Source organism: Varanus komodoensis, unplaced genomic scaffold, assembly GCF_004798865.1.
Source record: "Varanus komodoensis strain SLA01 unplaced genomic scaffold, ASM479886v1 scaffold3, whole genome shotgun sequence".
Classification (NCBI taxonomy): Eukaryota; Metazoa; Chordata; class Lepidosauria; order Squamata; family Varanidae; genus Varanus; species Varanus komodoensis.
The window spans coordinates 57,765,880-57,828,562 of record NW_025335761.1 but is presented as its reverse complement, the minus strand read 5'-3'; the positions used below and the strand labels follow the sequence as shown (position 1 = coordinate 57,828,562).

At 48.8% G+C, this 62,683-nt stretch overlaps 1 long non-coding RNA gene across 1 annotated transcript; it reads left to right on the top strand.

The window, feature by feature from the left end:
- Positions 1 to 2,821: 2,821 nt before the first annotated feature.
- On the top strand, positions 2,822 to 12,875 carry LOC123026822. The gene is made up of 2 exons (XR_006415392.1): positions 2,822 to 3,148; positions 7,595 to 12,875. It is a non-coding gene; the product is annotated as an uncharacterized LOC123026822 (long non-coding RNA).
- Positions 12,876 to 62,683: the final 49,808 nt, after the last annotated feature.

Sequence of the window (62,683 nt, the reverse complement as noted above, 5' to 3'; positions counted from 1 at the left end):
GTTCTCTGGATCCAAAGAATGTTGTCTATATGAATGCATGCATGCATGAGTGGATCCCATTCTTGAAAGGCACCGTAAATAACTTTAGAAGCATACACACATTCCTAGTTGGTAAAATGCATATCATTCCTCCCTGTCCAATCCCAGTAGAAATCTGTGAACTTGTCCATTGCTTTGAAAAATTGCTAGTTAATTTGCACAGCGTCTGAACATGTTTTCCACAGTCTCTCAAATTTGGCAAACCTTCCCCCCCCCCCCCCCCGCCCCTTACCCTTGTACAAGTTCAACAGCCAAACTGTAGTTCAGGTCATCTGGTGGAATCCAAGTCAGGAAGTTCTGCTAAAAAAAAAATCTTTGACAGCTTCATCTTTAAGATGATTAAGGAAAAAAAACCTCAGAAAATGTGCCAGGGGAAATACATTTCTTCACTTTTTATGCCACCCTCATTAGAAAAACCTGCACATTTTTAGTGCAGAGACGTTTGGGAAATGGACATGATAATTAGGAAAAGGTCATGCTTTAATTAGGGTTGTGCAATTTTTAAAATAATGGTCCAATTGTAGCTCCTTTAAATTCAACCATTCTTCTGTGGAAACATTCAAGGCAGATAAAAATTCCTGGCATAATAATTAATATAAATTGGGGCGTTGCTTCTTTTACTACAGCTACATTTGTTTCTTTTGATACCTGAATTCCCTGCAGTAGAGTATGGGAGTTCTTGAGTTGCATAATTGTTCTGGAAAGCATAGCGGGGGTAACATGAAAGGAAAAAAGCTCTTATCATCTTGACCTATGATTATTAGCATTCTGCGGGGTTGCCCTGATGACGGTGGCCAGCCCACCGGCAGGGTGGGGTAATGGGAAGCCCAGTAGTGTCACTCTTTAGCTTTGGCACTTTGATTTCAGAACAGATCAAAACAGCCCCAGAACGAAATGGCTGGGGACCCAATTACTCTAGAGACAGTCTTCACTTTTACTCTGGCACCCCCACTCGCTCTCACACACATGTTCTGTCTTTCTGAGTCGAAGGCAGCTAGCAATATTAAACACCAAAAATGTAACACAACCTTGAAACCTGGAAATGAATCATCCATCAACCTGCAGTGAACAGAAAGCAACATCAGAAAGAAAGGATGAGTCCAGAAAAGCACCTGGGAAGAGTGGCTACTTCCGTGGTCCCCAAATACCCTTTGGTGCTGGAAAACGCACAGGAAGGGGAGAGCAATATCCCCCCCAGCCCCCAGTACCAGCCTGGAGAGAATTCCAAACCCTCAGGGCTGCTGTTGAGCAGGCAGCCCTTGGGCAAGGCTGACTGTCTGCCCAGCAGTTTTTCCACAACATCAGCTTGTACAGGAACGCTGTAGGAGGATGCGCAACACAAATTTTGCACCGACTTTCTCAGCTGCAAATGTCCTGCACAGGTAGAAATTGCTGTGTCCTTTATTCCAGTGCACTTAAATCAGAGACTAATCTTTTCCTTCTTTTAGCCTGGGTAGCCATGTTAGTCTGTGCCAAAACAACAGAGTTTTGGAGCTCCTTAAAAAGTAACGCATTTGTTCTGATGTAAACTTAGACTATAGCATGAAGTGTTATGGAAAGATTCAGGTTTTAATGCATTACAAAGTGAGGTCAGAAGAAAATCTGACTTTGGTGCGCCCGCAACTGGAGTTTTGTGTTCAGTTCTGAGCCCCTCATTACAGGAAGGAGATAGCCAGGTTAGAGTTAGTGCAGCGCAGGGCCACAAGGATGGTGGCCAGATTGCAGGGAAAGCTGTATGAGGCGAGACTGAGGGAGCTGGGTCTTTTCAGCCTGGAGAAGAGGAAACTCTGAAGGGATCTGTTGGTGACATTTAGGTATGTGAGGGGGTGTCACACGGACGTGGGTAGAGACCTGTTCTCCCCTGCATAGGAGGGCAGGACACACTCCAACTGAGCCAAACTCAGGGAACCAAGGTTCAATTTGGATGCTAGGAAGCAATTCCTGACAGTTAGGACCCTGAGGGTATGGAATGGGCTTCCAAGGGAGGTGGTTGAAGCCCCAGTGGTGAGGGTGTTCAACGATAGGCTAGACATGCACATGGTAGGCACGTTGTGAGCAGAGCCGGCTAGAGCCGGGGGTCAGACTAGATGGCCTGGAAGACCCCTTTTTGCCCTGTTTCTAGGCTTCTAAAATTAAGTGTGGAAAGTATTGACAGGAGTAATTAATAGAAGCCAATAGGCACATTGATGTTCCGACATTCCATTATTTTTTCACTGTTGACACATTTGAATTTAAACTTCTTGGCTGAGGCTGAGTAAGTGCGGGATGCACCCCATCACCACCCTCCCATTCCCTCTAATTGAGCAGATGCTTCTTCCTTTCCTCCACCCCGTGTTGCCTTGACCCAGTGTGAAGAAGTGAAGGTGCAGTTGGGGGTGCCAAGAACTGAATGAATGCATGTAACCTCTTGCTAAAATCATAGGCTGCCTTTTAAGTACTATTGTCATAGAAGAACAATAAATATTCCCTAGCTGTGTATTTCAGACTGGTAATGATACCTCTGCTTCCTTGTAAAATCCTGTGGAATATGCTTTGTTGGCTCTGCTCGCCAAAGGTGCTGCTGTCTCCACAGGGAAACCTGAGGAATTGTGAATTGTCTTGATTCCACAGAGCCCTCAGATAGTCTTGTCAGCATCCCTCTCTCCTTTAAGAGTTAATGTTTTACCTTCCTAGCTGTCCAAATCTGTGTGCATTAAACACTTTCCTCATATTGTCTATGGCTGCGCTTTAAAATAGGTTAACAATTCTGACTTTCCATGGAAGAATTTCCATGTGCCCTTTAAGAGTTTTAAGTGTCTTAATTTGGGTCCTTAATAGGGTGACAATAGGGAATGCACCGGGCAAGTTTTTCCCTCTTTCAGTTGGACATTTTGCAGAGAGGTGAGCTGAGAGGTGGGCACTGCACACACAGTTTTGAAATAATCTTTTCATCCTTTGCAGGCAGTCTTTCCAAACATTCAGCCAGACGTCCAAGAGACAGAAAAGTCAGCAAATGTTCTGGTGGAAACTGGGCCTGTATCCTACAACCATGAGGAAGACGTGGAAGAAGAAGAGGTGGAAGAGGAGGAGGACCACTGCATGAGCGCCCTGCAACTAATGGGAGGAAATGGTGGGCCTTAATTTCACACATTTTAAGGAGATGCCACCCCACAAAGCATTTCTTAACCCTTTCCAAAAGCAGTTTGACAGCTCCACCATCGCGTCCCACACGTCCGCACGTGTCCGTATGACTTCTTCCCTTGTACCATTCCACCAGCAGAACACCTGAGGCATCATGCCAACCCATGATTTGGCATTTCTTGCGTGAGGGACTGGAGGCACTTGGGCTTGCATACTTCCTCCTGCTCAGGCTTTGATCCTTAGTTCCAGAACTGGCCTGCAGGGTCCTGAAAAGATGCCAGCTATGTGGCTTGCCTTTAATCAGGATGGGAGGCAGGGAATCGGTGGTGGTGGTGGGAAGAAGTGAGCCTGCAAGCCCCAGGCTCCTGCTGGTTTGACCACATAAGGCCAAACTAGGGTGTAATATTCTCGCTGGACCTCCTTGTGAAAGCTCTCAAGGAGAGGCAGGGCATGAATGTTCGTGACTCGGTGGCCGTTCACCTGTAAGTGATCCCCAGAAACACTCACGTAGGCCTCTTGGCTGCAGCAGCAAGGAAGAGCCTTCCTCACAGGCGTTCGAAGGACCACGACCATGTTAGCGGCCAGTCGAGCCATCCCCTCCCTCTGCATCCCTCACCCCACCCATTTGCCATACAGAAAAAACGCTCAGTGCACAGGGACAGGCCGCCGTGACAGAAAGAGCCAAAGGACCATCTGCTCTGCTTGTCTTCCTCCGGTTTTAGATCTGGAAATTCTCCACTCTAGCATGGCCTTCTGAATCATGCTACAGAAGTCACACGTTCCTACAAATTGCTTTCCCCTTCCAGCTCTTGGATGAGGCGGCAAATTGTACATTTTCTCCTTTTGTCCCACTGGGGGTTTTTGACACCAGTTCGTGTAGCTTAGGATGCATCTTTTCCCAGAGCTTTTTGTACTTTTTCTGTAAATGCTTTCCCAGTTCAGTCTTCCATCTCTGTCATTTTTCTTGCTGCATTTTGAGTGCTGGCATCTGTCTCATACATGGTGATCTGCTAAATCTTTGCCACCTCCTCATCCCCTGCTCATCCTCATTTCTCAGAATTGCCTTTGTAGTTTTCCCATAAAGGGGATTTTGTGCCTAAGCTTCCATGGTAAGGACTTGATGCTCCCACACAGTGCTGGGATAAATGCTTTCAAGTTAATAATACTGTTTATGTGTTATTGTTTAATAATGTTTAGAGGGGTTTACTAAGCCCACGTTACCCCCAAAGGTTTTACATAAACAGAAAATCACACGTGAGACAGTTAATTCAGTGATAGGTATTAAGTCCTCCCTGGCTCAGTCGCCAGGTGTTCGAAGCCCATGGCAACACACCCTGCCCCCCTCCAAATCCCATTTGCCCCGCATCTTCTTTTTCATTCTTGCCCCACTTGTTTGGGGGGCAAAAGGCCAGAGCTGGGGGCAGCAGCATCTCTACCTGTATTTGTCACCAGCATCATCTGGCCAGTGCGAGTGGCAGCGGAACAAAGGGCTGCAGTTATACAGAGGCGCACCAAGCCCCCTTCCCAGGGGAGGGGGGGTCAGTGGACTCTTGCTGGCACATGGGCCTCCAGTGGGTGTCCAGCTAGGCCTGCCCTCGACCCTGGCGGTGCTGTTTCACACTGGCCGTCAAACACCTGCTTAAATGGGAAGCTTGAAGCCGCTATGAAATGCTCAGGACAAGGTGGGTCACACTTCAGTCTTAGGGTCACCTCCAGGTAATGGCATTAGGAGGCTGGGGTTTGGACGACCTGCCTTCTCCAGGGACTCTTCCAGCCCTGTGATTTTTGGTTGTAAAAGCCAAACTGGTTGAACTGGTAGAAGTGCTGGAGATGGCCTTCCTGGTCCTGGCAAAATGGCCAGGTGTCCCTCAGAACGTTCACCTCTCAGGGAACTACTAGATGCAACACTATGTGTAAATGTGTTTTAGGCTATTTTTATTGTATTGCATTTAGGTCATTTTATGAATGACACCCTGAAATCCCTTTTGGGCATGGAGCACAGTTTATAGATTTTAAAGTAGATGAGCTGTCCGTAATTGCAGTCCTGGAAGAGAGCATGGATCCCTCCCTCTGCTTCCTCTCTCCTTCCTCCTTGCAGTTTCTGTCACCAGCTGTGCCTGTGCCAAGGCGAGCTGCGGTTCCAGAGGGAACAGCTAGGAGAGGTGGATTCCTGGAGCTCTGGAGGTGCGGATTTCTCACCTCCTGCAGTGACTCTTGGGGTGTTAAGCCAAGAGCCCCCACCTATGCTCAGCCCATGTATTTGCAGCTAAATGCTGGAATCCCTCCAAACTCTCACTTCTCAGAGAACTGTTATACACAACACTATGTGTGAACGTGTTTTTAGGTTATTTTTATTGTATTACATTTAGGTCATTTTATGAATGACACCCCGAAATCCCTTTGGGATAGGAGGCACTGTTTATAGATTGCTAATGTGAGAGACAGTGATGGGTTGCCCTTATTATTTAAGAAACCTGTAACTGAGGAAGAATTGTGAGGCTTCTAGACAAAGAACATTTCCTGGAAGTCCGTGAGATTTTATTGAAATGCAGATGCATCATCGTTGTAGTAGTCTTTTATCTGGAGGAGCCAAATTTGAGAAGCTGAGAACAGCAGGCACTGGGATAATTCTTAGGTGGGTAGGTGACTTCATGTCATGGCAGCTGAGCTTGGTCTCTCTCCCTCCCTGCCTGCATTCCCAAAAGGACTTCCCAGGAAGTCAGGTGGGTGATCAAGCATGTATCCGATTAACCCATATTTCTGTCCCTTAAATGAGGAGTGGTAATATGCAGCCTAAAAGCAGCATACAACACCCCCCCCCAAAAAAAGCAAAGCAAAGCTGTTTAAAAAAGATGATGTTTAGGGCAAATTTGCCACACAGACAAGCTAAGCTAAATCTGACCTTTTTGGTGCTTGATGGGGGTCCAGATGCCTTTTTCCCAAAAAATTAATGTTTATGTCTGCCAGCAGGCAGTAGCCTGTGAGTATGTTTGGGGTTTTGAATGGCCCCTGCCCCCCTCCCGCCAAAGTTGCCCTCCTGTGTCTTAAAGGAACGTACAATGTCTTCTTTTAACAAATCCCAAGGATAAATAATGCTCATAAACATTCCTCACCCAACAGAGTGTTCAGCAATGCAACCAATCAGTAGGGTTTAGCATCTATAGGCAGACCTGACAATACACTCTGTGTTTGGGATACAAGATTCTTGCCGTTTTGAAGCTTCTCATTATAGTGTAAATATGTACATATAGCCAAGGACTTGGCATGGAATCTGCTAATTGTGAGATCTGACAGTGTCATGGGGAGAAGGCTGATGATGGAGTGTTGATTATTTACTGTGTCAGTGTCTTGACACCCTAATTTAGCAGTGGATGTTGATTTCAACTTTTGTGCGATGTCTGTAGAATAATCATAACAGACTGGTTTGCTCAGAGTAGAAAGTAATCACTCAGACTGTGGGGAACTCTTTTTCCACTAGCCTCTATGATTGGAATTGCATTTCCAGAGAGCAGCACCGAGGTAGGTGTTTCTGTGTGTGCTGAAGGAAAACTTCCACCACCACCACCACCACCACCATAGCTGTCGAAAACTAGTGACAGGTTATTGGACTGTCCCCGCTCCCCATGCCCCAGTGCTGCGTTTCTTTTTAAGTACAGTGGTACCTTGGCTCACGAACTTAATCCGTTCCAGGACTCTGGCCATGACCCAAACTGGTTGTGAGCCAAGTTAAATTTCCTTATAAGGGTCAATGTAAATAAGGTCAATCCATTCTGCAACTATTTTTTTTACTCACAAAAATTTGAAGCAAAGTGACAAAGAATGAGGTAGATTATATTAACAATTTGCCAGCTGATACAGCCAGAAAAAAAAAACTTTTGGGCTACCACTGTATTCCTAAGTATACTTAAAAAAAGAAAAAAGAATTCCATGTAATCATAAGGAAAAATAATATGTGAGTGAATTTAAGAGTGCCAGGCAGAGGTCTAACAGGACAGAAAGAAATGGGGAGGAGTTTCCATTGGGCCAGATTTTTTTTAATGGTATGTGTGTGGAGGGGAACTCTAATTTTAAGGGTTTACTGGAGAGTTAATTAAACCCCAGCTGACTTGTTTATGTCTCATATAAAACCTGTAATTTGTTTCCTTGATGAATTCTGTGCGACTTAAGACAAAGTTGACAGTTTGCCTGCTGTAGGATTTTTCTCACCTGCTGATATTTGTGACCTACTTTTAAATAGTGTCCTTTTGAAGTGCTGCACTTGAATACATTTCTCTGCGGTTTCTGCGCAGGCCTGTTCTTTGCCCGGCTCTTTGTATTTTAAGATGGGAGGGTCCTTTTTGTTGGCTGAATTTTTTGTTCAGGTGTCACCTAGTATATGATGCTTTGGGGTGATGCGGCTCATTCCAACTACTTTTCTTCCATGTTGTGTTTTCAGATTATGGTTGCGATATGGATGACGACGATGGATATTAATCCTTTTTGTATCCAGATTAGTGTGGCGAAATAAGCTACCTGGTGATGCAAGCAAACCTTGATGACTTCTAAAGAGACAAATTCATTATGAATTTTAGTGAGTTTCCACTCACCTGTTGCCTGGCACCAGTTTGGCTTTAGAATACTTGAAGCGTTTCTGGATCATGTTGCGGGAAAAGGATTGACTGAAGAAATAATTCCGGAAAAATGAAGGAGAGGAACCAAATGTTTGGCACAATTCGACATCTTCTGTCGGACCCTTGTTTGCGGCTGCCTTTGACTGAGCCACATTGCTGTAAAGATGCATATAAAGAAGAGAAACAACCCACTCAGTGAACAAATTGCTCCTAAAAAGCAATTTGAAAAATTTGAAAAAGCTTTGGACAGTAGAGGTGCTAAAAGCGCATTCGTCAGTAGCAGAAGTCTCCCTGCGGCTTCGTGCGCATATTTCCATACTGAAAGACTCACGAATAAATCACATCTGGGTGATGCATGGAATGCCCTGGCAACTCCCCTCGGAAAGCAGTCCTGAACACTTGCCTTTTCATGCCACAAAATTGCCCTGGGACTAGGCCACTGCTGGGCAGGAGTCTCTGCCCTGCTGTAAGACAACAGCGGCACTCATTTGATTCTGTTTTTGTTTGTTTAACACGATCTGAATAAGTAATGGGAGCATTTGGCTGGTTTATCAGAGTAGAGACTTCAGGGGTGCTGCTTCCATACGGGGCATGTCCTATTATTCTTGTAGCAAGAAAATTAAGCTAGGTCTTTTTTCATGCACTGTTGCTATTGATAGAGGCGGGTTAAGCAGAAGAAGATCAGGGGAGAATGCTTGGGATAAGCCAGACACCCCTGTGCCAGGCCATGTGCTCCCTCACTCCATATCCCCCCTGCAGTAGTGTTATTTTTAAAAACAAGTTCTTGATTGTAGGTGCAGAGAGCAGTGCTCTTGGCTGGGATCCCAAGGAAGTTTTAGTCGGCTTAACACAACGGACAGATTGTCTCCGAGATGATGTTTCATTTTTGTTTTAAAGCAAATAAGCTAAGCCCCCCTCTTCGATGTAATTTAATTTAATAGTATTTAGTGAGATTGGTATGGCTGCATTAAAGGCTCCGCCATGGAACAAGCTTGACCATGCTTTGCTCTCTCCATGTTTGCCAGTCCGTGCTATTGCAGTAACTGGCAGAAGGTGCAACTTGGTGAATCAAAGCTTAAAACTCAACTGTTTCCTGTTCCAAACTCAGTAAGATGGATTCTTCCCAAATTCTGACTAAACAGGACTGCAAGTTGAGCAGTGTTTGACTTCTTCAGCTTTCAAGCACTACTGTGTTCATTTCCTGGGAAACTGATTGCCTGCCCCATCCAAACAAAACGAAAACCCATTTCTCACTTTGGCCTTGTCTGTGTCAAGGTCAAGCCACTTCTTCCTGCCCTATTGCTTGGCTTTACCAGCGTTCGGAGCTGGAGAATCTAGCTCCCAGCTAGACAGCAAGATGAAAAGCGGCTTCCCTGAACAGAGTCCAAGGCTTCATGCTTGGATGGTAAACAGGATCTGAGCTGTCCCACTTCAGACTGCAGGTGGGGACATTCCTTCTCAAATGTTCTTCCATGCAAATAATGACAGCAACAGATCCCTCCTTGTGGGCGACTTCGGCTAGCAGGATGGGTTTCCTGTACTGCCGTATTTTTCTTCCAACTGGAAGAGCATTTGGTCAATACACACCATATCCCAGCCAACACCTGCAGTGTGAAATGGTACAGCCCAAAGGCACGATCATGGCCTCTGTGAGAATCACACCCAAGTCATGGTGGGGTGTATATGGAGGGCGGGGGCGGGGGCCAGTGCTTCCTTCTCAACCTCCCCTAATGTAATTTTCCTAATTTTATTATCTAGTTGCTCAGTCAGAACGTTCAACTTGTCACATCTGGCTTCTTTTTTCAGTAGCATTCTGGCCACTTTTGCTTTGGTGGAGATAGTTGTGGCAACATAATGGATGTGTTCACTGTTAGAGGAACAACAAGCCAACATTAGAAACAAGCTCTGCCTTTTTTTAGGGACCAAGTACTGGCTAAGGGTTTGCAAACACTTCACCTGAGCAGGTGATGTTTGCTCTTTGGAACGATGGCATTCCAAGGTGGTAAAAGTTTACATCAGCAACTCCCTCACCAAATTTCATTAAAAAATCTCTGCCAGACATCACTGCTTGGAAACTGCTCTCGTTACCATGTCAGTGTTGGCTGGGGAGGGAATAAAACAAATGTATAATTAAGTCTGTTGTGACAACAGCCAAGTTCCCCCTTCCCACTGCCAGCGGCCCCCCCTGCCACGCAGTTGGGTGGGTGCGCCATGACATTCGCTGCCTCATTCTCACAGGGACTGTCCAGTGAGAATGGCAGTTGCTTTTGCCAGAGGGGCTTCCTTGGGGCCAGGGCACCACCATGGAAGCGAGCTGCATGCTCCGAGTGCCCACTTGGGGTGCCAATTACAGAAATTGCCGGAAGGCTTTTGCAGGAAGAGGCACGCCACGGAATCTTCTTATGCAAGCTCATTTTGAGCCTTTAGCAGTTTCAGTGCAGCAGCAAGGACAAACGTGCCCCTGTTGAACCTCTGCCTGCTCCTCAACCCTGACATTCTTAGGAACTGGCCGCCCTGGCATACTTACTTGGCTCATTAAGGTATTTTTACTGGGGATTCTGAGGGCCAGATGAGAGACGAAGCAGATCTGTGAGCAGGTCGAAATGCTGCAGAAAGCAGCTTTGTAAGCGACACCCTGAATTGGGCCCACAAGTTTGGGGGAGAGAGTTGAACCTCTTCTCCACATTTTTGTTCCGTTAAATGTGTGGCCCAGCCTAGGGGTTGCTGTTTGCCCTCTTAAAGAAAGTTTATGAGGACTTGTAAGTTACCTGTGATGGGGCAAACAGCACCAGGGGTCATTCTGTGTCAAAAACAGGAAGGAGGGCTTGAAGCACGAGAGTCTCTGTGTACTCTTGTTCCCCTCAAAATACCTTTCCCACTCCTCAGGGCTACATCTTTTGCAAAACTGCAGAGATGGGGAGATCCAGTCCCAGGTATCTCTCGTCTTGTTGGGTTTTGCTCATAAAGAAAATGCCTGCTTTCTCTGCAGAAGAATTAAAGTGGTCCTTTGACTATCCAGTCCTGCTGCCCTCAGTGTTCAAGTAATCATTATATCCGCTTGTCCTTCTTTCATTCCGTATCAGATGTAAAACATGGTGCTGAAATGTTTTGCTTCCCGAGAAATGTCTGTATATATTTGGATAGCTATTGCATTTCTCTGGGCATGTATGTGTACTAATCTTTGAACATTTGCCTTTGCCCAAGTTCTTTTAAAGTGGCATGACACTCGAGGAGACCGCCCAAGTTGGAAGGGGCTTTGTTCCGAAATACAAATGATTTTGTCTGAAAGAAGTTATATAATGTTAGCTCTGGGAAAACAAAACAAAACAAGAGAACGTCTTCCTTGCCTAGCGCCCTTCCTGAATTTTGTCTTCTATGAGATTGTTAAGAACAGCCTTTCCCGACTTTGTGCGCTCTCAGTGTGTTGAACTACAGCCTCTGGCATTCCCAGCCGACATGCCCAAGGCTGGGTGCGTGTGATGGCAGTTGTAGTCCAGCATTTTTGGAAGCTGCCACGTTAGGGAAGGCTCAATCCGCCTAGCTGGCTCCCATGCCCAGTTCCTTGCAGAGGAGCATCATGGAGAGCTGGGTGCCGTGCTTGTGCACGGGGAAGCCGGAACCGAAGGCGACAGTCAGGGAGGCTCGTCGGGGGCCGTTCACAAGCCAGCAGCTTCTCCTAAGAATGGCTTTTTTTTAGCCACGGCACAACCAGGGAGGTACGGAGAGGGTTGTCTTGTGCATGCAGAAGGATGGATTTTCTATTTACCTTACTGTTTATATGGATTTTCAACCCCACTTTGCACTTCCTAATCCACATAATACTGTGTGAGAATTTCTTCTCGGTCATTTTCTCCTCCTCCTCTCTAATGTTCATTTCTCCTTGCTGTGTCTAAGCTCAGGGAATGCAAATGGATTAGCAGGTGCCACTTTCTGTTGTCCTAACTACTTAGGCAAATGTTAAGAAGGCGCACGCCAGCACCAGCTCTCAGCTGCCAGCGGATCACCGTGACCTTGAAGGAAGCATTTTGCTGAATTTCTCTGGAAGTCATTTGGATATTGCTGTGTTCCAGACTCAAATGATGATGAAAGATTATAGGGTTTCAAGAACAGTTAGCTTTCGATTATGAGATGCGAATCTTGGCTGTGTGTGCCATACATTTAGAAGCTACTAAATTAGTCAAAATCCCCCAGCTGTGAGTGTTAACGCTTTTCCATGTTCTTTTTAACTCCTTGGTCACTTGGCCACTTGTCCATCCGCTCCCCCTGGCAGTGCTGGCGCACGGACCTTGGGCCAGGCTCTCCCTGCGAAGACCTCGTTGTGCCGGTTCAGTTCACACAACTGCCTCTTCCTCATCCTCCTCTGTCTCTTTAGAGAAGGCTCCGACATAGTCGAACTGTTGTGGACAGCCACCCTCTAGATGTCACCTGCATGGTCTCTTCGCTCCCAGGGAAGCAGGAGGTTGTATCCAACCTAAATGACTGGGCCATAGGTTAAAGGTGGATGTAACCCAATGGCAGCATCCCAGGAAATATGAGCAGAGCTCTGGGGCTAGAGAAATGTTGGCAACCCGTGAATTCACAGGCACCCCCAGACTCCCCTCTATCTCTACCCGACATGCCGTTATTCATGCAAGTCTGACTTCAGTGGGGAGCAGCTAAACAGAGGCGTGCGGAGCACTGTTTAAAACCCTCTTCCATGGCCATTTTCCCTCTATTGTTTGCTTTCTCTCTGGATTGTGTGGGAGTTCAGTATTTCAGGGTGGCTTTCATTGCAAAGGAATTGTGCTGCTTGTTTGTGCGTTAACAAGACCAGTGCATTTGGCAGCGTGTGAGTGCCAGTGGATCACAACGACCTGTGAGCATCTTGGATGGGCCCCACCAATCTGCACCAGAAGTGATGCTGTGCTGTTTTGCTGTCGAACAAATGTAATATCTGTAAATACTTTACCTTATCTTGGATTATGTGTTCTTGAAAATCCTGCCTTCTATTAGTTGGTGGTGTTTTTTTTAATTTCTATTTAATGTCTCTGTGACTTGGATGGGAATGTACAAAAATGCTTGTGTAAATCCTATTTTGTCTTCATGAAGCAAGGCATTTCTTAATCACTGAAGTGTGTGAGTTTTCTTTCAAGGTGGATCTTCTTTCTCTAATCAAAACAAGGGTCCCTTTCCAAATCACATGATCATGGCAGCCAGAAACTACCAACCATAACTTTCCCCTCACTTTTTCAGATATAAATGTCGCTCAGCAAATAAAGGCAGACATGCAGTTTGGAATCATTCTCACTGAACACAGCATGAATTCTACCAACACATGCTGCATCCGGTCTCGAGCCGAACCTGTCAGGAGAGGCCAGTTCAAGAGGCCCACCCCTGAAGTGTGGGCCCAATCCACCATGGATAATCCTGTTTGCATGCTTCCTCTTAGCAGACCCAGGGGTGAACTTTTCATCTGGTCCATGGTTCCTGCGCTAGTTGTATTTTAGGCATCAGGAACCATAGCAAAGGTAGCTTCCCCCAGAGCATGAGAAACAGAAGGGTTTCACCTTTGCGATTAACACAGTGAAGCAAGCCTTCGCAGTCCCCCGCCTCCTGCCCTGGCTTTCGAATGTGGGTACTGAGAAGTACGAGCCGAGCAGGCCCCTGAATTGAGTTCGGTCCCCATCTTTCGTGTACAGAAACCTGCTAGAAACGCCGCCTCTTCTGTTGGGCCTGCTGGTCCCAGGCATTTGCATGGAGCAGGCACTGTGGCTGTGCCTCCTCGGGGCTGCACGGGCCCAGGTCGTGGCTTTCATTCTGGGAGCATCTGCGGACTTGGATTATTACAGTTCACATTCAGTAACTGCAAGAGTCAGTGCCTGCAATTAGTCACTACTGCTGGTCGTTAACTCTGGAGACAGGCAGAGGGAGAAGTCTTGCCATTCACATGAGTTTTCTCCCTTCAGCTGGTCACCTGAATTAGTCAGGTCCAAAACGAAAACAGCTGCTGTCTTGATGCTTCTTTGCTTATACACAAGTACACTAGCGAGCCGGTTCGTGGCTTAGGTCAGTGGCCTTCAGCGATTGTGTCCAACATGAGGGTGTCACTGGATCATGGCATCCTCAAAGGAGAACAGGGCGCGGTCCTTTCTAGTTCTGTAGCAGAGGTTGTCTCAGGACAAGTCTCTTCCCTTGGTCCATTATGGCAACTTGTACCGGGTGTGCGGACTAAAATAGCCCCCTCTGTGCACTTGTTCAAGTGCAGGAGCCCTGACAGCCACCTTCTCATCTTCTCAGAAAAAGAAATGAGTGCAAAATCAGTTTCAGCTCTGCCCACGTTGTAGGTTGGGGTTGGCTTTGTTTCCTGATAAGGGTAAAGACTGCTGATCAAAGCTGTAGACCCCATTTACTTCTTGTGAAAAAGTACTAAATGTCAAGTAATGTATGCTGGACACCCCATACAGCAGGGTTGGGGACCCCAAGTCCAGACTCGGATCTAGCCTTCCCAGGATTCCAGCCTGGCACTCAAAGAGTTCTCCAGATGGCCATGCCTGGCCCCCGTCCTTCCCCTCCAGCCACCGGTTGTTTCCAGGATTAAGCTGCAGTGTAATGACATCATCACCATCATTTGCATCATTTTCATTTTGAGGCCTTTGTCCCTGGCTGCTGGTGGAAATCAGCCCCCAGAGCTTCTCCAAAAGGGAGTTCAATCCCAAAGTCTTCCCTACTTCTGCCCTACAGTCAGGGCCGCCTTAACCGCATTATGAGCCCCGGGCAAAGCAGTGTACTGGGGCCCCTGCGACAACTACAACTTCTGTCAATTTGGGAAGTTTCCCCATTTTCCAAGGGTTGACATACACAGGTTAGTATGGCGCCCCCGGGCAAGTGCCCACCAGGCCCAAGCATGAAGACGGCCCTGCCTGCATTATTGATGCAAGTACATAAGATCCTGGCCTGCACTTAGGCAGAGGGCTGAGCTCAGCACTGTTTTTGAGTGGTGGCCCCTTGGTGCCAACGCTGCCAGGGATGGAACCCAAGGCCTTCTCTTCCACTTTCTCTCTGAGTTCAACCTCTGACTTGGTCCTTTGCCTATTGGGCCGCTCCTTTCCATGCAAAGGCTGCATTCACCATCAAGGATGCTCTTAGAAGCTGCAGTGTCTGAGCCAAAGGTCAAGAGGGTGGTGCTGAAATCCAAGGGGTGGGTCCCCCCTCCAAAGAGTCTAGCATACTGTGGCTTAAACCTAAGCCCTATGAGAGGAAGCTTGACCTTTCAGCATGGGGGGAACCACACACGAATCAGGAAGGTGCAAAATGGGTGTTGGTGGGGGAAAGGCGAGGGGTCGGGGGGGGGCCACCTGGGGCACTGCAGAAGGCCGTATTGGGCCACCAGGGGGAGGGGCCCATGCGTGGCCTGGCTTGGACCAAGGTCTGTTTTGGATGTCCAGTGCATGCTCGAATCAAGACACCGACTATCACGGAAGTGTGTGGTTGCAGTGTGTGGGCTGGAATCTCCCCATATTTTATCACGACAATTTGAGTTACCAAACTGATTGAAATTGCACATTAAACCTCTCCCTTTTCAACTCTGAATATTTGTGATAAGAGCTAAGCTGTACAGTCAGTGGGCTTTATGAATAAAAGCAAAGATACATTTAGGAATTCTAAGATGTTCAAAAGGCCCAATGTCTTACGTCTCTTTAATTAGTCATGGGAGCAAATATTGCTGAGTTTTCCGGGAAAAATGGCAAATTGTTACCATGCTGTGTGCCTTCGATACAAAGCCCTCCCATCCCCCTGTCTTTGCAATATGTTTCATTACAGAATAAAACATTAAAGCTTTAATCAAGCCTGTATTAGCTGGCAGATGGTTCCAAGAGCCCTTTTAAATGTGATGATGAAGGAAACGGTGGCTTTTTAAGTCACACTTCAGCAGATTATTAACTGCTAAAGTCTTAAAGGATTTTCCTCCTTTCCTTGTACCATCAGGGCTTAATTCTTCCCCCACCCTGATTTTTTTAAACCTGAGATTATCTCTGAAGAAATGGGAAATGGGAGATTCACTGGCCCTCACTCAGTGAAGAAGTTTGCAGCTCAATCCAATACATGGTTATGAAGCAGCACATCTCCTTGGGTCAATGCGGGATGTTCTAGGGTAAAACTGTGTAGCAATCCAGCCGTAAGCAGGTCCCATTTCCAGATACCCTGTGATTTCTGGATGCAAAATCAAAGCATGAAACGTTTGGGGAGCACCTGAATGGTCAACCCATCCATTGTGGCATTAGATTTCATGGCACATGAAGATGGTCCTTCGTCGATAGTTCTACAGGTGGAGAAGGACACAGTGCATGCCTGGAGTCTTTTCTTGTTGGACGGAGGTCACTGAAGACTTGCTGGCATTTTGCAATATTTGTGTTTATTTCCAAATGTACATTGGTGGATGCACTAAATGGGCTGCTTCTGGCAGCCAGCAGTCAGGCTCTGCATTCAGGTAACTTTCTCAGTTCTGTGCTAGAGCGGCCTTGTCTTCTTCACACAGACACCTGGCTGGGAGTGGATCCAAATAAGAATCCAGCACAGGATCCAAATAAGCCACTTCTTCTCATCATCCCCTGACCTCCTTAACTCCAGTGCAAATACATTGCAGGCTATTAAGACTGTTTTGTCAAGTCCTTGTACAGTCACACTGATAGTCCTACTCTGAAAAATCAATTAGGAAACTCAAAAGATGCACAGAGTCCAGCTTTGAAAGTTCAAGGGGGGGGGGCAGAGTTTTGAAGAGATGAGGGAGAGATACCTGCCATATCATCTGGACACATCTTTCATTTATAACATTTCCGGACTGCCTCATAGCCAAAGTGCTCTGTGTGGTTAATAAAGATTAAAGACTTACAAAACAGTATTTATTTATTTATAGCATTTGTATACCACCCCATAGCTGGACAGATTCCAGAGTGGTAAAATTGATAAACAAATAAAAACAACGTGTTAAAAGCAGGATAACATTAAAACTGTGGCTGGTCAGCAAGGATGGCTTCCCGGAACAAAGACATCTTCAGAAGGTGCTGAAAACAACACAGTGCTCAGCTGCCCAACCTCCAGAGGTGGGGAGTTTCCAAGCCCCCACCTGTTAAATTCAGGACGCCAAGCAGTGGAGGCCACCAGCCACGAACCAACAGTTCAGTCTCTTGAGAGGCGCTGGGAAGGGACTGTGATCCAGGCTTCAGGGATCCAGCAAAGGCCAAAATAAGTGAGGGCATTCCAACCGGCCGAGGGCCCCCTCCAAAGCACGATAGGGCAGGGGGGTAAGGCAGAAGGTGCTTCCCTGGGCAACCTGCCTCCTGGTTTAGGCTTCATGCACCAGCACCAGAGCCTTCAACCCAGCCCAGCTGCATACTGAAAAGGGCAGCTGAGCCGAGCACCAGCACCAGCTGGGCTTCTTTACCAACCCCAAGGGCACCTTCCCATACGAATTGCTTTTACATACAAACATATACATAAATAGATGTACACACAATGTTATCAATCAACAAAAAGAAACAAAACAAAACAAAAACCATTTTTGGAAGACTTTACAGAACCTGAATTTAAAACCTGATTATAGGTGTGCACTCAAAACAGATTTCCTTCCCTCTTCCCCCTGTACTTATACTGTTTCTTGCATATTGCTAGCCACTTAGAGAGTCTTTCCAGGCTATTGAGTGGCATACAAATTTGAAAATAAAGTAAATAAGAATAAATCCTGCACCCCATTAAGAACTGCATCATATGCCGCCAAATGCCCGAAAGTAGAGGAAGGTCGTGGTGCCAAAAGGATAATGGTCTTAATGTCAGGCAGATGTTCCTGGGGAGAATGTTCCACAGCTGGGGGCCAGCAATGAACAGGCCACTTCCTTTGCTAGCACCTTCCAAACCTCCCTCAGAGGGGGCCTTTTGTTAATGAGGCAGGTTCATGCCAGAAGAGGCACCCTGTCAATGCAAGCTGCCCCCCCCTCTTAATTACTGCTCTGTAGTTCTACCCAAATTATATTCATGATAAGAACAGAGTGACTTGTTCAAATCAGCAGTTTCCAGTCATGTGCGGCTGAGCTGCCTAGAGGACTTCAGTCACGATGGTGTAGAAATGTGATTATCGACGTATTAATCAGAACTTCCAAGCTATCATATCCTAATTAAGCACCTGTAATAGGGAAGCAACCCCACATTCGGAGTGAATCTGCACTGATTGTGCCGGCTTGTTCTAGTTCAGCGATTTACGTGGGGGCCTCCCTTTGAAGTCCGCTCGTTCAAGCACAGTGACTTTGATGTCAGCAGCCATATCGCGGGGGACCAAAGTGTTCCCCCAGTGGTTTTTGAATGACGCCCTATAAACAATAGAGCAGTTATTCATTTCTGACCTTGGTGCTTTAATTTTGGCTTGGAAAAGCATTCTTTCTGTACAACGTTTATTACAAAGTTTATCAAACTGAATTTGGGGCATGTTGTCAGAAAAGCGGAACAGGACCAATCCGGCTGAAGCCGAGGCCACTTCTAAGCCTCCCTGAGCTCAGTGGGAGAGCTCGGGTTGCTTAAATGTTTCCAGTGGGACCCAGAGGTGCTCAGCTGGGCTGCATTGTGCTCAGTGTAGGGTCGGTCACAAGAGATCGCACTCGTGGCTTTTGCACAATCTCTGTTTACCACACTCCACTTATCCGGTTCCCCGTGGCAACAAGAATTGTTGCTCATGCCAACTGACTGCATTAGCAAACTGACCTCCTGAAGACCTCTGGAAGTAAAACTTTCTTCAAGCACCACTATTTCTGCTTAACTTGCCTTGCTGTGGGGTGACGGTGTTTTCCTTGTACGTGCGTTAAGTTGCTAGCCCTCATGACTACAGAGAAAAGAGAAATTACACTAGCATTTTGTGGCAGAATTTTGAGAGGCCAGAATGGGGACTGCATAGAACTTCTGGTGCCTGGATGTCATGGCTTTGGTGTCTTACACCTGGCAAGTCCTTTCCTGAAATTCCATATTTAAAACAAAAAGGGCATTAATGTGTTCATTTGTTAATTCCCTATTACTCCATCTTTCTCCTTATCGAGCGCCTTGAGAAGCCTTGCAAGGTCTTTTCTGGCCTGACCACCCAGGTGGCTTTTAACTGGAGAGACTAGGCTGCGCCAGCCAAGGACAAGCCCCCCAGCCCGGTCACCCAGATCCCACCTGCAGAAGCTCACCCGGTCACCTTACTTCAGCACCGGCCCTGGGACAGAGCCTTCCGCCACCCACCTTCGTGCAACGCCCACAGCTCCGGCCTCTGCACCTCCCCACCCCTCTTGCCTCTCAGCACCGGTTGCCTGCCTCATCCTGCCTGGACCGAGCGGGAGGGGGCGGCTGGACGAGAGCGCAAGAGCAGCTCTGCTGGGTCAGAGGAACAGCCGGTTCAGTCCAGGCTGCTCGCATAGCTAAACATTGAGCTGGCATGTCAACTCACCTTTGCTAAGCCGGGAAGGCACGGGCCCGCAGCTGGATGGGCGGCCACATGGGGAGGTGGAGCAGCAGGTCGGACTTGCTGGCCTTATAGGCTCCTCTCCTCTCCTCTCCTCTTGAATTCTGATCTCACAGTGGCCAACCCATGCTGTGGAAAGGCCACAAGCGAGACATGGGTGCCATCCTTCCCATGTGCCCCTGCCTGCCTGCCTCTAGAGTTCACAGGCACGCTGCCCCTGATACACGACCAGTAGCCCCTGGTAATCCCATCCTTCCTCTTCTCCTCTCACCTTTCAAGGCTTCCAAGCGGGCGGCCATCACTACAGCATGTCGACGTTTAGCTGTGTGTTGTGCGAAGAAGCCCTTCCATTTACCGCCCTGCGTCTCCCACCCTTCTGCTTCCTGGGAGGACCCCTTTGGGTTCTAGTGTTATGAGCCAGGGAGAGGAATGCCTCCCTCTCCGCTTTCTCCACACCCTGCCGGATTCGGGATGCTGATCCTGTGTCATCCTCACTCTAGCAGGTCCCAGATGTTGGGACCCTTCCTCAGAGGGGAGCTGCTCCAGTCCCTGGATCCTTCTGTCGCTCTCCTGTGTGCTTCCGAGCGCAGGAAAAGTGCCTGCGAAGCAAAGGATGCTGTGGGCGAGTTCATAGCATGGGACCTCTGTCAGAACAACATGGACTTGCACGCATAACCTGGCAACGGCCCCGCGACATCGCGCCAGGGCCCTCCTCATTCTGCCTGGGCCTCTGGATCGGGGCCTGGCAATTCTTTGGCCTTGCACGCTTTCAGGCAGAGTTCCCTGCTCTCTCACCCCGAGCCATTCCACCCCTCTCCCGTTTTGCATTTGTAATATGCCATGAATCCGAAATGTACTGTTATCCTGCCTGCAAAATGTAATTTGATTCTTTCTCCCTCTTAGTGTTTGATGAGACCTCTTTGTGTTTTCATGCTTTAATACAATCTGGCACATAATTACAAATGACTCACCGATAATCTCAGTCATGGAGCTCTCTGAAATTAGATGATAATTTAGCCTGGAATTTTTGTAACAAGAACTAAGAGAAGACGAGTTATCATTATTCCAAAGGGTCCCCCCACCACACACACACACACACACACACACACACACACACACACCATTTTTTCCAAGGGAGCTGCTCTGTAAAGGGGTAGAAGCCAAAATGTCTCTAGACCTCTTCCATCCCTTACTGTCTTCCAGATAAACATGAACGACCCCTGTGTGTATTTGCCGGTCTAGAAATTGCCTGCCATTGCTTTTGACAGAAGTGTGTGTGCGTGTGCTTGTGTGATCTTCACTGTACCAAACCACGGTCACTGGCTGGATGGTGTGACGAGCAAGCACAGCGAGTCCAAATTGCCGCCAGTCATACGAAGATTTAGGAACAGGACGTCTTACGAAAGCCAAGCTGGCTCAAACCAAGGGTCCTTCAAGCCCAGCACTCCACGCATGTGGTGGCAGGATAGCTCCTCCTGGATGGGTGCGAGGCTTCCGAGTGCCCAAACTGGCGCACGCCGGCAGGCTGCCTCTCACAGTGGAGGGAGGACGCGGCCAGCAAGGTGAGGAGCCACAGGCGGCTTCCTCCTCCACGAATGCATCCAGTCCCTTTCAAAAGCACCCAGATGGGTGGCCATCTCTGCTTCCTGTGCTGCATCCCCTTTCATCTGTCCTAAGTCTCCTCTTCCTCCAAGGGTGCAAGCCCACGCCTGTTTAGGCAGGGGGAGCCCCCCAAAGTGAGAAGGGGGTGCACAGCAGCCTCCCTCCCCACACTGGCTTTCCCCACATGTGTTGGGCTACCAACCCCCGCTACCAACCAACCAATCAGCAACACGGCCATCCAGGGTTGCATTCCTGCACTTCCAGAGGGTACCAGGCTGTGAAAAACCTGCCCCGGCCCTTTTCCTTTACAAGGTAAAAAGGCGTGAGCAGTTCTTTCTGGAGAATGGGATTTGTAGTCCCCCACCAGCTTGGGTGAAGGCTGGCATGCATCTCCTCTCACTTAGGGAGCGTCTGATGATAAACAGACATCTTTCCCCTTTGTACGAGCGTAAATAAAAGTATGCCCAGAGGGAGTCTGTGTGGTTGCACACAGAAACAGTCTCTGGGCCTCTGGTTTGTCAGGCCAATTCATCAGGTATGTCTCTGTTCGAAGGAAGCCCATCTCTTCTTTTGCCATCTCGTCGGGCGGCGCAAAGGAGCAGGGAAGACAGTTAAAGCGAGGCTGGTTCTGCCGGTCCTTCCGGAATTCAAAGCGCTGCTGGCGAGCAAACAAAGATCCCCTTCCCTGCTGTCTTCCGCTGCCACCTGCAAAGTGGAGGCCATCAGGAAAGGAAACGTTCCTTTCTCTGCAAAAATAAGAGGCTGGGGTCCCGGCTGGGCTCGCAACAGTGACCCAGTGGGGGAGTGTGTCCTATGGAGACTCAGCCGGGTGCGTTAAGCCCTGTTCTCGGTCCAAAGGGTGGCACTTCTGCCTCCAAGCACCGATGGGACAGCCTAGCCTGTGGGAGTGGCTCGTGGTGGTGTAGCGGATCCGGGGCCTGCAAGGTGGAAGCCCCAGGACCCTTTTTCACTAGCGGGGCCGATGTTCTCATCTCCCACTCCTCCTATCCCTCTGAGCCCTAGTGGCAGCTGTGGTCTGGAATGGATCTCCTTGCAACAAAATATGATTGTAAGCTATTTCTGTTCCAATAGGTTAAATATTTTGGTTCTGAATAGGTTCAGGAGACAGCTAAGGGACAGCCATCGCTCTCTCTCTCTCTCTCCCGGTCTTTCACACTCATGCCCAAGCGAAGTGACCCACCCTGCTGCTGCCACCTGGGGATCTTCCATAGCTATGGCTCAGCCAACATTGTCCCTGCTTCCTGATCCCCGTTAACTTTTCCAGGTCAGGGCCGGCGACATGTTCTCGTGTTACTACGTAAGGGAAGCGTGTGGGAGGAGCCATGCTGTTTCTAAACCAAGGCCTAATGGTTCCCGGTTTCCCCCCACGTCTTTGTGAAGCCCCGAAGCCCCTCCCCCATTTCCCCTCCTTCCTCTCCACCACCTGATTTCCTGGCTTTTGTGCCATTCCCCCCACATACTCTAAGAATCAAGATGCTTCCCCTAAGGCTGTAGCGACTGGTAGGAGGAGCCTTACGTGGGATGAGCCCGCCTCCCTTGCCTTTAGCTCCGCCCATCACTGGAATGCAGCCACTGAGAGCTTCCCAGAAATGGAATTCGGCCCACGGGCTGAGAAAGGTTGACCATCCCTGTTATAGGGCAACCTAAGTTCAGTGGGGGCAGGGTGGGGGGGGGAACGACGACAATAGTGCATTGTTTGCAACTTCTAAAGCAACCTGTACCTATTTGGGCTGGCGGGGGGGCATCAGATTAATTTCCCCCTTTCCAGTGCCATACGCAGCAGTAGATTTCCAGCCATTCTGCTTCCCATGGGAATCACTGGGATTTCCAGGGCACAGGGCTCCCTCTGCTTGCAGAATGCCACCCGGTTAGGGTTGCTAGCTAACTATTCTGAACAAGCCGAGATGGAAGTGCAAAGAAGACAGGGTCTTGCATTGTGGCATGTGCTTTCATGGACCAGAAGCCGTGACGCAGGCTCCATTCCATAACAGCTTATGCCACAACCTCGCCTTTCCTTATTTCGAAGGTGCTGTTGCAAGACACTTTGCTTTTCTTGCAATGCAGGCTAACACAAGGCGAACTGTCTGGGAGTTGTTACAAGGAAATGCAGGATCTGTTGGAGAGGTGATTAGCGGCAGACGTTGAGCAGGCTCTGGGAAGGAGATGCCCCCGCACCCCCAAAGGCCAAACCTCCAAGCATCTCAGGCTCTCATATGATGTAAGTCCAGGGTGGGCATTGTGAGGGCACCTTTAAGCCCATCTTCCCCTCTCCGCTGCCACAGCAGCAACACAGTCAGGACTTGCTCACCAGTTTTGCGCCAAAGGGCAATGGTGGTTAAAAGAGCCAAACTGAGTCTTAAAACAAGACTTCAAAGCCAGATGTGGCCCTTTCAGGCCATCTTGTGGTCCAGCACAAACGTCTGATGGCAAAACCCGCTTCTCTGCTACTATCACAACAGCAATAAATCTGGCCAAAGTGGGGATGTGGACGGGGGTGTCAGGAGCTGCTCTCATAGCTGGGGAGGGGGCTGCAGTCCGTAGGTGTTAGATGGCTGAGTAAGAGCTCGTGTTGCGCAGCAGCCACGGTGCTGGAAATCCCAGTTCGAGACCCTGCTCAGCCACAGAGCCACTGGGTGACCCTGGGCCGGGCACAGGCTCTCAGCCCTGCCTACCTCACAGGGCTGTTGCTGTGATGGTAAAATGGGCAGGACAAGGAGGCAGCTCATGGAATTTGCGTTCTTTGGAAGAGGAAAAAGGGCCAGAGAGAAAGGTAATATAAATGTACTAGATAAAGCAGAAAAGGGCATCCGGAGAGGGAGAGATAATTCCTACAGAACACAGCAATGTTCTGTCCCGGCCCCTCAGGTCCCCCTTGGCGCAGAGCCAAGTATCCAAGTGGCAGGACTGGGGATCCCCAGTTCCCCCCAGGTCTCGGTGAGCGGCTGCCTCAGCCTCTGTTAGCCATGGAGAAGGGCGGTCCTGCTCCGGACGCACCTGGCATCCCGAGGCAGCATGCGGGGATCCGAGGACGGGCCGGCTGGGCTCGCAGGTGAGAAGGGTGCAGCCCGGCTGTGAGCTGCCCGGGCTGTGTTCCCCTTCCTGGCACAGCCCTCCACCCAACACCAGATCTCCCTCCAGCTGGCACTACGCTAATTTGGGCCCCCACAGAGATGCTGAGTGGGGCGCACCTGTTGGTGGAGTTTTGGCTCATGTGAACGGTTGTATACATTTTTTAAAGATAGCCCGGATTTACCAGATTCAGATGGGTGGGGAGAGGGGCAGCTGCTCCCCTAGCAGGCAGTGTGAACACAGCAGCTGTGGGATGGGAAGAACTGCCCACTTGCCCCACCCAGATCCAAGCCTGGTTCCACCGATGGACTGAACCCTTGACTTCAGCCCCGGTTACACATTCAGACATGGAATTTCCACGCTTAAACAAATAAGTGCATCTTCTTCTAAGGGAAAAAGGGGCATCTAAAAATCAAAAAGATCGTGGCATCCGGTCCTCTCCCTTCCTGGCAAATAGATGAGGAAGAAATGGAGGTAGTGACAGATTTTATTTTCCTGGGCTCCAAGATCACCACAGACGGGGACTACAGCCGAGAAATTAAAAGACGCTTACTCCTGGGGAGGAAAGCTATGGCAAATCTAGACAGCATACTAAAAAGCAGAGACATACCCTGCCAACAAAAGTGCGTATAGTCAAGGCTATGGTTTTCCCAGTTGCAATGTATGGCTGTGAAAGCTGGACCATAAGGAAGGCTGAGCACCAAAGGATTGAGGCCTTTGAATTGTGGGGCTGGCGGAGACTCCTGCAAGCCCCTTGGACAGCGAGGCGATCAAACCAGTCAGTCCAAGAGGAGATCAACCCCGGCTGCTCTTTAGAAGGCCAGATCCTGAAGATGAAACTCAAATGCTTTGGCCACCTGATGAGAAGGAAAGACTCCCTGGAAAAGAGCCTAATGCTGGGAACGATAGATGGCAAAAGAAGGAAGGGACGGCAGAGGATGAGGTGGCTGGATGGAATCACTGAAGCAGTTGGTGTGAGCTTAGGTGGACTCCGGGGGATGGTGGAGGACAGGGGGGCCTAGAGGAATGTTGTCCATGGGGTTGCGATGAGTTGGACATGACTTCGCAACTAACAACAACAACAAAAATCGAAAAGATTGGATTGCTCAGCCCAATCAATAGCCTTTCTTTTTGGGTTTTTTCCCCTACCCTGAAATAATACTAGAAGGGCTGGGATACCTGAGAACTGTGACATCTCTGCAGCATCAGGAGAACCTGGAGATCGAGGAAGACTTTGAACTTACTGACCAAGCCAAAAAAAAAGAAGGTGCAAAATGAGGTTTTCAAGAACACTTTTAAACAGCCAGGAAAGTGTAGGAATCTACAGAGAAAGAAAGTCAGTGGAAATGTCTTCGTAAAGTACATGGACTTCAGGAAAGCAGATTTAATAATACATAGGATTCCATGGCAGAAAAACCCATCAGGAAAAGGTGCTCAGGAGGTGGGGAAAATGTGTATCAGATTTGCAGATGATCCACAATTGGGTGGGGTTGCAAATCCCATGGAAGACAGAAACAAAATGCAAAATGATCCGGAGAGGTTGGAAGACTGGCAGAAAACAGCAAAATGTGATTCAGCCAAGACAAGTGCAAAATTGTTCACTGATGACGAATGAATCAAGTGCATGGCCAGAAGATGCAGGATTGGAAATAGTACATGTAAAAAAGGATCTTGGAGTCATATTTGATCAGAAGCTGAGCATGAGTCAGCAGCGTGATGCGGCTGCAGAGGGGGAAACGTTCTGCCAAGCTGTATCAACAGAAAAACCATTTCAAAGTTATGGGGAATAATTCTGCAAGGGCTAAATAAACCCACCCTCCGTTTCACAGTTATGTGAGGGCTGCATACCCCTCACACAAGGAGCCACAACAACGCATGTGCTGGGGCTTGCGTATGCACAACGGCCCCCAGCACGCGCCGCAGCTGCACGAGTGCAGTCGCACGGGACGAACACGGTGCCCCGTGGCTGATGGGTGCTTGTGAACACAGCAGGGCGAGCGCTTGCAGTGGGTTGCATCCTGGCTCTATGAAAGAAAGCCAACTGCAGTTTCGCAAAGTGGTTGAATATCGATGACATCGGAAGCACTGGGAAGAGTCATCTCTGGGCAAATAAGCTCAGAACCTGAAAGGGGGGGATGTGGAGAGCACAGACTGAAACGTGTTTGTTTGTTTGTTTGTTCGATTTCTACCCTGCCCATCAGCCAAAGGCTCCCTTTCTCCCTGGGAGTAAACGCTAAGGCGCTCAGCAGGATACACCTCACATGCTGAGCGCCAAAGTGACGATAGCAGGAAGTTCCCCGGAAAGGAGCGGCCATCACCTGTAACTCCCCCGCTGCCCTGCAGGTGTTTTGGCCTGCAATTCCCATGGGCTACTTGGAGAAACAGGACCTGTGATGGCCATTACCTTTATTCTGTGGGATTAGATTTTCACGTGGCTGTATCCGTCTGATTTTGGTTGCAGATGCCATGGATAAATGCAAAAAATAAGCGGGGAGTTGTGCTCCTCAAATGAGAGGAATAAGCTCATGGCCTGCAATTCCAGATCCTAAGCAGGTCGCAGGCCCCTTTCGGCCCCCGAGATTCCTGCAGGTCCAGCTGCCCAACTGATGGGCGTTGTCACGATCTGTCATTTGATATTTATAAAGCTCTTTGACAGTGAAGAGTCAGCTGTATGCTAAATGTGCTATTATCCTATTAGTCATGCACTCTAATTATCTCGATTTGAGAGATGCCTATGAAAAACAGAAAGCAAACGCAACAGATCAAGAGCTTTGCGAGGAGGACTGCTCGTTATCCCAATAAAAGGCCTCTTCTCTTTTCATCTGGCAAGCGTGCTGCTGCCTCCGATTCCATCGACTGGCCATCGGAGGGGTTGTGCAAACAGCCGCTTTGCCTTCGCCACATTCCTCCGCCGCCACAAGAAACGGGTGGAAGTGGTGAAGGCGCCCGGGCTGAACTCCGAAACCTGCTTCTGAGCACGTGGCGTACCTTCCTCCTCAAGGCCAAACCGTCCTCCCCCCACCCTCCGCCTCATTCTGCAATTAAAAGTGAGAAGGCCTTTTGAAACGAGAAACCAGAAGGGCTGGAACGGAGCCACGCCAGCAGTAAAATCACACGAGGGCAGTCCTACCTGGACTGGACAACTTCATGCTGCTGGAGAGGTGGGGAAAGCCACTTTTAAAATTCTCCCTCCCAATTGAAATTAAGTGTTTAAAAACCCCAGGCACCCCCTGTATGTGTAGAAAATTGCCTTCCTCTCCTTGAGCTTGCTTTCTTCCGTTGCAACAAATGTCCTAGCCTCCCAGCTGAAGAAAATGCTTCCTTGCCCTAGGAAGATGTCCAGGCGGTGTTGTTTTGGAGTGAGGGTCAAAGCAGCGGGATAGTTTGATCAGCAGGAATGCTGAGATAATCTCCCCCCCGCCCCCGCCACCGATTCCGGTCTGCTAGGTGCAGTTCTAACAGTAGATGCGGGGTGGGGGGGAGATTTCCTTCCCCAACAATCCATTCTTGTGAGCCATCCCTGTGCAAATGCAAAATATTTTGGGTTGGCTTGTTATTGAATGCATAATAGAGACCCATGAGCTATAGAAACAACTACAAAAGTCACGCATACCAAGCAATGCTGCCTGTCTGCATTTTTGGACTTTCCATGTTGAGCTCTTTTGCTGCAAAAGTCACCAACCCCACCTTGGAAACACAAATGCTATTAATAGTGAGTAGAAGGGATGGTTTAAACGGTCTAAAGGTGTGCTAAGGGGCAGGCTGGTTTTGCTGGCTGTTGATGGACCCCACCGACACACACACACACACATAGACAGCGCTCCAGATCTGTTCTGTCTTAGATCCGAGCGCTGGAGGGAAAACAAACCTGCAAGTTTGCAGCAGATGCAGAGCCGGGCACGACTGGGCCCTGGCACAGGCTTTCTGCGTCCCCGAAGCACTCCAGGGCCCAGCAGCATTGGGTGCCCCCTGCCTAGGCCCGGTAGTGCCCGCTGGAGCCACCAGTCCCTTCCGTGGGCTCACCCAGTGTGGAACCGCCAAGACACACTGGCCTCAGGTCTTCACTGATCGATTGGATTTATATTCAGCTTTTTTCCCTCCAAGGAACTCCAGGCATCCTACATACCTCTCCTCCTTTCAATCTTATCCTCACAACAACAACCCTGTGAGGTAGGCTGGTCTGAGTGTCTCTGACTGGCCCAAAGTTACCCAGTGAGCTCAATGGCTAATTGACTCTGCAGATGCTACGCTCAGCCTCTGGGGCTTTCCTCCAACTTCCATCACTTTGAGAGGCTTGGAGGATGGCAACTAGAAGGAGGGCCTTTTCTGTGGTAGCTCCCCATCTTTGGACCAACCTCTTTTTTGCAGCCTGCCTGGTACTGAATTTGCCACCTTTTCAATCCTCTATGCGGAGGCCTTTAAAAATCTCCATCATTTTCCAGGGATCCAAGAGGATTATCCTGGTAGTTCTCCTTGCTGAGTCTTTTTATTGTTTTTAACTGTGTTTCAAAGCTATTTAAAATTATATTTATCTTTTAAAATATTGTTGTTTTATCTTAATGTATTTTATTATTTGTTTTATACTTTTATGTAAACTGCCCAGAAAGCTTTGGCTATGGGGCAGTACAGAAATGAAATTAATGATGATGATGAGTGGGGCTAGAACCCAGATCTCCTGAGTCCCAGTCCTGTACTCTTAAACACTACACCACACTGGCTCTTTTTCAGGGATTCTGATGAGGATGAGGCTACTTCCTCAGGGATGGGGCCACCAGTGCCTTTTTCTGGGTGCTCCCGCCCAGATGACACAGGTATGTCACAGTCCTTGGCTCAAGAGACCCACCATCTCCCCACCCTTATGGAAATCCCAGATTACAGAAACAGGTGAAAGGGACTCTTTAACAGTCTGGTCAGCTCCTCCAAGAGGAATGGAGCTGACTACACTACACAAGTGGGCTTGTCATTAAGGCTTTGGGTGGCTTTTGCGCTGCGCTGAGACAACGTCTTTCCATCATCCTGGCAGGAGCGAGTTCTAGCCAGCAGAGCTATCCAAGGTCCTGATCTTTTTCTGCCTCAATCTACATTCCTGCACTGAATTAACTACCAGCGTTGCTTGCGAGTCTCCAGGGACCCCAGAATAATGCATGAACAGGTACTGCAGGGATATGAACAGTTGCTCTTGTGTTAGAATTCCCACAGTGAAGTGCCTGGCAGAGTGTTTCGTGGGGTGGGAGTGTAGCATGGTAAACACCCAGGGCGAGACGATAATTGAGGCTCGTGCCTGCCCCACCAACTGGCTTCATGGCCTACGCGGGACTAGAACCTGGATTTCTTGAGGGCCAGTGCAACATTCAAACCACCAGGATGTCGCTGGACAGCCAACACACAGAGCAGTCCTGCACGTTTGGGGTACTATCCTATGCTGATGCTTGACCTCTTACCTGTGATACCTGCGGCAGGTATGACAGGAACTAGCACGTCCTGAAACAACCCAGGAAATGACCGGAAGTGCCTGTTTCTTGACGGGAGCAGCTTCCAGGGACGCATATCTCTGCTTGCCTCCCCACCCCGCAGCATCGGCAGGTTGTGCTACTCCATCGGCAGCTTAGGATATCACCCTGAATGTTTAGTTTTATAAGGCTGGGGGTAAATGAATGGATGGATAATTTGGTGTACATGGACAGAAATACAGAAGGCAAAGCTAGTAGCCGAACTAGCATTCAGTTTGCTGGCACAGCCATCAGCCGTTTGCACCTGTGGCCAAAGGACCTGCTTGGAAGCCCTCTCTTGATGTGATGTCCGTCTTCAGTCCCAGGCTCTTCAAAGGGCGTTTAATGTCAAAGCTTGGGAAGGGTGGTGGAGTTCTCCTCTAATAGGAAACTGGCAAAGAGCAGCGACCAGTGGAAGCAGCCCAGGTGTTCTTTCATGCGCGCCCCCCAAGCAATCGCAGGGTCAGGTGTGCCGAAGGTGCCCCCTCTGGGCAGAGTCCGTGAGCAGAGGAGGCAGCGGGTGCACAACCGCGATGGGCGCACATTTCCCGGACCCACCAGAAGAGCCCCCCACCCCATCTGCGGAACCCCACCCACAACGTTTGAGGGACATCAGGAATATACAAATGCTGCCTCTGATGCCGGAAGGGACAGGGAAGAAATGGGTTCCTTTTAATGTGAGTGAAATGCATGCAAACAGGGAAAATGCTGTTAAAAATATGCTATTTCAGGAAATCTGCTTGCAAACATTTTGCATATGAGATAAAAATGCAGGTGTCGGAAGAACTGTGCACAAAAGGCGCATGCATTCATAATCTGTGCTGTTTGTTGCAGTTGTTTAAATCTGCTTTTTAGAGTCTGTCATAATTTTTATGATTGAGAGTTGCATTCATATTGTATTTTATATATTGGACATCACCCACAGAGTTTTGGCTTTTATTTATTTATTTATTAGATTTATATCCCACTTTTTTCTCTTTTAAAGAACTCAAAACAGCTGACATCAATCCCTTCCTGCTGCTCTCAGTCTTATCCTCACAACAACCCTGTGAGGTAGCTTGGGCTAAGAGTCTGTGACTGGGCCAAAGTCACCCCGTTGGCTCCTTGGCTGAGTTGGAAGTAGAACCCAGATCGCCCGAGTCCCGGTCCTGCCTTCTTAACCGTTGCACCACGCTGGCTCCATTAGGCAGGATAGAAAGGAATCAGTATACAAAATGTTCTAGCAAACTTTTAAATGTGTTCTCGGAGTTCAGGATGAACTGGACTTAACAGAGCAGAAGCTTCTACACTTGCAGATAAACCACAGATAAAATGGGAAAGTGCAGAGCGCAGAAAAAGGGAACCAAGGGAGATACTGCTCTCTGCTTTTCGCTCAGGCGACGCTTCCTTGCAAAGGGCTGGGGTGTTGCAATCGGATTCTCAGTGGAGGCGTCGCTTACGCAGACATGTGCAGGGGTGGACTTGGAGCCTTTGGGAGAGAATTTGCCTGAAATGCTACACAAATGAGGGATAGGTGAACCTGGCTTCAGGGCCGCCTTTGAAGTGTGTTTTGGCATGTCTTGCTTGCTCCTCATCCGTCCGCCATCCTTTCCGTTTCTCTGCCCTGAGTGTGACCCAGCCCTGTTTGCACTTATCTTTTCCTGTCTCCAAGGCTCAGTGGGGAACAAGACGCATGAAAGAGCCAGAGAGAAAACGCAGGCACCCATTAATGACCGGGGTGACGTCTTGCCAAACGCCAGCTGTCCTACCTGTGTGGGCAGCAGAACCGCCGACAGCCAGAGTAGAAACCGTCTGGTTACTTTGCCCTTGGGGAAAAGCACTTTCCTCAGTCAGAAAACTGCCCACACGGCATTCGGAACAGAAACAGACTCGGTAGCTCAAGGACATCTCTGAGGAATGCAACCGGGGGGGAACTTCCGTGAGCAAGGACGGTCTGGCTCGCCACATCAGGCATTTCTCTAAGGTTTTTGTTTCCTTTTCCCCAGCCAGAAAAGCTCCTGGAGAACTTACACACAGTCAGGCAAGACAGTCTGTGCCTTCAGGTGTGCCACTGAAAAAGGGCATGACACACAAGGAAGAGAGAATGGGGAGGGAAGAGGAAAAACATGGCTTTCAGCAGGATTCATGGCACAGCATGGCTTCTCTCTCGCCCCCTTCTGTGAAGGCTGCTGGTGGTAGCAGCTGAGCAGGTGTGGGGAGAAGAGCTTCCATGGGGTGGTCCCCAGCAGGGCTGTGAATTGCCCCATTTCATCTCCAATCCCCCCCCCCCTCCATGTACAGCTGCTGGTTGTAAGTCTCATGACCACATGGCAATCCCGGGAATTGCCAATCCGCGGTGTGGCCAGCTGGGTCCGGGGTCCTTTGCTGAGTCCCTTTCTGGCTTGCAGGCCCCAGTTGCTGCAGCACTAGCAGCGTTCCAGATCAACGCTGGCCTCTGCCGTTTACATTTCCCACCGTGTCCTGAACACAGCATTGCTCCAGGGCATTTCAGCTACCTTTTTAGTCCCCATTTTAGCCAGTGCTTAATCCTGGGAATTCTGGGACGTTCCAGCTGTGGCTTCCATCCCCTTTTGCAAAAGGGCCCAGGTGGATGGGGTTGAGGCAGTTGACATGTCTCCAGAAAAGAGAATGGAGTTGCAGGAATTTCAGTAATATGTAGCTATTGATACATTTAGAAATCATTCCTATAATTTAACTAGAAATGCCATTTGGCTTCCCACACTGTAAAAGACCGTGAGCTGTGTGCCGGCGTCTCCAGTCGGCTGCCAGGCACTTAACAGGTCTTGCTTTTTAATTATTTCAGCCAGAATTGAACAGAAAAGCTGCAAACAGATAATATTTTATTGTACACTGTGAGCTGTCCAGAGTGCCAGGCTACAAATGTGATAAACAAGCATACAAACATTTTCAAGCAGAGGACGGCCCTCTGGCAGCCCTTCAAATCCAGGACTGCCCTCTGTAAAAAAGGCCACCCGGCACCCCTGTGCAGGGCCACATGAACACCCAGGAAGGGGGCAGTAGGACGCCGCCCACATGGGCAGAGCTGGCCTTAACATGGGGCACAGCACAGGGTGCTTTTGGGCGAAGGATCCGGCTCATGACCAATGGGAAAGCACCAAGCAGCTATCCCTCAGGGACCATCAATTTGTGGGTCCCCATCTACAAAGCACGGCAAGGTCTCTTCAGGGCTCCAGAGCGGGCTCTTCCCGGCCTGTCCAGAGATGCCGGGAACGGCGCTTGGCGGCCTCTCCATGCACAGCGCATCCGGCGTCCTCGAGCCAGGAACCACCAGGCCATGTGAGACCTGGCCTAATTAACCCCGCTCCTCTCTCCTTCCTTCCCTACTTCGGCACACGGGACGCGGCGTCTTGTTTCCTGTGATCAGGCACCGAGTCGATGAGTTTATCAGTGCAGGCAGGAGGAAGGGAACCATGTACTGCTGGAGCCCGCAACTCCGTGGACTGGGAAGGGCAGGGACTCCCAGACGCGATCCGTTTGAGCCGGGCTGGGGAATTCCAGCCAGAACAGCATTCGTATTTGGACTCAGGTGTCTGCCACAGGCCAGGCCACAAAAATCCTCCTACCAAAACCTGGCAAAAATGAAATGCGCACTGTGCAACCCAAGGAGAGAGGATTTCAAGGGGCAGAGAGGTGTGCGCTTCAGCAAAGCAGAAAAAACATGGAACCCTGAGAACTGATACATACATTCCGTTTTTTTCCCAAGCAGTGAAGCTTCACGGGAAAACGGCATTTTGTCAGCCGTCAAGATCATCCCATGCCTTGAGGTTGCGTGTCATCAGATTTCCCAACTCTGATTTTCAGCCAACTATTAGCAGTGAGATTCTTAATGCTTAGTTAATTAAGCTCTCTGGGTGGTTTATGACAGCATATACAAATCAGAATAAAATATAAACAACACTAGTACCACCCCCAAATTTAAAACCAGATTTAAAGCATGTCTAAAAAAATTGTAATAGCTTAAGCCCAGCAACTCTTAAGACCCGTTAAGACTTAAGACTTCCTGGCAAAGTCTCAGGAAGCTGCTGAAATTCCTCACGGTCGAAGACTTTCTTCACCTGGTGCCAAAAAGATACTAAGCAGGCTTCAGCGGAGAACTCATTCCATCACCGGGGGCCACCAATGAGAAGGTTCGGAAACTCGCGCTAGATGCCATTTGTTCTTGAAGTTGTTGTTTCTGCCCTGCTAACATGATTTTTAAAAACGGTTTCATCCCACCTGGCTGAAAATGGGTGATGGCACCCGTGTGGGACAGTGCAGTGAATGGGATGAAAGTGCCACATCATGAGGCAATTGGATTTGATTTTGTAGGGGACGGGATAGAAAAGCATTTAATAAAATAAATAAATAAATGTGTGATGTTGCCAAGGCAAGCAGGGTAAGGGTGTGCTTTGAGCATGAACAGTGATACATTTTTACAAGGGATGCTGAAAAGCTGCTGAGCAGGGGAGCTGTCTCCTCAGGTGCACCAAAACTCAGAGTGGGTTTCTTGCTCACTGAAAGGTCCCAGATAAGTAATCAACTATAATTTGAGGGTCACTCATGTTAGCAATTTCAAGGCTGCCTGTGGCAGTGAATCTGGCCTTAGAAAGAGGGAAAAGAAGAATGGTTTTCGTTCCCAAACATTAGGAGAGAATAATTTAACAGTGACATTTTCCCACCGTTGTAGGTTTTGCTGAGGAAGCGTTAATATGACAGACCTTTTTATTTCCCACCTTCCGATAATCACAGCAGGCCTGAGATTGTTATTGTCACAGGATCCAAAGCCATGCAGTAAAATTCAAGAGAGGCTAATTAAATTATTTGAAAATCTTGCCAGAGTGTTACAGGTTTGCGCAAAAGGACGCAGCAGGCTCCCTCGTCTCAGCGATTCGGAAGGACATGAGCTGGCCGAGGGACCGGGGTGGGTGGGAAGGAAGGCGGCCACTGCATCTAATGAGCCCAGCTACTTTCCTGCGGCTTGGACTCAGCTAGGGGACCCATGGTACTGTTTGCATTATTAACATCCCGGATGGGCAAATTGGCTGACATTTGACACCTCATAAAAAATATTCGAGGCCCAAGACCCTTTGTAGCTCTGTGCTGGTGGGGGGTGGAAGGGGAGGGCTAGGTAGAGTGAAATGTCGTTTGTGGTGGAAATTAATTAGCAACAGACAATGTGAAAGTGCCCGAGTTTTGGAACTGCATTAGTCTGTTTTACAACTTTCTTCCCCCTCCACTTGAAAATTGTTGGGTTTTACTAACTTATCCGAAGTGTTGTTATGCTTCATACCAATATTTTATTAACATGAGTACACACATTATTCCTTCATTATTTATTTATGCAATTTTATTATATCTTTAGTGTGTTTCATAAAGAATGTTCCCAACAGGCCTTGAAATTTTGGATGTTTCTAAAAGTTTGCGTGAAGAGTTTTAAGCCTCTTTGTGCTCCTTTCTCCTCATACATGCATATCTGTTTCCTATACACTTTTTTGCAAGCAGATCTCCTAAAGTAGCTCTTTTAACATAATTTATCCTGACATATGCATTTTTGTCCACATCCTACGATTATAAGTATACATTTTGAAGAACAGCTGAGTTGTAGTTTGTGTACTGGTTCAAAAATGTGAGTTTGCATTAAAATGCACCCGTTTTCCCCCTGTGCCATGACAAGACAGTCCTCAGAGACAAAAACTGCGGACAGTATTTTGGTTTATATCACACTTTCCCCCCACTTTCAAGGAAGCCGAGGCAGTGTCTCTGTTTGTCCTCTTAACACCTCTGTGTGAAAAAGGTTGTGCTGAGAATCTGTGCCTCACCCAGCGCCATCCAATGAACAGAGTGGGGGACCACAACCCAGATCACCCACGTCCTCGTGCAGCCCTCTAAACGCAACTCATTAATTAACTATATTTATATCCCACTTTTCTCCATGGCGGAACTCAAGGTGACTACATGTGGTTCCTGGCCCTCCAAGCTCGGGCCAGCCTCAGCTTAGCTTCGACATGGGGGATGCCTCATGTGCCTTCAGAGCATGCGCCGGGCCATAAACTGTGTTTACAGGGCCATGTACGGTGTCATACTGGCTCTGTGTTATGGTCTATCAATGCACGATTTTGCATTGGTGGGGCGGAGGGGGGGTCATTTGGTCCATGTCCTGTACAAAGGCAGTCTCTGCATTACAGGATGCAATTACAGCGACCTCGTCAGCTGACTATCTAGTGAAGGAGCAGCTGCACCATGCAATTAGTGATATTTCTCTTCCCTTTGAAAATGGATTGAGCTAGTGTTCTACTTGAAGTGCAGCATGAAGGTGTGTATTACATTTCATGCCAGTAGAATGCAGGAAGATGCTGTTTAGGTTCAGACCATGGGCTATTATGTTGTCTGAACACAGTTGCGCTAACAAGCCATGGGTAATTTTTAACCACAAACGACCCATGGAGATAAACCGTGGCCTGGGTTGAGACAACACAACAAGCCATGGTGGCTTTTTACTGTTGTTGAACTGTGGTGCCTGAACCCAGTTATGATATTTCACCATGATAAGTTTGGTCTTCAGAAATTGCAATAAGAAACAATGGTTTGCTCTATGGCTTCTCCGTACCACCGTGGCTTCTCATGTTGTCTGAACACATAATCATGGTTTCCATGGTCTACCATAGAGCACCCTGGAAAGAGTGACACCTGCAGGATCCACTCTAGTCATCTAGCCTCTCTGTATGGACCAATGGAAGGTACGCATCCTAGGCAGCGAGCAATGCAGCTTGGGATTGAATCCCAGGCACAGTAGCTGATGGGATACATTCCAACACTGGGAGGACTAAGCAGCGAGGATGGAAACCGGGACAACACAAAAACCACTTTATCATCTATTGGGTAGAACCTGATAAAAATCCACAAACTGTGGGGGCTACTCAGGGTTATAGTGGTACCTTGGCTCATGAACTTAATCCGTTCCAGGACTCTGGTTGTGACCCAAATTGGTCGTGAGCCAAGTTAAATTTCCCCATAAGGGTCAATGTAAATAAAGTTAATCCATTCTGTAGCCATTTTTTTTTAATCAGAAAAATATGAAGCAAAGTGACAAAGAACAACAAAGACCGTGGCCATCTGCCCCCCCCCCCCCCCAAGCACGAGCACGGCCATCTCCCTGCCCCCCCCAGCACAACCGCGATCACACCCATCATCCTTGCACACGCCCATCATCCCGGTGCGCTTGAGGGGGAGATGGACACAAACATGCTGGTTGGGGGTGGGGAGACGGCCGAGATTGCGCCCATCTTTCCTGCAGGAGCGCCCCCGTGATCACGCACATCTTCCCTGCACGAACGACACTGCGATCGAGGCCATCTCCCCACTCGGGGGCGGGGGGGGGGGGAGATGGCTGCGATCTTGATCACCACCCCATGCAGAGTTCGCAACCCAAGTCAACATTTTTATGAGATTTTTGTTCACGACCCGATTTGGTCGTGGACCAAGGCGTTCGTGAGCCGAGGTGCCGCTGTGCTTGCGCTGCTGTGTGGACCCAGCCACGTGGCAGGAATGAGGACGAGAGGCAAAGCCACACCACTGAGCCCAAACAAGGGTGCTGCTGGACGGGCGTGCTTCCCAGTTCAACATGCAAGTGCCCCAGTTTTTAAAAAAGACTCATTTTAAAAATTAAGAAATAAAATCAACATTAGGGACCGGGAGCTTGACAAGTCCAAAGAGAGGTGACCTGGACATGACGGTGTGAATGGGCAGCGTGTTGGAGATGCCAGGGTGGCAGCCACCTTTGCCGTAGATTTGAACACCCGCCCTCTGATGGCTGGTTGCCTGCTTCAAGCCTCAAACAGAGTCCAAACACATTTACAAATAATTTAAAGTTGGTACATGAAAAAAATCAGCTTCCAGAGATAATAAAAAATATTTATAATCTTTTGAGTGCATATAGTGCTTTTCATCTTCAAAGTGGTTTCCAATCAGTAGCTAATTAATCCTCAATACCCCTGTGAGGTAAATATATGTATTATGCATTCACACAGAGGCTATGTTTGATCTTTTCCCTAACAAGTCCCTGAAGCCCCTGAAATTCCGAGAGAAAAACAGGGTAGAAGGAGAAAACATACACACACCGCTTTGAAATACTTTTATTTGCATTTCACACTTAGAAGAGAAAAATGCAGGTTTATTTATTTAATTTGAAGTGTTTTATGCCCTTTCCAGCCAAAACGGCTCCCAGTGCAGCTTGCCTAAAACCTATTATGCAAGACGGCCCCAGATTGGAGCCTGCAAGGGGCCGGTTCGCACATCACGAGAAAACCTCCATGGCCTGCACATGCAGGCTCAGCCCTTCCCTGTTCTTTGGAGTGGCTCAGCTGAGCTGCAGCCGTGCCTGGCAGGGGGCTGGGGAGCCCCGGCCAAAGGTGGCTTGTCAGCCCCTGCCCTTCCTTTGGTGTGGTGCCTGGAGGGCTCCAGGTCAGGGGGCTTGCAGAGAAGCTTTCTAGGCCTTGCAAAGAAACTTTGCAAACTATCAGATGCTTTCCCAGTGAGCCTTGCTGGCTAGTGGCGACTGAGCTCAGATACATCCTGAGTTCTGAGCTGGGAGAAACATGAGCCAGCAGTGTGATGCGGTGGTCAAGGGGGCGAATGCCACCCTTGGTTGCATAGCCAGAAGTGTGGCTTCTAGATCAACTATACGACTCTGGTGCGCCCGCAACTGGAGTATTGTGCTCAGTTTTGGGCCCCTCATTACAGGAAGGATATAGCCAGGTTGGAGTCAGTGCAGCGTAGGGCCACAAGGTTGGTGGCTGGTTTGCAGGGGAAGCCGTATGAGGGGAGACTGAGGGAACTGGAGAAGAGGACACTCAGAGGGGATCTGTTGGCAACATACAGGTATGTGAGGGGGTGTCACATGGAGGTGGGTAGAGGCCTGTTCTCCCCTGCAGAGGAAGGCAGGACACGCTCCAACAGAGCAAAGTTCAGGGAGCCAAGGCTCCATTTGGATGCCAGGAAGCACTTCCTGACAGTTAGGACCGCGAGGGTGTGGAATGGGCTTCCACAAGAGGTTGTTGAGGTCCCATCGGTGTGGGTGTTCAAAGATAGGCTGGACATGCACATGGTGGGCATGTCGTGAGTGGAGTCGGCTGGAGCCAGGGGTCAGACTAGACGGCCCAGGAGATCCCTTCTGACTCACTCTGTTTCTATGTTTCCATGTCTTGCAGTGCAGCCAGCCAAAGGCAAGTAAGCCTGACAAGGATTCCCACCACCAGGGGAAATCGTGCGGCTTCTTCCAAGCCATTACGTGAAATAAGGGCTAGCTATCCAAGCTGGCTAAATGATGGCTACCTAGAACCTTGAGCCTAGCTGGCTGGAACCTCGGGATATGGTTTGCTGGGGAGAAACAACGGGGGGGGGGGCTACTCCCCCAGTCCCTGCTCGTTGGCTTCTCCTGTCCATCAGGGTGCTGGCCCAAATGGCCCCTTAACGGCCCTGATCCAGCAGGGCTCTTCTTGTATTCTTCTCCGCTGAAGCAACATTTGTGGTGTCTTGTGCATTGCTAGACAAGTGCCGTGCCTGTAATAAGGAACAGGAGCAGCAGTTTTGCTTCTCAGAAGGAAGCATGAAGGACCAACCAAGTGCAGCCTCTATTCCACCTTGGTGGCAGTTTTCGACCCCTGTAGAGGCCCCTGGAAGTGTAGTTGGTGAAGAGCCATGGGGCTGGGACTCAGGAGATCCGGTTCCAGTCCCGGCTGCACCAAGAAGCTCCTCAGGTGACTTTGGACCAGAGCTCAACCAGAACCCTTTGTGCTTATACAGCGTTCATTTCTTGAGGATGCCAGAGATCGCGATCCATCTGCAGCTCTCCCCAAAACAGTACATGCAGAGTAAAGCTTTGCTGTTCCAGGCACAGAACTCCACCTTGTAGTATATTTCACTCCCATAAGTATTCAACAGACCACACCATTTTTAATCATTGGAACCTCCCTCTTCGTGTTGGATATGGTGGCTACAGCCTGTGCTGCTGATTTGATTTCCAGCGAATTCTCTGCTTCGTTCTTCCTATTTTTGTCAAGCATTGTTAAGCAAAGGAGCTGTAATGATGACGGGGCTGGTGAGGGTGAGGCGTTCTGATTTTAGCATGGGCCAACGCAGCACGTTCTGCCACTCTGGGAGGCTTGACTTCTCGGGTCCCGCGAGAAGCTGCTTTAGACGAGGCCAGGCCAGCAGCCCGAGACCTGCCTGCTTTGAATGCCAAAGGAGAGCAGATGTATCTGTGACGTTCCAGTCCGAATCAGTTTGGGATATGTTCATTCATTAGCCCATTTTGTCTCCTTCCTGCATCGATATGTGACTTGCATGTTTTTAAAAAAAGCACTCTATTTTTCTTTGCATTTTCCTATAAGTTACGTGTTTTTGTATGCAGGTTCCCAAAATGCACACTTTTTCTATGATCAAATACACATTTTATATGCATTGGATCTCAAAATGCACGTTTTTGTGCGCTTCCGCTTAACACGTGCATTTTGTAGGCACTTAGGCCAGTCTTTCTGAGCAGAGAAGTGCATCTCCAGATGGAAAGAAATGCAGCGAATGAAGGATTGCTATGTTCCCACTGCAGATTAGTCTGAAGGGTGCAGATGGTTTCGGATCTCTTGAAACTGCGGATTGAAGGAAATCCTTGGCATCCCTTTGCTCAGGCCGGGGTCACGCCCATCAATGGCTCAAGTTTAACTGGAGGTGCTAAGAGCTGAACGGGGTTGCTGCATCCGCCCCTGAACTGTGCTCCTTCCTTCAAGCCTTCTGGCTACGTGCAGAACCCCTGTCAATCAGAGGGTGGGGTTCCTTTCAAAAAAGCTCAGTCTGGGGTTCATCTTAGTGCTGAGTGAAGAAAAAGGGGCTGAGCCAATGGGAGCCCAAACCTCTCGCATCGTTTAGAACAAAGCTAGAGTCCTATGTACATTCGGACAGGAAAAAACTCCTACAACTTGTAGGATTCTTCAGCCAGCCAGTGGTAGGACTGATTTTGGTTGGTTGGCTGGCTGGCTAGTTGGTTATTTTTGGTAGAGACATGCATTGGAGTGCTCCCTCAAGCTCTTGTTGCCATGGATCGGGTCCTATCAACCTTTTAGAATGGGGAAATGACTTGTACGGAAGAGGAGAAACCCCCGAAGGTGTGGCATTTGGGGGTAGAGAGGGCACAGCCATCCGGGGACTTCCGTGGGGTGTCCTCGGATGCCAGGAAGGCCATAAGAAGCCTGCATGCCTGAGGTTCCTCACTCCAGCCTTAAGGGGAAGAAAATGGGGTAGGGATGTCAGAGGACTGAAAAAACCACCCCAGGGCATATTGTGCTCGTGCTTGACAGGCACAGAGAAGCGAGCGAACCTTTTCATAGCCTTGAGATGGAGGCGACAGTCTGCTCGATCGCTTCCGATGAGACGGCAGCACAACGGGCCGCTTCCAACGTTGGCACTCCTGTGATGAAGAATGCTTTCAGGGTCTGGGTATTTGTGAAACAGAAATAACGTGGATTTTCTCAGCTTTGGGGTTCATTACTGTTTGTCAGTTCTAAGCATTCTATCCATTAAACAGACCACAGAGTGAGGCGGTACGGGCTGGGCTGGGCTGTGGGGACTCTTATCTGATCATCAATTCCTTGAAAAGTCAATCGAAAAACAATTTAGTGCACTTAAAGGCTTTTACTACCTTGCTGGAGAAGAAGGGGAAAAAATCTCCTCGAGTCTGTTTGTGTCTCAGCCATCTGTGCTGATAGCGAAAAGATTTCTAAGCCCCCCTCTAAAAAGCTCACCTACCTGTTTATTCATTTTTAATAATGACGGCCTGCTTGCTTTTCAACAGGAGGTAGGTAATTTGAAAAATGCAATTACACCTGTTTTCCCAGCTCCCTCCAGCTGCTTTGTATATTGGGAAATCTTAACTGGAATTGTGTTCATTTGGGTTCAATCATCAAATCGGTGGTGAGACACCCAACAGCTGTGAATAATTCAATATGTTTTGGAGCAAGGGCGTTCTAAAGCGTGCATCAGGTGTGCCAAGGAGCGGTTAATGCGCAGAATCCAGGAACTCATAAGGTGTGCAATGAACTTGGAGAAATAACAGAGAGCTGCAACTGCTATTATCTCCCCTGGATTGGATTTCAGGCTGCAAAATGATTTGGGAGCCAGAAAGTGCCCTTTCAGATGCAGCAGCAATCCAGATACTCACAGACTGCTAAAAATCTCTAACTGTGATTTTAAATATTGAGTGAGACATCACCCTGCCAACAAAAGTGCGTATAGTCAAGGCTATGGTTTTCCCAGTTGCAATGTATGGCTGTGAAAGCTGGACCATAAGGAAGGCTGAGCGCCGAAGGATTGAGGCCTTTGAATTGTGGTGCTGGAGGAGACTCCTGCGAGTCCCTTGGACCGCAAGGCGATCCAACCAGTCAGTCCTAGAGGAGATCAACCCTGGCTGCTCTTCAGAAGGCCAGATACTGAAGGTGAAACTCAAATACCTTGGCCACCTAATGAGAAGGAAGGACTCCCTGGAGAAGCCCCTAATGCTGGGAACAATAGATGGCAAAAGAAGGAGGGGACGGCAGAGGATGAGGTGGCTGGATGGAGTCACTGAAGCAGTTGGTGTGAGCTTGGGTGGACTCCTGGGGATGGTGGAGGACAGCAGGGCCTGGAGGAATGTTGTCCATGGGGTCACGATGGGTCGGACAAGACTTCGCAGCTAACATAACATAACAGGCACATCTGCTGTGGTCTTTGCTTGGTGGAATTTTAGATTGCAAGGTCCTTTGCTTTGTAAAGTGCTAATGCTAGCACTTTAATCCATGCTAATGATGGTGTGGATTATTATTAATGTGAGCATTACTGATGTTAAAATGGAGCGCAGAAGTGAGTTCTGGAAGAGTGCAGGTGGCAACCCTTTTAGGATGACCCGTCCTACTACTGCCTGAAATAACATGGATTCCTACGAAGCAATGCATTACTGCCTGCAGATAAATTGCCACACGCTTGTGAGTGTGGAAACCGTGGTATAACTCATTAGATTAATTTCATGACAATGATGTAGACAGTGGGAGATCCTCTCTACCCTTTTTGTGCTCAGGCACAGATTAATAGATCACTTAGAAGAAAAAAAAGTAATTAATACATTTCTGCCGTGCATCTTGGTGGTGTCAAAACAATCAACTCTTCACAAGAGATATGACTTGGAAGGGTGAGTTTGACAAAGATGATTTACAAAAGAAAGAAACTTTTAATTAAAAGTCTAGAAAGGTCATTGAGTCCTAGTATCAGATAACAGCAAAATTATGAAACAGATGGCAGATGTCCTCCAGAAGAACAGGCGCAGTGGTCTGGAAAAGAGAAGGGGGAACTGCTGAAAGAGCTTTCTGCTAACAATGCCAACCGAGCTTCTTGGGAGAACAACGGTGCTGTTGCAAACAAAGTTGGAGGACAATGAATGGGATTAAAGGTGGAGCATGGACTCTGCTAAAGTCTGAAGTGGGGCAGAGTGGCGGGATCAGAATCCTGCTTGCTGTTGCAACTTGCTCAGATTAAACTATTATTCTGATTACACTGCATTTACATCCCAACTTTCTTCCTCTTGCAAGGAACCCAAAACATCTTATGAGGTTCTCCTCCCCTCCAGTTTATCCTCACAACAACAACAACAACAACAACAACCTTGTGAGGTCGGCCAGAGTGAATGACTGGCCCAAAGCCACCCAGTAGGCTTCATGGCTGAGTGGGGATGAGAGCGCAGATCTCCCAATCCCCGGGCCAAGCCCAAACCTTGCACCACACTGGCTCTCCTCAAAGAATCACGACTACCTTGCAGAATCATCGTGAAATCGTGGAAGCGCCTTGCTTGAGTACAGAAGTGAGCACTGAGTGGTGATTCGTATGTGCAAATGAAATCTAGTCTCCCTGTGGGGCTGGGAAGGGCCATAGCCCCTCGTGGGTTTTTGTGTTGTGAAAATGGGTCATTTTCTATTGATCAGCTTTATAGCTCATAAACCTGAAGAGGTTTCCCTTACATGCCCTCACGCCCCTTAAGATCTGCGGGAGAGGCTTTGCTCCAGGATCCCTCTTTAAGAAGATAAGATGAACAACTACCCGGAGCAGGGCCTTCTCTGCAGTGGCACCCAGGTTATGGAATACGCTCCCTGGAGAGGAGTGCCTGGTGCCAAGCCTATATTCTTTTCAGTGCCAGGTTAAAACCATTTTTATTTAATGGCTATTTTAAAAATTAATGTTATCATTAACAGTTCCTTTTTGTTTTTATATAATTTTACTATATTTGTTACTGTTTTATTGTTTTAATTATATGTTGTAAGCCATCCCGAGATGCCGAGGCATGAGGGGACAGAATATAAAAGTTTTAAATAAATAAATAAAATAATAAACCCTGGTGTAACAGACACTGCATTCTTTCACTTACATCTCACCTTTTAATCCAGTTTTGTAACTTACCCGATCGTTGATTTTTGGTGTTCAGGCCTGAGTGTGAGTCTTTATGTAGGCCAAATATCACCTCCTGAACACCTGCGGGAGACCCAAAGTTTGGAAAAGTAGAAACACTCCTTTAAAAAACCATATGGAACAAAGAACCACCAAATGGTGGGTGAAGGAAGGTAGGATGGGGAAAGGGTTGTTTCTGTGAGGTGTAGGAGGGAGTACAAGGGAATATTTTGGGAGATGGCGGCCTTGGCTGGCTGGAACAATGAACACTGCAATATTTGGTCCCACACGTCTCTTATTCTGTTTTACACAAAACAAATATTTATTGTTATTCAAGTGGTAGCCTGAGTTTCCACTAAAAATAACCATGCTCATGAGGCTAAATGGAAAGCATAGAATCACCCCGAGCAAGCGCATCTTCAACGCAGGCAAGCGGAAATAAATATTTCGTCTGTGCTTTGTTCTTTCTTTTCTGCGTATGTGGGTGTTTAATTTTTGTTATCAGCTCCATCCCTTAGAAATGGGGTGGGATGTGAACAAATTCAGCAGAGTGAAGGACTTCCTAGTCTGCACAGTGGCCTTCAGATAAGGGAAATCGAAACTTGGGACGCACAGTTACAGTGCCCAGGGAGCTGGCTGGACTCCTGAAAGATTTACCGTCGGGCAGCAGTCATTTCCCCTGAGCTCGCCTTTCTTTTTTCCTTCAGAGTTTTGGCTCCTTCACTGTGGCTTCTGACCTTTATTCTTGATGGCATTGGATGCAGCTTTTCTGCTCCCTGCCAACTGCATTTGGCAGCACTCAGAAGCATCTTCGAAATCCGCCACACTCTGCTTTACCAAGGATAGCAAACTTGTTAGCAATCGGCATTGCCCGTCCACTGGGTTTTGTCTTCTTTTCAACTTTGCTTCCCTAAAGGTCATTTGGGCCACTGGAAATCTCCATGTCGGTTTCCAAGGAATGGCTCCCCCTTGAAGCCAGTCCAAAATTTCAGCCTCAGCTTCCGGGCAGGGTTCTTGCTAGGATAACGCAGGATAACCCCAAGTGTTCTGCTGCCAAAGAAACAATGCTTGAACCAGGCTCCCATCATATATTTGAGCATTCCTTCTATTCTAATGCTCAGGCAGCTCATGGCATTGGTGACACGGTGCTGTCTCTGCACATGGGCTTGGAGGAAGGCCAAGATCTGCAGTTGCACAAACACGAATGCGGGTTTCCCCCAGCGAGACTGAGCATGCACAGCGGCTGTACAATGGGAGGCGGGAAGGAGGAGGAAGGAGGGAGGAGGGGAAGGAAGGGAAGGAGGAAGACTAACACGGACTGGCTGGCATCCTGAAGAAGGCTGTGCTGCAAGATTTTGCTGCAGACCTTCCTTTGCTGTGGTTTTCCCCAGAGGATCCTGGGAGTCTGCAGCTTGTGAGAGGGCTGCATATTCTCTGCGAAAGGTCTATACAGTTTGAGAGTTCCCCTCAGGAAGCAATGGCTCGCAAGCAAATGGAAGTCTCTGGTCCAGATAGGTCGTTGCTCTATCCCCTTGTTTAATCGGTAGAGAGCAGAGACTGTGATAAACGAGGCTGAGATCCAAACCTCCTTCTCCACACCATCAAACAACCAGGAAACTGTCATCTGAAAGGGCAGCGAAGTACAGAAAAGAGGGATGCCCGCTGAGCTCGTTGAAGTCTGCAGTGTGGATCCTCCAGTGGCCCTGCATTCATCCAAGCCAATGAGCACAGCCCATGTGTGTGAAGCTCAGCCCTCCCTAACCTTGGGTCTGTGTTGGATTGCAATTCTTGGAAATCCTAGCCAGCATAGCCATCGGGCGGTGGAGCCCAGCACAGGTGGAGAAGGCTGAGCTATGCGGAGCAGGGATGCGTCCACGAATGAGAACAAAGGGTCGTGGGGCACCCAGGTGATTCGTCTGTTAGATGAGGAGGAGGAGACGGAAGCTGGTGATGATGAATCGTATGTCTTCTCCCTTTGAGGCTTTGTGTCTTGCAACAAACCTTTCTCACTCACGAGAACTGACAGTCGTTGCTACCAGCGTCCCCTTCTCCCGGCCCTTATCTGCATTCTGCCAAACTGTAGTCCTAGGACTTAACCTGAGCCTTATTCTGGTCTCCAGCTTATGGGTCATGGCCCCAGTGGTTGCCCACACATCCTGCAGGTGGACACCTAAATGGAAAGCTACACTGCTGAGTCAAGGGCTGCTATCTGACTGGACCGGGGCTTCGGGATGTGCACAGGGGACAGTCTGTGGACAAAGTGTCTTGGCAGCAGCTCCAAGGTGACGTTGTTGCTGGAAACTGGGATGGGTTCAGGAGCAAATCTGGAGGGATTTCACACAAACAGCTTCTGTGCTGTCTTGACTGATTGGTTCTGGCGCATGTTATGCTTGTGCAAAGGCTGAAAAGCTGGCCAGACGTGTCAAGCTTCTCCTGCAATATGCCTGCCGACATTTCAGAAACTGAAAAGGAAGATGTGGGCCCAGAACAGGGGAGGCAACAGACTTCTGCGATAGTTTTTCCCAGAGAGCTTGGGCTAATGGATGGCACAGAAATACAATCAGTCCATCAATAAAACAATGCACATTTTTGCACCAGAGGGAGATCCCCATTAAACCCTACATGCTTGTGTACACACATAGGCACGCACATACATGTGCACATACATGAATCTGTGCAGCTGCTCTGTGCGGAGCGAGCCCAGCAGCACGGGATCAAAACGAAGCAAGTGAGGAGATGACTATTTTGGCTCCAGTTCCCTTGGTGTTGTAGAGATTGTTAAGAATGCAAGACTTGGGACCAGTCACTATTATTTATTACACTTATTTAGGGTTCCCCTGTCTCATGCTTGTTTAGACAGCAAGAGGTCCAACAACTTTCTGAATTGCTGGGGAACTCTGGGAGTTGTCGGACTTCTTGCTGTCCAAATGTGCATAGGATCGTGTCCTTAACCATATAACTGAAGTGCCTTTATTGAAAGGCCAGATATACAAAAAAGTACTTCTGTGTACCTGTGCAATTCTGTCCAGCTCTCAGCCCGCAATTTCATTTGAGTGGTCTCCCCAACCTGTTTATTACACACAGTGCCTCGGTCTTGGCCCTATTTATCCGAGCTGGCATTTTATGATCATCCTTAAGTTTGCTGAGGATGCTGCTGCTGTCATCTGTGCAAAACAGCAATAAAGGAAAGATACAACGCACACCCAAAAGAGAATCTCTGTCTAATACCGGAGATGTTGATCTCAAGGCATCACCGGTATATCGCTTTGTCTTTTTCCCCGGGTTGTAACTTTGCCAGTAGCAAGATTGCGACAGGGAACAGCTTGCCTGTCTCGCTGCTTGGTAAAGCCACCTACAGAAACTTAAACTTGCTCTGATCTGGGGGATATGAAGTGATTGATCGTGTCACCGTTTGACAGCTGCAATCCTGCGCAGCATCACACTGCTTCCTGTCGGGTGCGCACAGGCAGGGCTTCACAGAGTGAGATGCGTCCGAGGCATCGGAGCAGCTAAGAGCTCCGTCAGCGGCTCCAGGCACCTGCAGAGGATTCCTTCTAGGCTTCTCCCAGCGTCATCCTGCTGCAGCTCGGCTTCTTCTGCTGCTCAGGAGACGAGGCCTCCCCCAGGGAGAGCTGCTGAGACCTGCGTTACAGGGACCCTGGCAGCCACTAGCTTGAGTGTGATAGGAGCCATCCATGGTGCTGAACCCCACCATTAGAAGCACCATGGGTGGCTCCTATGAAGCGCCAAATAAACACTTGATGGATCAGGAGTCCCCCTGGGGTCCCCAGCCTCCCCTGGACTTGCCCCTAAACAAAAACTTACACTCTTTCTGCACAGTGGCACCTCTGCTCACGAACACCTTGGTTCACGAACAACTTGGGTCACAAACAAAAATTTCTGAAAAAATTTGACTTGGGTCGCCAACACCAATTTGGGTGGCGACCAAGACGACCAAGATCGCCACCATCTCCCCCGCCCCCCCGAGTGGGGAGATGGCCACAATCCCAGCTGCTTTCGTGCAGGGAAGGCAGGCCTGATCAGAGGCGCACCGCTGCAGGAAAGACGGGCGGCATCTCAGCCATCTCCCCCGCGGCTCTGCTTTGCTGCTCTCGTCTTTCCTGCAGCACTGCGCCTCTGATCACACACGCCTTCCCTGCACAAACAGAACTGCGATCGAGGCCATCCCTCCTCCCTCCCAAGAGGGGAGATGGCCACAATCCCAGTCCCCCCCACCCCCCAGTGTGCCGGGATGATGGGCACCTGCAGGGATGAGGAGCACGTGCAGGGATGACAGGCGTGATCTTGGTCATGCTGGGGGGGGCAGGGAGATGGCCGCGCTTGTGCTCGGGGCGGGGGGGGGAGATGGCCACGATCTTTGTTGTCACTTTGCTTCACAGTTTTCTGATTTAAAAAATGGTTACAGAATGGATTAACCTTATTTACATTGTACCTTATCGGGAAATTTAACTTGGCTCATGACCAATTTGGGGCACAACCAGAGTCCTGGAACAGATTGAATTCATGAGCCAAGGTGCTTCTGTAATCACAGTGCTCCTTGTTCTGGGTCTGGGTCATCCAGAAAGCCCAAGGCTTGAACCAAAGTCTCTCCAGTCCAACTCCTTTACGCTATCTATTGTTTCTGTTCTTGGCACTGGGTGGGGTGCGATGGGCATTTGAGTTGCTGCTGCCCTTGGATTCACGTGTCCTGTAACTAAGCCATAAGACAGCTGAAGCGGCAGCATCTTGTATCCAGGAAGGGCTGAGAACTTTCTGGTCCAGCTGCAGAAGAGTGGCAGCAGCCATTTTCTGTAGAGACCCCTCGGTCTCCAGGGGTTTGGAGGATCTTCAGAAAGAACTCTGAAGGAATTGGGGTGGGGGCTGCAGAGGGAGGGGGAACCAGCAAAGATCCACCTCTCCAACAGCAGTTCCATGCATGTGATGCTCCCACCATTTGAAAAGAAGCTGGTTTCTTTCCTGAACTCATTTGTAGAGACTCTGTGCAACCTTTTTGCTTGTGTATGCGATATGCCTAAGGCAACCAGAATTCCACTGCTGTTAGGTGCAGGCCGCAATTTGCTTTTGCTTTATATGTTCTGATAATATATATCTTTTCAAATATTTATTTTATCTATATTTTTCCTGAAGCAACTTATGTTTTCCGAGCCACACAGTGTAAAAGATCTGGATGGACCTGTGACCTGCATGAGCCAGATGGCAGCTTGCACTCCCAGTTCCTTCCCCTTGCCAGGCAAAAGTTCATTTTCATAGAATCATAGAATAGTAGAGTTGGAAGGAGCCATGGAGGCCACCAAGTCCAACCCCCTGCTGTTGCAAGACACCAAGTTAGTGATCCCACTCAGCTGGCTGTCCAGTTTCACCTTGACTGCCTCCAGTGAGGGGGAACCCACCACCTCTCCAGGCACAGCTGGTTCCACTGCCATATTCCTCTGACAGGGAGGAAGCTTTTCCTGATGTCCAGCCTGAATGTGGGTTGTTGCAACCTGAACTGCTTGTTCCATGTCCTCCACTCTGGCATCAGCAAGAAGAGATCTTGGCCTTCCTCTTTGTGACGGCCTTTTCTTCCTTCCTCCTTCCTTTGGGAGGAATTTGGGCATGCTGCAGAGTGACGCTGTCCTTGTACCAGGAATCTTGTTCTTCCCGGAGTGGCTCAGGGTCTGTGCAGGTTTGCTTGGGAATCCTCTGGGGAAGAGAAGCTGCTGGCACATATACAACTCGCTTTGGAGCTTACCCAGCCTCTTGACCAGTTCTTTTTACAGGTGTGGAAAGTGCCTCTGGGGACGCACGGGGCTTCGGGCTGCACACCTGTGTCCAGCCCTTGTCTTTGGCCTTGCCTGTGGCTTCTCAGAAGCACCTGGATAGCCCCTGTAGGCAACAGGATGCTGAAACACAGAGGCCTCAGGCTCCATCCAGTGGGGATCCCTTGCTCTTCTTTGTCCGTTCCGCAACTTCACCAGTGCAGTGCAGTGGTTAAGAGCACAGATCGGGGATTCAGGAGATCTGGGTTCTAGTCCCTGCTTAGCCATGGAGCCAACTGGGTGACTTTGGGCCAGTCACAGACTCTCAGCCCAAACTACCTCACAGGACTGTTGTTGTGCAGATAAAATGGAGAAGAGGAAAATTATGTAAGGTGCCTTGAAAGGAAAAAAGTGGGATATAAATATAGGAAATCAATGGAGGGACAGAGAGTCTGGCCTGGCCTGTGGCAAACAGGGCTGTCCCAAGATGCTTTGCAGAAAGGGGCAAGATGGTGTCTCCTCCTGTTCCAAATGCAAAAGCTGACCACACTGGCAGTTGAGAAAAGAAGGGCATAAGAAGATGCTTTTTAAAGCAACAGGAAACCAAGCTTGTTGATGCAAGCAGGTCACATTTGCTGCCCTGAATATTCTTCAGTCTCTGCAAGGTATTCAGTAAGAGATACTATTCACTAGGGAATGTAGCGCCAGTATGACGTAATGGTTAAAAGCATGAGACTGGGACACAGGCCATATGGGCTCCAGTCCCCACTCAGCCACTCAGCCCACAGGGTGACTTTGGGCCAGTCACAGACCCTCAGACCACCCTACCTCACAGGGTTGTTGTTGCGGGGATAAGACTGAAAGCAGGAGGGAAAGCTGCTTGGAGTTCTTAAAAAAAGGAAAAGGAAAAAAAGCCAAGATAGAAATCTAATCAATAAAAATAAATAAAATTACACAGAAATGGCAGGGCAAGGGGGATTTAAGGAGTGAGAACAGGTGTCCGTCTCGAACTTTATGCAAGGAAGGAACTCAACTGCTGCTCAGCTTATCCTACATCCAGATTTTCATATCCTTCTTTATCATGAAAGGTTAGTTTATTTTGAAACAAAGTAAAAGAAGGACAGAATTCTACTCATCATAATTCCTGGTCTTTTCCTGATACTTTTCAGGAACATTGTCAGAAAAATAGTCAACAGAGAAACTCACTATTTTCATTAAAGAATGAAAAGATAAGTTTGACACTTTCTGGTGTGTCCAGAAAGTAATGAGATTAATTTAAAAAAAATTATTGGAAAATTTTACAATTGAACATGGTCTCCTTCAAAGTATGCACGCTGTAAGTGTACACAACACTCTCAGTGATTTTTCCATTCTTCATAGCATCACTGGAAGTCTTCAGGTGGGATGGCTTTCAGAGCACGCTCTTTGGAGTAGTGGCTCTTTGGATGTTAACCACACTACCAAAATGGTGTCCTTTCAAAACATTCTTCATCTTTGGGAGCATGAAAAGGTCACAAGGAGCCAAGTCGGGGCTGCAGGGTGGATGTGGGAGCCCCGTGATGTGTTTTTCAGCCAAACGCTCTCTGACAGCCAAAGCACTGTGATTCAGTGCGTTGTCATGATGAAGGATCCGAGAGCCACGATTTCATGAACAATTGACTTGGCAAGTCCTGCTTCCTCTGAAATCATCCTGACAGTGAGCCGTCGATCACAGTTGAGAACAGACCTCACTGCAACCACATTCGGTTCCTTTTTTGATGCAGGGGGGCGTCCTGATCATTGTTCATCTTCAACACCTTCTCGTCCTTCCTTGAAGGCCTCGTGCCATCGGCACATAAGCTTTCCTCACCATTTCCAAAGGTTCTGATGCACTTTTACCCAATTCCACGCAGAATTTTAGCGCATGCCACTGTTCCAAACTCACTTGCATCTTTCTTACTACGAGGCACTTGAACAGGGCGTCACAAAAGAGAATGTCTTGATTCCGACAGGGCTGGAACGCGACATATACCTGGCACCCCAACCCCAAGCGACCTGGGCCAGCTTCTCCCGCCACAGAGCCCTTCTCGAGCACAGGGACCTCATTCCCATTACTTTCTGGACACTCCTCATATACAGGACAGCCAGTACGCTGCAGTGGTTCGAAGGCTGGGTTGGGCCTCAGGGGAACTGAGTTCTCGTCCCCAAGAAGCTCATCAGGGTCATTTTGAGCCACCGACTCCCAGTCTCACCTGGCTCACAGGGTTGCTATAAATTGCTCTGGATTCCATGCAGGACGAAGTGGGCTGCACGGTTCTGCTTCTTCGGGGTGGGACTCCAAATGCCAGGCCCCAGCCTGTCTAGCCCCCAACCTCCGAAGAAGGGCACGAGCTGCCTCCCCAGTGGAAATCGGCCCTGGAGAGGAGGCCAAGGGGAGTGCTGGGGTGGGCGGGGGGGGGGGGCTGGGGCAAACAGCTTAGCAGCCCTCCAGCCTCGTCCCTGCTCCTCTGTGGGGCTTCAGCTGGACAGCTGGAAACTGCCCTGAGATGCAACGCCGGGCGTGGGGCACAGCCCAGCTAAGGCCGTTGGTTCTGCTGCCCACTTGGCCATGAGGCTCACCAACTCTCAGCCAACCTACCTCACAGGGTTGTTGTGAGGATAAAATGCAGCTCTGTAAGCCACCTTGGGTTCCTCATTGGGGGAAAATGCAGGAACCATCATAAGAGCAATATCCTGTGGGGAGATTCCTGTGGGTGAATGAAAGAGGGGAGTCTGAGCACGGATTTAAATCCTTCCCGACATTAAGGCTGCACGGGGTAGGCCCTTGGGCCTGTGAGGCCTCCCAGCCCCAGGGAATGAAAGAAGAGAGACTTATCCAAAGATAACATCTTATTTGTGGTCCTCCCAGTGACAGCACTGGGCTCCACTGCCTTTTATCTCCCATCTCTGCTGAGCACAACCCGAGGGCAAGTTTGAACAATGCTTGGCTGCCTGGCCCTCCCTCCCAGCCTCGGCTCCATCCTTGTTCCAAAGGAAACTTCCCTGGGTAGGACTTAGTGCCTCCAAAGCTCACCTGTTAATTTGCAGCCGGAGCCTTTGAACTTTGTGGTTTTTCCATCCCGGCTCCTCCTGGCACAGCTGAATCTCTGGGGAAACAAAAGGGGAAGCTTGGGGCGAGGTGCTCAGCTCAGGCCCCCTTCCCTCCCCCTGCATAAAGGGGCTTATTGATGGAATCCTGCACACAAAAGGCCGTCTTGTCATCAGGGACAATGGCAGAGACTTAAAAGCAAAGTCCGCAGCTCTGCAGCCCTTTGAAGTTAGGCAGAAAAATGGTCCCCATTGATGCTCAAGATGCAGGCTTCCCCCTCTGATTGACCAGGTGTTGCCAGTGCCGCTGAATTCTGGGGGTCGATTCTGTGGTGCCGGCACCCCCTCCTCCATCTGCTCACTGAAATGAGCCCCACGTTACACAGAAACTTAAATGCTTGGGGTCAGGCTGGGACAAATTGGTCCAACGATGTTAGACGTGATGCGGCTCTGGGCTGTTTGTAGCGCCATTCTGTCACAGCTTGGACATATTTTCATCTTCCGATACATGGGAAGCCGGGGGCAGAGAATATCTAGAGCCAGCTTGGATCAAGTGCTTGGAAGGCCGGGGAAACCACAGAATAATGATTAAAATCAGAAAAGAATGGCAGCGGTGGGGAAGGATTGCTCTATGTTAAATTCTATTTCTATCCTGCCTATTTTCCTCTTGCAAGGAAAAGGCAGCTTACTCAAGTCCCCCTCCCTGTTTTATCAATTAAGCTTCTGCGGCAAAAAAGCATTTCCTGGACAACCCTCTCCGTGACCTCCCTATGGGACTCCTTGGTTCCTACCAAGCTGCATTTAGTCTCCGGAGGGCGAAGGCTCTCCATGTGGTATAGACCTCTGGGGAGGATCCAGTGGGTCTGGCCAGGAGTGCTGGAATGCAGGAGGTCAGGCCCTCGGTCCACCCAGCCCAGTTCTGTTGGCAGAGATGGTAGCGTCTCTCCAGGGGCTCAGGAAGCACTCTGTGCGAGACCTACCTGGGGATGCCAGGGACTGAGCTGGAGACCTCCGGCATGCCAAGGAGCAGCTGTACCACTGTGCCGCTCCCCTCCTGGATTTACACTGTGCTAGCAGGAACCCAGCATGATGGGCTTCCCAGGAAACCCACCACATGGACACGAGTTACTGATCTTGCGCAAGTGCCGGCTTCCAGGCGCTTGCTGCCAGCCACGGTTCTTTCCTTCTGTGAGCGACCCACACAGTGCCTACGTGGGCCCTCCAGGAGTGGGGCCCCTGGTGATCCAGTGGCCAAAGGGTGAGACAACTTTACTGGCTGCCTGCTAAGCAGTCACCAGAGGTATTCATAACCCCACTCCAAAAAAAAAAAAAAAAAAAAAAAAAACCAACCCCATTTTAACAAGCAATTTTACAGACTGGCAGGGAGGCAGCTGTTGGTTCACGGTTCACATTTCTCCAAGAAAGTGCAAAGTCCCAGCTGAACATCATGAGGATAGATTTTATGGATCTCTCTCTCTCCCTTCCAGGCTCCATATGACCAGGCAGTTAAAACCCTGCAATAAGGCACATTGCTTTAGTACATGGTTAACGTCTCCCCTAGCTAATCCCCTTCCCTTTGTTCTTTGAAAAAAATCTACTGAATAAGCTGCTTGTTTCACACTGGTGGGGAAAAACACTTTGGGGGCCTCTTTCCACCCTTTTTTATGTATAACAGAAGCACAGTATAGTAGTCACTGTATTCTGCCAGATGTTGGCCTCCTCCCACCTCTGGCTACCCCTACCAAAGCAAGCAGAAGAAGGCTTTGGCACTGCCGCCGAAGTCTAGCTGCAAATAATAGAGAGACTTTTCTGGAAGCACATTTGATGGCCACGGAGGTCTCCCTTTCCCAACCTGGTGCCCCCAGAGGTGCTGGGCTGCCATGCCCATCATCCCCAGCTGGCATGGCCACTTGCAGCCCAACACCTCCAGAAGGCACTGGTCTGGTGAAGCTCCTGTGGACAATGGGCCTTGCTGTAGGCAAAGACGTTTTGCCTGCCCTTGTTCCACAAAGCAAAGTGTGTCTCAGTCGGCTCAGGACTGGTCCAGCCAGGCTGGTTCAAGGCCCACGACGTGTGGAAGCTGCCGTCTCCCTCACATCCCCGTGGCTTGTTGTGATCCATCAGGTTTTCAGCCCAACAAATCAGCGTGTTTTGCAAAAGTCTACCTGTGCTTTCTTGAGTACATCTCTCCTGTAACATCCCCTCAGCCATGGCGGCTGGGGTTGATGGGAGCTGTAGGCCAAAATAACTGGAGAGTCCCAGGCTCCTGACCTTGCTTTTGAAAGCAGACCCAAAGGTGTCAAAGACATTCCCTGCAATCTTTTAGGGATGAGGGGAAAGGAAGGAGCAGAAGTAATTCGTGTGATTTTGTGCATGTCCAGTCAGAACTAGGCTATAAACAGAACTGCAGATTCCCAGTTCTAGAAGGGCTGGTTCTCAGGGGGCTGAAGAAGGGTCCTTAGAACCCTGTTTGTTACTATTCCGACATTTCATTTCTACCCTGCATTTATTCCTTTTGTGAAGAACCCAACGCGGTATACATGAGCTGCCTCTTCTCCTTTTCATCCTCACAACAACCCTGTGAGGTAGGTTAGGCCGAGATGCTGTGACTGGCCCCGGGTCCCCCACGGAGCCTCCTGGTCAAGGGAGAACTAGATCCCGGATCTCCCAAGTCCCAGCCCAGTGCTCTGACCACCGCATTGCAGCAGCTCAGCTGAATGGGCTGGCTCACCCTCCGTTCTTCCTTGCTTCCCATCTTGTAGAAGCCCTTTAGGGAGGGCGGCCACACAAGAAGGACAGCAGAGGAAACCCTTCTGCACAACATCCGCACATGCAAAACGCCGCTGAACTTGATTTAACTCGAAACGCCATGCTTGCGCCCTGGCAGGGGCGTCTGCGTGGGTGACATGTGCTGCCCAGGGGCTGGACTCTGTGGCGGCCGCTTCCAGGCCCCTGCATCCTGGTCTCCTGATTCCTGCTCTTCCAGCCAGACTTGGACTCCCTGGCCCTTCAACTAAGAGCTGCCTTCAACAAGGAGGCTGCCTCTCTTCCAAGAAAAGAGGCCTGCTGTAAAAGAGGCCACTTGGCCACCCTACCGTGACATGACAGGACAGGGGGTGGGAGGCAGTGAACAACGCTGACAGAACAGCCTTGAGCCCCCCCCCCCCAGCAAACCCCAAGCCCCCGCCCTGCATTTTCACCTTGCAATTAGAAGCACTGTTGTAGCCCGTTCGCTTCTCGAGCTAAAAGAACAAACATACCCATCGCATTCTTCCCGTCGTGCATTGCAGAAGGTCCTTGTTTTTGCTGTCCACTAAGTGCAACAGGCCCCGGGGTACCTGGCCAGCTCTATCCACTGATCAGGTTAAATCTAAGCATACTGGGGTACCTGCATTTATGTTCTGGTTCGTCAGCAGGATTTATTAATTAATTACATTTCTTCACTGCCCATCCGCTCAGAGGCTCCCTGGGCAGTCCCCAAAATTGGAAACTGAAGGGGTCCCACCCCTGCCCCTTCCTCCCATGCTGGGAACGCCACCCAGAGTGGGGTCCTGAACCCCCTCTAGAGTAAAAATGAGCAGAAGACAATAAAGGGCTAGCTCTGGACTCTAAAGGAATGTCTGTTTTGGATCCCGGATCGAAGGCCTACCTGATCCAGCATCTAAGCAGCCACAAAGGCCAACCTGACTCCTCCAGGTATTCCACAAGCAGAATCAGAAGCCAGCAAGGGCAGCCCTGCATGCACACGGAAATTTTATTTATTTATTAATTAAAACATTTTTATGCCGCCCCATTCGCCGAAGCCTCGGGGCAGCTCACAACAATAAATTAAGACAGTAACAGGCCACCCTGCGATCCTGGGGGCAATTTGCAGCCCTCGGCATGGGAGCCCAGGCAGCCTTCCTGGGCTGAAGGCTTTGCCCCATTGGGCTGAGCTGGGCTGAGCCCCACTGCCTTTAAAACCCTGCCGAGGTGGCGCACATGGCACAACTCTGGCTCGGATCTGCCCTCATCTATTCACGTGGCCACCACACAAGAAATCAATGCAGCCGTGCTTGCTTCGCCTCGCCGTAGGAGCCTGGCAAGATGCTGGGTCCAGACAGAATCCAAACCAGGTACGGATGCCTGCAACTTCGTTCTGTGTTCACGCTGCCTTTTTCTTGAATCGCCCTGTCTCTCGCAGTGGCATTTGGCTAACAAATGCATTTAGCCTTCAGCTCCGGGCTCTTTAAATGTTTTTGAATGTCTACAAAAATTACTTCTGTTGAGGCCTAATTTATGGGGAAGTGGTGTGGTTTCCTGCCAAGTGCAGCACTGCACAAGCTATTCTTGTCCTCCCTCTGCCGGCCCCCCCACCCCCCCACCCAGTGGGCCCTCAATCGTAACTTTATCTTTGTCATGCCAGTTTCGGGTCTATTAAACTTAATCACCTTCATATATAGTATTACCATTCAGCTAATGAAAAATAGTTGTCTCCTAAGGTAACATGTTGTAACGATAGCTTTTTGTGTGGCCACAGTGTGTTTTTGTTCCTTGAAGCCGGCTGCCTCCTTCGTGCGTCTCCCCACACGCCACTTGAACGTTCACACACATCAATTCTGCACAGAGAGGAAAGAGTGAAAATGAGTCTCATAACGGGAAAAGGCAAGTCAAGAATAGGGAAAATATCCCCAAAGAAATCTGTATTATTCACGCCTATAAATTAGCAAATGACAAGGCAGAAAGACTGGTGTGTGTGTGTGTGTGTGTGTGTGTGTAGGTAGACATTATATGTAGAAAAGATGGGTGGGTCACCTTAATTTGGAACTGAGCCATAGAAAAGTACTTTAATGTCTCTTCAGCAAAAGGGGAATAACGTGCATGAATTAGCTACCAAACCTTCTCCCTCCCATCCCTTCAACTATATAAACACAGGCATGGATAAAAAAGCAGGATTGCTACATTGTGGAAGACCGTGTTATGCTCTTGGCACATGGTCCCAATCCTTAGCATGGTTAAGGATACGGTTAGGACAGGGGTGGGCAACCCGCGGCTCCAGAGCCACACGTGGCTCTTGGACCCCTCTGCTGCCGGCCTGCTCGAAGCTCCACTCAGGAATGCAGGGCTAGCTAGTTAAGTCAATCAGCTAGTTAAGTAAATCGCTACATTCCTCTGCTAAACAAGCTTCCTGCAGGCTCTCATGTTACACTGCTGAAAAGATTCTCTTTGTCCCAATGCAATCTCCTTCATCTGACTGTTAAAAGCTGTGCTTGGGACCTGTCACAATTCACAGCACTTGACTGTTTATCTGCTAATCAGTCACTAAACACACCTATATCTCTGGCACAGCCCCCGATCTGCGGACCTGCCCTGATTTACAGAGCTCCCCCCCACCCCAAAAGGCCAACCATGGATAAATCGAAGAAAAGTTTCCGAAGAAAACCGAACATTTAATGGTATGTGGGTAGATTCATTTGCTTTTACTGCTGACAAACTTATGGGATTTGCTGTTTAATGCATGCAGCCCTTTAGCACTGACTTTGACTCTTCAGGAAGCTGTTCTCCTATTCAGAATATATGAAAGGAGTCCTATTAGTTTATAATGTAAGATTAAAAATAACAGTTTTTAGTGACTGAACAAGAGCTGCAGCTAAATCATAATGAAGATATACATAGCATTAAGGTAAAAAACGATATATGCAGTGTTATCTTCAGTTTTGATGTCAAAAGGGTTTTGCAGATCCCGGTGTTTTCTTTTGTGGGGGAAACGGGTCCAAATGGCTCTTTGAGTGTTAAAGGTTGCCAACCCCTGGGTTAGGATCAGTGTTAGGGTTAGACTGAGCCCAGGGAAAACCGGTCCTACTGGGTTTTATCAGTGTGCACAGCACAGATTGGCTGGTACTTACATCCTCACAACTCGCAGGTGTTTTCCCTGGAGCAATTTTGTAGCATTTGAAAAAATGGTGGAACGTAAAAAAAAATTAAAGCTAATCAAGTAGGGCTGTACGAATCTGCAAAGCCTGAACTCAGCAAAGTCCCCCAAATTCCACTGCATAGCTCATTCTGGCTCAGGTCCATATCAGTTTTTTCTTCTCACATGAAGTCATGCTTATTCTTCCAAGGGTACATACCACTTGTGTACATATTTGAAAGGTATGAATTCTTTCTCCATCAATAAAAGTCTATCTGCAGGCATAAAATATACACATACGTGTGTTGTAGAAAACATCTTTCGGTTTATGAATAATATTGCAAGCTCAGAAATATATGCAGTTCAATTGCTGATTGTGCCTGAATCTGTGCTTGGTCCAGAGGGTCCGAAGTGGATGAAATCATGATACGCATGAACCACAATGAATGTCTCGTCTATCTGGATGGTTTAAATCAGGGACTGCGATCTTTCAAGGTTCCCACATAGCTTCGCCTGTTCTTTGGCCGCACACCCTTTCCCTCAGTCACTGATCCATTGGTAATTTCCTGGCTTTTGGGCAGTTTTGTCCTCATTCCAAAAGGCTGAAATATTTCTCCTAATGCTTCATTTATTTATTTAATTTAAAGCATTTTATCCCTTCTTTTGCACAAGTCTCAGGCTGGCTTATAAAAGATTAAATAAGAATATAAAATACAATTAAAACATTTGGTAATAACAACTCAAAACTAACAATAATAACAATTCAAAACTAAAAGAAAGAGAGGAAGAAAAAAGAAAAAAGAAAAAGAAATTCACCTGTGTAAAATAACTGGCAGAAAGAGATTTTAAGTAAATACTCATGAGGCTTCGGCAAGGGGCGGCATAGAAATGTTATAATAATAATAATAATAATAATAATAATAATAATAATAATAATATCTGGCCCTGAGCTTTTTGCCCTTGCCCCTTGCAGCCACGGGAATTTGGCAGCCAAGAGCTTCTTTCAGAGTGGAATTGAGGGCTTAGTCTGAAAAGGTCCCTGAACTCCAGATTAATAAATTTAATGATGATGATGATGATGACAGCGGCCTGAAGCAAGGGGTGTGGGCCAGATTAGGGTACAGTGTATGCATTGCTGTGGTGGGGAAAACCTGGTTCAGGAAGCAGGACACGAAGGGGTTCTGCTGTTTGTGGGAATGTCTTCACGGTACATCCCAACGGCCTTTTAGCCCATGCAGCCGGTATTTCAAAGGGATCTCATGCACATCAGTTTGAGACATTAGTTAGAAAGACAGACACTCACACGGTTTGGATATCATGGGCTGTCTTTGTTGCACACCCTGACGAAATGCAAGTTTAAGCTTTGCGGTTCATGGTGTCCCAGGTGTTATAAACACTCTTTCCTTTCCTTCGGAAGAGAAAAACATCCCAAGCATGTAGAGAGTTCTTTTAAAACTTTATTGCAATGAAGGGAACAGAAAAAAATGGTTTCCTTCCCATTTTCCAGTTCACCTGAGCACATGGTCACAGCCCATTTTATGCGTTGCCCTGGCCGATTCTCCCTCCTTTCCCCTCATTGGCTAGGATACAAGAAGTTTGCAATCTTTCCACCCGCCTACTCTGTGCTGCTCCAATACCGGCCCTTCTTCCCAATGCAGCCCTGCCCCCAGTGAGCTACAATAGGCTCATTTTGTTCCATCAAGTTTGTCAACAAACAATCAGGAAGTCATTGAGTCAGTATTTGGCCCCGCTGCCTAGTGCCTGTTTCTGCACACCTTGTGCTGTCTGTTCTTTGCCCGCCCCACTCCTTTGGGCTAAGTAATTTTCTTCATTACCTTTTTAATCTTGCTACTCTCTTGTTTCAAATCATCCTTTCACACCTACCTCCAGGCAATCTGGGAATCTGGGATATTATGGGCTGTCTTTGTTGCTGACCCTGACAAAGTGCAAGTTCATGGTTTGTGGCCCATGGGTGTCCCAACAAATCATGGTTTGCAAACGGTGGCTTACCGACCCACTTAGCACAGAATCACTTTACTCTTTGGAGACCTTGGAAATGGGGCATGAGCGGCATTCCGTCCTGAGCTGCCTTGCACCTTCTCTTCGGGACAGAGCTGAGGGGGCCCTGCATTTCTTGCAAAGAACAACGCTCCAGTTCTGCTTACGGTGGAAGACTACCTTTGCCTCAGGCCAGTGGGCCAGTGGTGAACTGCTTTAGAGAACAAATGGAAAGGGCTAAGTGGGTACAATGTTCCTTCCTTTAGGATGTTCTCTGACTAGTGCTAACTACCCTGATGTATGCCAGTGAGACTTGGACAGTATACAGGAGGCATGCTAGGCAACTGAACCACTTCCACACGACTTGCCTCCGCATACTTTTGAGGATCCGGTGGCAGGACAAGGTGCCAGACACAGAGGTCCTCTCCAGAGCAGGCCTGCCATCAGTTCACACCCTGCTGATGAAAGCCCAGACACGCTGGGCAGGCCATGTTGCAAGGATGCCAGGCCACCGCATCCCCAAGCAGCTCTTCTATGGTGAGCTGTCTCAAGGAAAGCGATCGCACGGGGGACAAAAGAAGCGATACAAAGACACGCTGAAATCCTCTCTCAAGTCCCTGGTTATCGGCACCACCTCCTGGGAGACCCTGGGACAAGACCGATCGACATGGCGCACGCTGATCCACCAAGGCTGCCAAACTTCTGAAGTCAGAAGGACAACCATAGCACAAGAGAAGCGAGCACTCCCTAAAGCCAGAGTTGCAAACGTTGCAACAGTGGTGCCCACACATGTCTGCCTGACATGTGGCAGAACACTCCGTGCCCGTATCGGCCTTATCAGCCACCTGCGGACACACCGTGGACAACTCACAACCCGTTAGATGTCAAGGTCCTCATTGAAAACGCTGGACGAACATCATCATCATCTCTGACCTGGGAGGAGGAAATCTGATCTCAGATTCCCCTCCTTGCTGCCGTGGATCTTTTCCTCTGCGCCATCACAAGGGAATGAGTGGACATGACAGGGCTGGGTTTTTAATTATGCAGGATATTCCCCCCCCCCCCAGCCCTCTGCAAATTCCCCCACCCCCAGCACCAAGACCTCTGCTCTCGTTTATCCTGTCACTCCACACCTTGTTTAAATGGGTCTTTCAGTACTGGGAATATCAGAGAAATCTGCAACAAATTCAAATGACTGTCTATGGATCTGAACTGCAGATCTGGAAGCAGATTGTCTGTTTCTGAGTTTCCAGATGGTGTGGACTTGCAGACCGGCTTTTAACTTTTTTGGAGAGAGGTGAAATTGGTACAAATGCACACTTATGCTAATGCACATTAGCATGAGTGCAGCTCTCACTCATGTGCATCAACATGAGTGGAACAAAATTTTTGCACACCTCAGCATTATCCTGCTTTTATTTATTTATTATTTATTTATTTATTTATTTATTAAAACATTTCTATGGTGCCCCATTCGCCAAAGCCTCGGGGCGGCTCACAACATAATACAAAAATAACAATATAAAACTAACAATATAAAATAAATAACAATATAAAAGAAGTCGCCCTGGCCAGATAAATAAGCAAATGCTGTTAACAATTAAAATGACGCTTAAATAAAAAGGTCTTCGCCTGGCGCCGAAAAACAAATAATGACGGCGCCAGGCGGACCTCTCTGGGGAGCGCATTCCATAGATTGGGCACCACCGCTGAGAAAGCCCTCCTCCGAGTACCTACCCTCCTAATTTCTTTCACGGAGGGTTCCCAGAGAAGGGCCTCTCCCGCAGATCTCAAGGGGCGGCCAGGCTTATATGGATGTAAGCGCTTTTGAGACTGTGCCAGGAATTGCCCATGGAGTTTTTGCCCTGTTTTCAAAGCCTCGCGAACTAGAAATCTCACTTCCTTTTTGATTTTATCTATGAATACTAAAATTCTTTGCTTGCCACTCTGGAATGTCTATGTCTAGTTCTTTTATTCATAGATTTTAACAATGCAGGCTGCAATGCCTGGTCCTCAAGGTTTCTGGGTTGCTGTTTCAATAGCTCTCTAGCCTTCCATATGGCAAACGGATTTATTATTCCACAATACAACAGGGGCAAAAC